The sequence below is a fragment of the Lemur catta genome, chromosome 15 (genome assembly GCF_020740605.2).
Source record: "Lemur catta isolate mLemCat1 chromosome 15, mLemCat1.pri, whole genome shotgun sequence".
NCBI classification, from domain to species: Eukaryota; Metazoa; Chordata; class Mammalia; order Primates; family Lemuridae; genus Lemur; species Lemur catta.
The window spans coordinates 47,918,913-47,991,001 of record NC_059142.1 but is presented as its reverse complement, the minus strand read 5'-3'; the positions used below and the strand labels follow the sequence as shown (position 1 = coordinate 47,991,001).

The 72,089-nt window shown below is 38.9% G+C and overlaps 1 protein-coding gene across 3 annotated transcripts; it reads right to left on the bottom strand.

Annotated features, from left to right (window-relative positions):
- Window positions 1-13,710: 13,710 nt before the first annotated feature.
- MAP2K6 (mitogen-activated protein kinase kinase 6) lies at window positions 13,711-58,315 on the bottom strand. Of its 3 annotated transcripts, XM_045569529.1 has the most exons (13): window positions 58,114-58,315; window positions 55,333-55,399; window positions 45,507-45,555; window positions 44,806-44,919; window positions 43,891-44,010; window positions 42,943-43,059; window positions 42,232-42,283; window positions 40,211-40,338; window positions 38,537-38,614; window positions 37,208-37,347; window positions 29,656-29,701; window positions 25,558-25,674; window positions 13,711-15,187 (listed from the first exon to the last, which is right to left on the bottom strand). In XM_045569529.1, the coding sequence occupies exons 4-12, from the start codon at window positions 44,881-44,883 to the stop codon at window positions 25,597-25,599; spliced, it is 837 nt and encodes a 278-aa protein (XP_045425485.1). In that variant the 5' UTR covers window positions 44,884-44,919; window positions 45,507-45,555; window positions 55,333-55,399; window positions 58,114-58,315; the 3' UTR covers window positions 13,711-15,187; window positions 25,558-25,596. The 3 variants fall into 3 exon arrangements, with proteins under 3 accessions (XP_045425485.1, XP_045425484.1, XP_045425486.1); XM_045569528.1 differs by lacking the exon at window positions 13,711-15,187 and having other exon boundaries at window positions 25,333-25,674; window positions 58,114-58,314; XM_045569530.1 differs by lacking the exons at window positions 13,711-15,187; window positions 55,333-55,399; window positions 58,114-58,315 and adding an exon at window positions 46,264-46,273 and having other exon boundaries at window positions 25,333-25,674.
- Window positions 58,316-72,089: the final 13,774 nt, after the last annotated feature.

The window sequence follows — 72,089 nt, the reverse complement described above, 5'->3', positions numbered from 1 at the left end:
TACACAAGATTAAATCATCTTTTCATTTCTCAAACAAGCATATAACATCACCCTGACAATGAGCAATTTCCAGCTACCTTCATATTATACTACTGGAGACCAATCTTTCCACTCAGAACACTCGTTCTAACAAAAAGAAGGATGAGCTATTCTAACCTGCCATTTTCTTCCTTTACATCACTTTTTCCTTTTAGGTCATTTCCAAAAATGGGAGGTAAATATATGTTTTCAATCATCTGCAGCAGTGTCTTAAAATATGTCATTTCTTGAAGGAGGAGGAGGAGGAAGAGAGGGTAGAGGAAGAAAGGAGAAAGGAAAGAGAGAAAGAAGGAGATGGGAGCAGAGGGCAGAGGAGGAGGGAGGGGAGGGGAGAGGAGAAAAAGAGTATCAGTGATTATCATTCTGGTTCCTTTTCTATCAAAGTTTCACCTTTAACTTTTTGGTATAGGACCTGCCACTATGCAATTCCATCATCTTTGGGGAAGAGCTGAACAGAAACATTTCTGATTAAATAAATAAATTTCATCTACCTTGATTTATTCATGCAGCAAGAACACATCCTCATGCCGAAGGCTGATTTAAGAATCTCCCTTATAAAAATTTAGCAAGCGTATCATTGCATTTTAAAAATTAAACGCACAGTGTGACATGAGAAATAGGATTCTATAGTTCATCAAAAAGGAGTAGAGGAGCCTTTGTACAGAGTATGATTTATGCCTTTCCCATATCTGACTGTTCTATGGACATACATTGTAGAATTCCTCCCCGTCTGCTTAAATAACCACAAGTGATGAGAAATCTACCAAGCATAATATGCTGTTTCATTTGCAGGTATGTAATACCCAAAGAAACATCGTAGAGCTTTCTTTAGCGTACACAGAAAGCACTCTTCAGGGTGTAAGTCTGTCCATAGAATAAGTTAAAGAATGGAGGGACGATCTTAGGCAAGCCAGAGGCTTTTAACCCCCACCCACTCACCCCTATTTCACCCCACGCTCTGAGGCGGTCACCCAGACTGCTTGCTCTGCAGAGACAAACTTGCAGAAAATTTTGCTTCTCAAGGCCCGCCCTCAATAAGCACACAGAATCCACTTAGAATTCTCCTTAAACCACAGCAATTCAATGTCAAGGGCATTGAAAAGGAAAACAAGATAATTTCCATTTGGAATACAAATGAATAGTACTTTTAAATATGATTTTTGAAGTCAGCAGATAATCAAGAAGATACTTTGAGAGCATTCACTGTTTAGATCTAACCTTTTGAAATTGATGTCATGGTGGCCAAATGCCATCAGGTACTCCCAGCCGTAGAATGGTCACCAGGAAGGATCTTGATCAGACCCCGTTTGCCTCTGCGATGCTCCCTGCACTACAGGAAGAAGTTAGGATCTGAGCACAGCTTTTATTCATTTGGGGCACACCAAGTGTTTTTGTTAAGCAACTTGGGAAAATAATTAGTGCTAAAGGAAATATCTGTGTCATCTCTGTAACATTAATCTCAGATGGAGTAAGAGTGTATAGAGGTTACTGGGCTGCTTTATCTTTGTTGCTTTATGCGGTTAATCTCACAGGGGAGAAACTACTGGTCTACAATAACAGAATTTGTGGACAATCAAGCTTCTTTACCCAGAGGTGTTTCTCTGGTTTTGTTTTGTTTGTTTGTATGTTTGCATTTTTAATGTAAAAGGTACATTCAGTGTAGTTTCTCAACGCACATAGTTAGGAGCATGCTTCTAGCACTGGAAATGAGGGTGGCTACTCCAATTAAAAATGTAAAGTGGGTCTTGCCTCCTTTACAGGTGGAACAAAGTCTATGCACTTACTGTTTATTTCTTTAAAAGATCTAAAAACCTCAGGAACACATTCCGATTCCAGACATCAATATAGCTCTTCACCACAGAAGAGTCAACTCATGTCAACAATCACTGGCTCCTATAGATAAGGATGGCACTCAATGATGTAGGCGATGTACAAATAAATGTGATCATGAGTTTAAGGTATTTTACCTTAAACTGTTTTTATAGCTGAGGCTGGTTTCAGTTTGAGACATGTGAGTAACATTTGCTTCCTCTTTGACTACACAAGAACAGGGAAAAAATTACAGCAGCCTACCTGCACAAGTGTGGTTCAAAGTGGATGGGCTTGGAGTCAGAAAGCCATGGGTTCAAATCCTAGCTCTTCCATTTTATTCATATTAGCCACGTGATCAGCCTTTTTGAACTTCAACTTCCTCTTCCATAAAAATGGAGAAAAATAAAACCCATCTCTCACGCTAGCTGTAAGAATTAAGTGAAATAACATATAATCATTTAGTTGCCAAAAAGTAATTACTGAATATGACCACATGCCACTCATCTATGACAATAATTTTATAACTGTTAATTGAATTCTTGCCATATGCCAGGCACTGAGCAGGCATGTATTATTTTACTTAATCTTTACAGCAACCAATTGTACTATCCCCATTTTACAAATGAAGAAACTAAGACACCTGAAGGTTAAGAAACCTGCCTAAGGTTGTACAATTTCACACTAAGGAAGTCTGACAATAAAATCTAGGTTTGACCAGCACCCTGGACTCTACTACACTTCTGTAAGATTCTCTGCTGAACGGTGCCTGATAATTGCTAAGTGATTCATAAGTATTTACTGCTTCTTTCGCAAGAGAGTCTGTTTCCTATTTTAAATAGTTAAATCTAATTGACACTTTACCCTATTGTTATCTGCTCCTGGAATACAGGGAAATCGTAAGAGGAGAAGGAAGAAGAATTATTTACAATTTGCTCCACTGGGAAGTATCGTGATCAGCTAGCAGGTTTTAACCCTCCCTGGGTGCAAATCACCAGTAGCCCTTCATAAGAAATGCTTAGAACGCTCGTGCCTCATATATTCAGTTATCCTAGGAAGTACAGTGTCCCCTTCCCGCCCCCGCCGTCTCACTGCATTTGTGCTAGAAATGCCAGCGTCTGAGGACGGTTCAAATGCCAGGTACCTCAATTCGTTATTTCATTTGCCTTCCTCTTACCGCTGGAGACACAACCGAACGGCCTCTCTTCAGCACATAAAGGGAATCTGGTGTGTTTTGCTGCCTCCTTGTGGTCACGTGAAATTTCTCTCTTTCAAATGATAACCTGGAATAAAATTTTCCAGTTAAAATTCCTCATTGTAAAAAGCTAAGTATACATTTTTGTACCATTGCCATCAACGTAAAATATGCATGCACATTAGGGCACTGAGTCTGAATTGAGCTCTGAACGATACAGCGATGACTAAAGTCTCAAATGCGCTTGAAAGGGTTTTTTTGATGGAAACGTCCACAATGTAAAGATATTTCATTTCTCCGAAGTTTAGTGCTGGAGCCTGATCATGCACCATATTATCAACATAAACAGAACAGCATAAGGTAAAGGCAGGAGGAGAATTGTGAACTGTGTTGTCTGCTTCTTAGAAACATGTTAAACAACTTCAATATTTTAAATTGAGAGAGAAGAGAGAAGGCAGAGTGAGAGAGAAGCCACGGGTCATTTTAAATGAGTGTGTTCGTCAATGCTGAAGAAACGCTACAAATCGTGACCATAGCTGAGAAGTTGACTAAGAAAGAAAAAAATGGAAAAAAGACAACAAAAACCCACTACGAAATATGTGAATTGATCAAAATGTGCCTGGAAATTTTTAAGATACATTTTTATTGCATAGTTTAAAATCAAGTTAGTTAATTTAAACATTTATCAGTCTCTTCTCTCCAGCTTTTTTATGCTCATTCCTATTCATATCAGTCCCAAATCTGACCTCAAGCATTTAATAGGGTTTTTTTCCCAAGAACTATGAAATACAATAAAAACAAATGTTTTAAGGAACTACAATGTATACTATGAAATAATGACAAACATTTGAAAATGATTGTTACTTTTTGGTTGGACCCTTCTCTGTCAAAATTTACTCTCTTCCACTTCTACTTATAAGTTAGTAAACTCTAAGTTTTAGGATAGTTTGCTTTTGGATCAGCAAAATATTATATGGTATATTTATTAAGGTATAATGTACTTATACATTAAATATATATTATAATACATATTATAATATGATATCTAAAGTTGATATTAAATATATTAATATATTATGTTATAATATAAAGTCTTTATGAAGTATGTGTATTATATATACTAAGTATAATATACCTATACATTATATGGTAATATATTAAGGTATAATCTTAAAACATTTGAGGTACATAAGGTATATTTAATATAGAGATAGTACATGAAGAGAATTTGTTTTACTTTGTGGAAAAGTTGGCATGGATTTAATGGGTTACAATCATTTAGTTATCTGGTCTTGATAGCAGATGGGGCACATGACTAACATTTATAATAAATAGGGTACCCCCTATGAAATTCCATGTGTTTTGCTAGGAATAAAGCAATAGACTTGATCCTTTTTTTTTTTTTTGTATCAGTTGCAAGGTTTCACTTTTATGGATCCTCTCCAAAAAAATGGCATATAATTTCATGCATACACAATTTTGCATTTAATTTTGTGATGTTCACAGCCTCTTGGAAGCCGTCTGTGGGTCCCGAGGCAACCGTGGCCACCCCGAACTGAATGCTATCCAGAGCTGTCCATTCAGCACCAGTGAGCCCCTTGCTTTGATAGACAGAACATAAGTCCCCAAAAGCTGAGGAAAAGAGTAGATTTCAGTTATCATGTCATGATACGGATGTAAAAAGCTGTGTATCTAGAGTGTGATTCTTTGGATGGTATATTTGAATTTCACTCAGCATTTTTTGGTGTTAAGGCAGTCTTATTTCCCTATGTATAAGTCCATGAAAAACCTGCATATAGATTTTATTATATAGATATTATTGTTGGCAATGTTGATGGTACACCAATACAAATGCATTTTTAAGAATACACTACCTCCTCAGTAAATTATTGAAATCAGGGTGATTTACCAAAGATAATTTTATAATTTAAAATAGATGATGTTCTCTGGTGAAAAATATATTGATATGGCTATTTCATTTCCTATGAGCTTGATAATTTTTGCCTCAAAAAGCATAATTCCTTTGGGGGAGTGGGAAGAGAAATTTGCTGAATTGGCTGAATTGTTGCCAAAGGTTAGAATTATCAACTACCTGATATGAAGCAGACCATGACCTTGGAAATATAGTGGCAAGAATTGAAGCACAGCTTTTGTGCTGTTCATGTTCACAAATCAGACAGTTATTTCTAAACTCCCCTAATTCCCCTTGGAATTTTTGCTAACATCCAAAGGATAAGGCAAAACTCCACTGTGTTCACTTCTGTAAGGAAAATGGAAATTCATGTTACAGGCCCATGTGTATTATACATCTTAAAATATTTCCATCTGCTTCCGAAGTTTCCATAAGAGAATGCCCAAAAGTCTTTTACAGATTAACAAGGGGGTAAATGGAGAGTTTCAGTGGAGCTTTTCCCAAATGCATCTTTCCACCTTCCCCTGCCTGCTACCCCACACACACCTAGTAAATGTTTGGTATGATTTCACTCTGAATAAAGTCTCTATTCACATGCAAAATATATTAACATTACATTTTCCATAACCGACTCTGACCACAAGAGACATTCACTTGCTAAATGCCAGACTCTCTACGACATAGAAGCTGTTTTCCTGTGTTCATCAGCACAGGACTGTGCACGTGGGAGGCTGAGTGCTGCCCTCTTCCTCTCCCTCCTGCCCCAGATCTCCTAATCTGATGTTAGAAAAGCTTGCCATTCCATGACAGTCACTGTAAATTTTAAAACCGTTTAGGTATTTTTTTAGTCCTGAGGCATGATGGCATTTCTGAATAACAGTAACAGTTGCCTTTAGCTCTAAAAGAATGAATTCCTTTCTTTTTCTCCTTTGAATTGGGGAACAAAACTCATTCACTTGCTCTACAGCCACTTTTTTTCAAGAAGTGGGCCTGATTTTCCCTGATTGCACCCAAATAGCATGGACAGAGTTGACTACCACACACCTCAAGTTCCAAGGGGTAAAGCCACCTTGCAGACTGACAGCCCCCATCTTAGACATTTCTTTAAGGAGTTCCTGAAAGTGAAGAATACATGACCTGAGATCTCTCGTCTTCCCAACCTTCTTGCCCTACACTTTCATGTGGTCAGTGTGAATCACCCATTCCCTCAATCTGGAAAATAGATTTTTTTTTTTTGCCATTGCTTCAAGCTCAAGATTATGGGCACTGTCTCCTGGCCCCTCGATCCCCTGCCTTTTCTTGGTTGGATCCTCCAGTCCCTTTTACCTTAAGGCTCAGCCCAGCCTGCCAATTTTGAGAGCAGAACAGCTGGGGAGCCTCTGTTGCTGCAACTGGCCCCTCTCCACCCTACATGCCGGGGACTGGGCTTGTAGCCCCTGCTCCCAGATCTGGTGGCCCTGCCATCGTGACTGCTGGTTTGCTGGTTTGCCTTTCTCTGGCCCCAAACCGCATAGTCTCCCTTAGTGGGATCCTTGTATGAGATAAAGCACACAGGGAAGAGTTCAGGTTACCCAGACTGCCTACTTGCAATTCTCCTCCGTCTCTCTTAGGTTGGTCCACTGGTCTAGGTTTCTGTTTTCATCCCCTTGTCTCATCCCTGATCAGGATCCAAGTCTCTCCTCTGCCCGAGCCCACTCTAACAAAACATGACATCATCCTAAAACCTGCCCAACTGCTGAAGTCCTGGTGTTCAGTCCCTACACCCACTGGGATACCACCTGCCCACCCAACTGACTCTCCTGATTCCACCCCTTTGCAGAGTCTCTGCAGTTGGGCTGATGAGGTCAGTCCTGACACTGCTTGGGGTTTGGTCCTCAATGGATTTCTCTGCTTCTCTGGGTCACCCAGAGCACCAAGATCCCAGTTCACCCAGCTCCCATATTGGCCCATTTCAAACACTGGTTTCCCCAACAAAACTGAAAGATTGAAAAATTCATCTCAGGATCACAAAATTTAGAAAACTTTTCTTTGTTTTAATGCAAATCTAAATGAGATAAGCTAGAGAAACCAGCCCCGTCTGTCTGGCTCTTCTATTGACTAGCTATATAAACTTGGTTGAGTTACAAATCTCTGAGCCAGGCATGGTGGCTCACAACTGTAATCCTAGCACTTTGGGAGGCCAAGGAGAGAGGATTGCTTGAGGTTAGGAGTTCGAGACCAAGCCTCTGAGTCTCCCTTTCTCCAGCTGTAAAAAGGATGGCTCCAGTGATGCATGCCCTATTGACTTTTTTTTAGAGACAGGGCCTTGCTCTGTCGCCCAGGCTGGAGTGCAGTGGTGTGATCATAGCTCACTGCAGCCTCAATCTCCTGGGTCAAGTGATCCTCCTGCCTCAGCCTCCCAAGTGGCTGGGACTACAGGCAGTTGCCACCACACTTAGCAAATTTTTCTTTCTTTCTTTCTTTCTTTCTTTTTTTTTTTTGTAGAGACAGGGTCTTGCTGTGTTGCTCAGGGTGGTCTCAAACTCCTGGGATGGCTCAAGCTATCCTCTCATTTTAGCTTCCCAAAGTGCTAGGATTACAGGTATGGGCCACCACGCTCAGCCCTTTTTGACATTTGGTAAGGATTAAATGAAATAATAATCATTAATGTTGCTGTCATTTCAGATGTTTCCTTTTAAAGTGAAATGTTACATTTTCTTATTGACATTATTAAAATAGCGAAATTACATACAACTGCCATAGATTGAAAACTTACTACAGACAATACCATGCATGGCACTACATTAACTGAAATGCACACATATGGGAACCATGTTGTATGATTCTTATGATAACTAAGGCCATTACATGTAAATGGAGGACTGCCTGTACATGCGTCACAGTGCTAGATTCTTTATTTCTTCTCTTTACAATTCCCTCTTTCCTGTACAGTTCTTACTGTTTTCTCCTATTTTAGGTAGAAAACTGAGGCTTAGACTGTTTTAAGAAATTTATTCTAGAGACCCCAAAAGCTAGTAGGCAGTAGAGCTGAGATTCAAACCCAGGTATGGGTGGCACTTGCCACCAACATATGCTTGGTGCTTGCACTGCAAATAAAGAAAGAATAGCGAAGTATATATGGTTTTAAAAGCCTCAAACTATTCCACATGGAATAGTTTCTCAAGTGTTTGGTAAATTGCAAAGAAATTTTTATTTGGAAATATTTTTATATATTCAATATTTAAAGGATGTTCCAGCAGTTTACAGTATTTTAATATCAGTGACCTAATCTGTTAAAAAAAATCAGCAAGTGTTGAGTCTGCCCTTTTTTTCTGATGTATCATGTTTTAATCTTAATGAATACCCTGAAAATTCTTTTCAATACATCATATGTTGGATTTGCTCTTTCAAAATTGGTGGTCACTCTTTTAATGTCATAAAACAGGGTTTGCAGAAGTAAAAAAAAAAAAGGGGGGGGGGACTTATCACCTCTGTGAGTTGGTGAACAAAGTTGTTAGTCTAGTATACAAACTGAAAAATGTGAATATTTATTTATGAGATTGAGATCTGGCTCAAATGTATAATCCTGTATGTTCAGCCAACAAAAGCAAAGTATTATGGGCTAGATGATCTAAAACACCTTTGCATTTAAAATTGCTTGGTTATCTTTTCTTTATATACATTTTTATTTAATTTCATTTGTTGAAAAAGGGGTTTGTTCAGAGGATAATATTAATAAAAACTCACTGAGTGATAATGATGTGGCAGACACTAAGCTAAGTGCTTACAATTATGGGCAATATTTCATTTAATTCTCACAGGCACTCTCAAGTAGTTCTTATTATTATGATCTCCATCTTAAGGAGGAGTAAACTAAGGCATAGAGGGTTTAAGACATGTGTTCAAGGTCACACAGCTAGTAGGTGTTGTAGCCAGAATTTTAAACAGCCTACCTGCTCTAGATTGGTCGTTTGTCCTTGTTTCAAGACCAGCACAAGCTCTATTTCTTGCTCAGTTACTTTTCAACCACTCTCACTGCTTTAAAATAAATCCTCACCCATTTTATTAGCATTATCAAGTCATATTTCTACTCACATCATCCTGCAAACATATGTCATGAACCATGGCTATTTCTGCACACAAACAATTTTCACATAAGCGACATTAAAAACTCACTGGCTCCTTTATTTCTTGAGAAATTACTTATATAAATGAAGAAAGTTCATGTTCTTTGTTACTGGCAAACAGACGTTGCCACTTGCCCTAGGCTTGTGGCTGGAACAGACCTAATCTATTCTTTATCAGCTACAGTTTAGGGAATTGGAGACTCTGGCAAATTGGTATTTACGTTTATCTCCAGCAGTGACTCATTTGATTCCAGTGAACGAGTCCCAAAAGCCAACCAGCTTAAGGAAAGGATGACCCATCCAGAGATCACTATCTGACTAGTGAGACTAATTTAGTCACTTTATGGTGGAAGTTGTGAATTGTTCAGAAGTTTTCTAAAGCACACAATGTCACTGGCTTGACTTTCCTGGCTGCCAAATTGGAGGAGCCAAGAGAGATGGCATGCTCCCGATAAACAGTTCTGCAGCTGTTGAAAAGGTCAAGTGGTTTAGCAAGTTCTTGTCTAAGAACAACTCTTTGCCTTCCAGTCCACAGGGTCATTCTGGACCATAGGAAAACTTCTCTGAGCTGAACTGAGCTGATTACTCTCAGACAAACAGCATTATATTCTCAGTCTGCCTCTCTTCTTGGGAGACAGAGAGCCACCACATGCCAAGGAAGTTTCTGACTAGACTGTCAGTGGAAGGAAACCCAAGGACCAAAGGTGGGGCACGTTAAGACTCAGACAATACCAGGAAGTCACTGGATGTGGGAAAAGTGGACGCAGCATTCATTTAGGTCATCTTTAAGCTTCAAGGTCACTATCTCCTAGACCTCCTTCACCATAAAGCCTACACAATGAATGCTCTGCATCCCTAAAACAGCATACTATGTGGTATCTATGAAATAATTCTATCTACACTGGTATAAATGTATTCAAAGATAAGGGTCATTTGTTTTTTTCCTTCCCAATACTTCTCTTCAATAATCCTGCAATTAAAAACAAACAACCAAACAAAAAAGAGGCCAAGTGCAGTGTCTCACCCCTGTAGTTACAGCTACTTGGGAGGCCAAGGCTAGAGGATGGCTTGAGGCCAGGAGTTGGAGACCAGCCTAGGCAACATAGGAAGACCGTGTCTCTACAAGATAATAAGACTAATTAGCCAAGCAGAGTAGTGTGGGTCTGTAGTTCCGGCTACTTTGGAGGCTGAGGCAGGAGGATTGCTTGAGCCCAGGAGTTGGAGGCTGCAGTGAGCTATGATTGCACCACTGCACTCCAGCTCAGGTGATGGAGCAAGACCTCATCTCAAACCAAAACCAAAACCAAAAAAACAAACAAAAAACTAGCATAGTTGTGCCACCTCTGAACTAATGCCCACTGGGTGAGTGATAATTAAGGTACTTTGAGACTTACGTGTTCTCAAGTAGGTAGAGTGTGCACCAGACCAATTGAAGATTCTGTTCTTGCATGTTAACGGCATCATGTAATCATTACGCTAGTTTAAAAAGCAGCCCTTTGCTTCTTAGAGGCAGATTCTACTTCCCTGCTCCTACGCTCTGTACTCTTCCTTCAAATGCTCCTGCTTGATCATCTGTTCCTCTGTGGATATTCCTAAAAGTCATTCTTGATGCACCTTTTTACTCAACGACCATCAGGACATCATTGTCGGGCAAACTCCAGCACTACAAATTCCTAATTCCAATTTATTGCCAGATAAGTCTGGTCTCTTAGGGTAAAGCTGGGCCTGGAGAGGGGTGGGTATCACAAGACTGGAAAGAGAAAGCTGTGCTGAGACAAGCAAAACTATTGTGGATGTTCAGTCCCAAGGAAAATGGTTGAGGTCCTTCAACTCTTTAAAACTTCTCAAAAACAATCAGACTGGTGCATAAAGATGTAATAATGAGGACATTTATCAAAGCAATCAACAGAAATAATCAAAACCACAGAGGAGTAGTTAAAAATGTGTGTGTGTGTGTTTGTGTGATTGGAATACTACGCAGCCATTAAAAATGATGCCATCTATATTAACTGACTTCATAAAATGCCAATGATATAATTTGGAAAGCAAGTCAGATAACACTAGCATAATCCCAACAAAGTTTTGTATGCGCACATGTGTGTGTGTTTTAGGGGAAAAAGTATGAAACAATGTATTTTTTTAAATGCATGAACAATTAACTCAGAAGTGTAGGTAATGTTTATTTTCCTGCATATATTCTCTTAAGTTTTCTCAGAATGTATTATTTTTAAAATACAAAACAAAGCTAATTCCATTTGAGGGGAACACCTACCCAGCAAGTATTCACGAACCATGATCATCTGGGGTGGGAAGGAAGTACAGATAGGAGTTTTGTGAGTCATTCATGTCAATGTTTAATTCTCTCCTGTGCCATATAAATTCCAACTATGGCTTAAGACTTTCAGACAGAGATGGCAAGTTTACCTTCCACAGGGTAACATTATTTTGATCAAAGTTCTTTCCTTGAAATAACTGTGGGTGAGAAATAAATGGAAACTAATTTCATCATTCATTTTAATACATTTTTTTCCAATGCCTCTTAACAACCAATTTAGGAAAGAAGGAATAACATCAGTTTATAAAGTTTACTAGTATATTCTAACCATATTGGACTAACCAAACATGATAGGTAGTTTTCAAAGATGGCCTCACCATGAAATATACCTTCCAGTATTCACAGTGAAAATTACACCATGTGATTAACTTGCAGAGTCTGCATGGACCTTTTGGATCACTGTATCTGGGGAAGATCAGCTGCTATGAATTCATGGAATTCCAACTTCTCTGTGAAAGCTGGGCTATGAGGAGGCCAATCTAGCCACATAGAGAGACTAGATAGAGAGAAAGAGATGCCCAGATGTTCCAGCCACTAGGCATGTGAATGAAGAAGCTATCCACGACTCTCACCCCAGCCACACCGTCTGACAGCAACTGCATGAGAAATGCCAAACAAAACCACTCAGCTGAGCCCAGTCAACCCACAGGACTGTCAGAAATAATAATAAACTGTTGTTTTATTACTAAGCTACTAGGTTTGGGGGTTCGTTATATTTCAGTATATAAACACCAAGAAACAACCCCAAAGTGCTTTTGCTATTAACCCAATTACCTTTCTTCATTTTCCATTTTAATTCAAAATCTTGAGTAAGCAGGGAGTCACTTTGATGTGGCAAATTACTATCATTACTATCAGTCAACATGAGGATGAAAAGAAAGATGGCATTATACCTATTAAAAGAAAAATACTTTAAAATATGATGATATTTTAAAGCATTAAAATAAGGGGTGGTTGTGGAGAAGTGGACGAAATAGCCCTTGCAAGAGATGCCTGACAACCTTAAGTTTGTTTATGCTCTCCCTTCTCCACATATCTCCACCCTCGTAGAACTCAAAATTCCTTATGCCAAGGAAGGCTTATCAGTTAAGAAAGATGAAGGATTACAACAGTCATAATACAGTTCAAGGGGAGAACTTCAAAGTCAGAATAACAGAGTCCATTGTTTTTAGAAAGCCATTTGGTTAATGTATGCATAAATAGAGTGAGCCCTCTGCTTTGGATTCTAATCCTTGAAATTATATACATCTGAGGTGAAACACCAGGGGCTATTACAAGAGTCTACTCCCGATTCAGTAGCATCAACTTGTTTAAGTAAAAAGCAAGACAGATGAATGTGCGCCTCCTGGTATAATTGGTGATCCACTCAAAGTGCTGTTAACATTAAGTTCTAACAGTTCTTCTCTAAACTGGGTTTTTTGTTTGATTGTTTGGGTTTTGAGACAGTCTTGCTTTGTTGCCCGGGCTAGAGTGCCGTCGCATCAGCCTAGCTCACAGCAACCTCAAACTCCTGGGCTCAAGCAATCCTCCTGCCTCAGCTTCCCAAGTAGCTGGGACTACAGGCGTGCACCATCATGCCTGGCTAATTTTTTCTATTTTTAGTTATATGGCTAATTTCTTTTTATTTTTAGTAGAGGCGGGGTCTCGCTCTTGCTCAGGCTGGTCTCGAAGTCCTGACCTCAAGCTATTCTCCCGCCTCAGCCTTCCAGAGTCTAGGATTACAGGTGTGAGCCACCACACCTGGCCATAAACTGGTTTATTGTGGATGTAAGTCAGATAGGTCTAGTCACCCAGTTTAGAGGAGAAACCAGAGAACTTTGCAGACTTAACCATATTTACTTGTACTAACATAGTCTTTCTTTCCCAAACATCTGGATCAAGGCACTTCCTGACTGTGTAAAGCAAATTTCCTAATATTACACCTATAGGACCAGGAAAAACTTAATGACTGTTGGCCACATAGTTCAGTGTCAGGAACATATGGAAGCCAAAAAAGAACTGGTTTCAATCTTTTCATTTAGGATTTGGTGGACTCATCATCACCAAAAGCCATCTGATGTTAATAATAACATCTTGGCCTTCACTTCTAACCTATAAGAATATTGAGTCTGAAGTACACTACAGATGAAATGATTTTCTAATAAATGAGTCTTCAGAACTGCGATACTGTCATGTCGTTCTGTTCTGTTCTGTTTTGGAAGTGGGGTAGTAGAGACAGAAGAATGGAGGAAGGAAAAAAAAAAAAAAAAGAGCAAATAGTCTAGGCAAAGCTTTTACCCAGCAGCCCTTTTACACAGGATTTCCATGAGCAACTCAATTAATGCATACACTCGTGGCACTGTTTAAAATGTCTTTTATTGGTTGTACATTTTCGTATGAGATCGACACACCATTTCTTTCAAGAGCAACTTGCTCCTGAATACTTGTTATTTGTCCTAGCTATGAAAGTCATAGCAAGCACTTTGACAGAAAGAGGTGGTTGGGCTTTTTTTTTTTTTTTTTTGCCATCATCGCTGTCTTCTCTCTCTTCAAATTGTTGTTTGAGTCCATTCATAGATTGACACAACATTGAACACAATACGCACAGTGTGAAGTTCTACATACACACGCACAAACATCTGGAGACCAGTTACAGTGTCTGCAGCTTGTTCGTTTCTCCTCAGCAGCAGTATGAAACCAAAGAATATCCTGAGATAGGAAATCAACGTGAGAGCTCCTCATCAACAGAGGAGTTCAAGTTTAATTTAATCTCCCAACGTCATTTTCTTTTTGACACGGTGAGAGGGGAGCCCAGGTGGTAGCCATATGAACCATGTAACAACCACTTGGTTTAACATCTCAGCCATTTCCTTGGTCAAAAACACAAATTCGAAGAAATATTTCATAACACATCAGAAAACCACTCTTCCCTTAATATGCTCTTGGATCAGAAAAGAGAAGGGAAATGATAAAGGTATGTTTTTTTACGAGCTGCTTGATAGAAAATTTTACTGTAGAATGACCTATACACTTATAAAGCAAAATTACCCTCACCTTTGGCAATTATTATAATTTCTCCTTTAATGACTGATAGAAGCCAATCATCCAGTCTATTAAGTATGCCCCACAATGGTATCTGCTTGAAAAGATGAATTTCTCAAGAATAGGGACCCAGGACAATTGGCTTCTCCAAATGTTAAAAACAAACACGACTTCTTTAAAGCCACATTATCCCTTGATTCAGTATAACTCTGGGGACTCCATTAAAACTCAACCTACATCAACACCAATGCTTGCATCTACCCGCCAATTCCTGCATATTGGCTATCCCCTTGGTTTCAGGATTTTGAGATAACATCACCAATTATGATAAGCAATAGTTCAAAAGAAAAAACATAGTACACATAACCTGGATAACAGAAAAGCTAGACTAAAATGAAAATGTTTGGGGCCACCAAAGCCAATAGGCAGACATAACAAAGGCGTGCTGTCCCACAAAATAGGTATTTTAAAATATAATCCTAGGGCTTTATTGAAGTTATCACTTAATACTCATGTATTTCCATATAGAAAAACACAAAGTTAAGTCATGTACCCCTAACTCCTTCTTTTCTTCTGCAGCTCATAAGCAAAGAGTTCCCAGGGCCAGAATTTAAAATTAACATTCACCTGAAAGGCATGGAAACATTCATCCACATGCTTTAGCAGTCCTTACTTTATCAACTTCTAAGTTCAGCTTACCTGATTCACAAAGAAAATACCTGGCAATCCACAAAGAGGAGATCATTCCAACCAGGAAAGCTAGCAGCACGCTGCACGTGGAAGGAAAGATGAGGGAGTTGATGAGGGAATCCACCCAACAGTATTCATTCTTCTATTTCAAACTCTCCAGGCACATTAAATTTAAGTGCTGGAAATGGGTTTTGAGAAATAGGGTGTGCAATCTCTCCGATCTGCTTTCAGAATATTTCAGGTACCAAGAAGAGGTAGCAGGCTCCTAACTAGCTTAAGGAATTACTTCATTCTAGCATCAGGGCATGTTTCCACCTGCCCAAGGGATCTCTTTACAATGAACATGGTTTAAAAATAAATTTGGGTGCAACATAGGAAAAAAATCAATCATATATACAAATAAAGTGTGTCTATCACAAAATTTACAGAATGTAAGAAAAAATGTTCTTGTTTCTTTTCTTACAAAGACTGGATTAATAAACAAAAGCAGCATTTTCAGCTATGAAACTGAAGCACAGAGAAAGCTGAGGAAATCCACCTCTTTTATTAAAATTCTTGTAAAGTTCCATCCCATATAGAAGTTCCATCTAGTGTCTCATTGAGATTTTCACAAAATATATAGAAAACTGCTCATGTATTTAAATAATTTGAAACTATACCCCTAACACCTCTTTCAGTTTTAAATGACCCAATTTGATGATTCCTCATGGTAGGAAATACGTTCTAATTGTGTAAGTTAATTACACAAAGAAAATATTTTTCCTCTAAAAATACCTATTATTCTATTAAAACATCACTTCAGTTCAAATAAAAAGTCACTTCACTCAGATAATAAACTTGAGACTAAAGAATAAATCAAACATAGAGGTAATGTGAGAGAGAAACTGTCTGAATTTTCTTAATCAAACCTCCTTAAGTGGCTTTTATGCAGAGGTTGGCTGAGAACACTACAGATTGTTGCCCAATGTAAATTTGTGGCCCATGTAGTGTTCTAAGATGGTTAATGTGAAACTCCAGCTGTTAAATTTGCTTTAGAGGCAAACATAACACTGTTAGAATTCACCAGACTCTTTATGTGTGTGTAGAAGGCACCTGATATGATTCAGTTGGTGTCTAAGCATTCCCTTGTGTTCAGTTCATGAGAGACACACCTTCATAGCTCTCAGCTTCTAATGGCTGCACCAGGTTCCCATTACCCTTCCTCACCTACAACCCCTTTGTAAAACCCAGCAATGGGTAGTTCTGCTAGCTTGAGTCTCAGATAGTACCCTTGTCTGAGTCAAAATTGCCCCAAGAGCTTTACTTTTTTCTTATAGGTCAATGAACAAAAATTATGACTCCTGCCTCTGCAAGTCTAAAAATCTAAAAATTCCACTGCCCATCAAAAGCCTAATCACTCCACTCCTTGTAAACTGAGAGAGTGAATGCAGATCACATCATTCTCAATCACTTTAGAAAAATAACCCACGTAAGGATCCATATCACATGGCCACCACATACTGATTTCATGCATTTTCTTTCAAATGATTCATGCTTAAAAATTAAAATAAATTACTCTCCCTTCTTGCCACTCGTCCCCCTAGCCCTGTTAGGATACTCAGTAAAGCAAAAGCCAAGGACTCAGACATGGTTAGCCACAGAGTCTCCAACATTTGGGGTCTGTTTAAAGTCCTAAAGTGGTCATTTCATCCAAAGTTCCCACAAAGACACAGAGACTTCCAGTTAAAAGGAACAATATTGGTAGCCAAGTATTCTGACTGCAGGTTGATGGAGGTTTGGTTGGGCAAAGCTGATCTTTATTCACACTCTCTTCTCCTTCTGTTCATGCTGAGACCCACAAGAGCACCACTGAATATGGTCTGGAAACCACAGCTATACCTCACTCTTACCTCCCCAAGTATTGACATACAATAGGACAGACAACTTGAGATTAAAATAATAAAATAAAATAACCACTCCTTCCCCCACAATTCACTGCTTCTGAAAATTCAAACTAGCTTTGAGGGTTATATTTTAAAACTATAAATTCTAGCTCTTCGGGTGAAGACCTGTAGTGTATTTTCTAGAACATTCACAGTTCTCTGCATTGTGGGGGAAAAAAAAATCTGCTTATCAGATAACCTTCTTTGGCGTTTACCTTTCTTAAAAACATCTGCCACAAAAAACTGAAAGGGTTTCAGTTTTGTGTTTGTATTTCTTTACCCAGAAGGTAGCTGATGGATGAGTTGTATATCCTCCAAATGCTTTTAGCATTTTTTTTTTTTCTCAACCATCTTATCTCCCCTCTAATCATTTACTTTTGTTCTGGGTGCCATCAGCTTAAAATGGTGACTCTTTAGAATCAATAACACTAGGGATATAAAAGAAAATCTTCTGATACCCAAATTCATTCTCTGGATTTTCCTATATCTCAGTATTTTAAAGGAAACATAACAATAAAGGGTTTTGCTTTTTGGTGGGTTTTCCCATAGGAGACCATCTCTATAACATAGTAACACTGCAAATAAGTTAAAGAATATACTTGCCTGCCAGCTTCCTTTATCAGCTTGCTCTTCCCAGGGGTTACCTAATTTAGCACCACGCTTTGCATTTATCTTTTCTCCCAGCCCCCAAACATGATTTCACATCATCATTCAGACTTAAACTCCAAAGTCCGGTGACAATCCCCTAAGACAGTGGCCTGACTTACTTTATTGTAATATCATTCAGACTCCAATACAAATGTTGGTAGGGACCAAATGATGCTAATTACTCATTTCTGACCACAACAGAGTATTACTTAGGGAAATCAGATACTCAACCTGGTTGCTCTTCTTTCAAGGCCAAATGGAAGTCCTTCTTATAAGGTTTCATATTTTGAAGGAGGGTTTTGCTAAAAGTTTTCCTTGATAGCCCTTACATTTTCAAGAACTGGAAACAGTAGAGTTCAATTAGGCAGACGGATACAAAATTGTTGATTTTGATTTTTGGTATATGAAAATGGCTGGATCAGTTCCTTTCCACAAAAGCGTTAGGTCAGCTCAGGTCATTTGTGACCAACAGAGGAATAATAACAAGCAAATGCAACAAGGGAAAACAGAAAAGACTTTTGGTGGTCTGATCTAAGCCACAAACTCTAGAGATTACTTAGAAAGTTTCTGTTTCCCACATTAAGACACAAGGAAGTGCCTAAACTTGCCCATGCTTTCCCGAAATTCAATCTCTAAGCCATAAAAGCATTCGCCTCGTTCCTTGAAAAAGACCCTGAATCTCAGAAATGCAAAAGTGTAAACTGGGGAAAACCATGGACCATGCCAAGATTAACTACCCACCAAAAAACAAAAAAAACAAAACAACAACAACAAAAAAAAACCAAACTGTTCATACTGACAACTCTTTAAGAAAGAAATATAACACAAATCTTCCAAAATCTAACTGTAAACTCCCAAGAATAAAAGGCTCAATGTCCAAGATCAAATAACAATACAAGTGATGTCAAGATGTCAACATACTGAAAGTCCCAAGGAATCAGGCTGGATATTTTTAAATTCTATTAACACGTTTGTGTTACCAGATGATATTGGTTTCTTAAAAACAAAAATTCCCTACTATAAAGTTCTTTGTCTTGTGTTTCTACTTAGGCTAGAGTCCTCATCGCCTAAGACAAGTAAGAGTCTTTCAGAGGAATTTTGCTTGAAAAAAGAGTTTGGGTCAGGAATTGAAAAGATTAACTCCAACTAAAATCTTGATTTCAAACTATTCCATTAGAAAACTTGCAAATGGTACAATAATATCTGCATAGCTGTAAACAGTGACTCTCTAAGCCTCAGAAAAATAATACATCTTCTTTGTAGTCACCAGGAGCAGGTGGTGTATGATGTATTTGGTGGCAATGTGCTTCCCCTGGAAGGATAATTTCATTTTGAAGGCTCTGGAATTCAGGTTTTGTTTCCCTAGGTGAAGAGAAAACATCCTTTTAGGTAAATTGCCAGATCACATACTTAAATATGCCCTCTTAAGGAGTTTCCAAGTATCATTCTGAGCGTAATTTATGTTTGCCTGGTGATACAGCAGGAAAAATAATGTTTCTGAATAATAAAGAGACTACAGCTTTCACTAAAATGTGTTCTACTCTTCTGCAAGGAAAAGGAGAAAGCTTAGATCACTGGCAGTCATTTGTATGGCATTCTGTCTGGCTAAGAGGATGCAAGTATTAACACTAACAGAAGGGGAGGCAAATTACACAGCTGTTCTAGTTCTATAGGGAAGACAGGGCTTCTACTAGAGGCCATGGGGCCCAGAAATCCACCCAGGGCTAGCAAACCAAGAAAATCACAATGGAAAGGGGACATTCTGCATTTGAAATTGAAATTTACTAATGATTTAAAAAGAGGAGTACCCCCCCAAGTCCAGGGACAGTACACAAGGCAGGTAGACCTGAGGTTTCTGTCACAGTGAGAACCTGGAGCTCTAAGACCACCTGAGAACAGGCATTTTGACCCCCAAACACTCTTTCTTACTTTCTTAAAACATAGACCAATAGTTGAGGTGGATGAATTGGATGATGTTAAGAATTTCATCTGCCTTCTACCTTTGAGGTAAAGTTTGGCCTCCCGGAATCCCCAATCCTAGGCCGGTTAAGGGAATAAGGAAACAAATTGACTAGTGTCTGGGTTCATGATTCTCATCGTATGCAAATCACACCACAGAGAGGAAGAGAATGAAAAGAAGCTAAGAGCCAAGGATATATTAATAGTTAACATCTAAGAGAAGCGCACCTTTGATTTCCAAATTGCAGTAAGTTATATTGGTGATTGCATAGAAATGGAAAAAGTAGGTACTCAGTTTAATCTGAAGAAAATTGTTCCATCAGCTTCTGGAATAATTAACACTTACCTGAGGAAATTAACAGGCAACTTTTATGGGACTAAACAGTCCCTATCCTTTCTGAACTCACTTTCCTATGTCCATTTTCCTAATCTGCCTCAACAGCAGCTGAGTTACATATTGACTAAATGGAAGAACTCCATACATATAGTTAATCAAATTGCAGTTTTATATTTGATGGGCTAAGACAGGTGTTGGCAAACCATGGCCTGTGGGCCAAATACAGCCCACTACTTGGTTTTGTAAATAAAATTTTATTGGAGCACAACCACCATGGTCATTCATTTATGTATTATTGTTTGTCTATGCTTTCACGTTACAACAGAAGAGTTGAGTAGTTGCGACAAAGATCGTATCAAACACAAAGCCAAAAATATTTACTACCTGGCCCTTTACAGAAAAAGTTTGCCAACCTTGGTCTCGGATGTTACAGTCCATATTTTACAGAACAGAGTTACTGATCTTATGGGGTTTATAAACGGCAATTGCCTCCTCCCAACAAAAAAATGTTTGCAAAAGTATGTGTTTCATGTACTATGTACATTTTCCTAGGGAAAAGGTCCCAGCTTTCAACAGATTCCCAAAGGAAGCCAGAATACCCCAATTAAAGCCAGAGAAAACCAGAGAGTATCTTTAGCTGTTGGCACATTTAACAGTGCTAAAACACACACATACCCCTAGACAAGAGAAACCCAGAGCTTCAACAATTAAATACCTTTTTTCTATTCTGTCAGATTTGGTAGCTTCCTCTTCCTAGATTTTACTCAGGCATTTTTCCATCTGATTATGTAAATTTTCAGGGGCCTAATTGAAAACTGCACCTTCCACTTGAAAAGTAAAAAAAAAAAAGTCCCGTGAAGGTGACATTTATTTGAATATCTTTTCATTTGCTAATTCAATGAAAGTAGAAGATCCCTTTGAACCAGCAAACCCCCCTTGAAGCCATAGATAGACGTTAAGGAGGCAAAATCCCAGCACAATAGCCACTTAATTCAATCATTTAACTAGATCTGACTGTAGCTCTAAGGAATTTTATGAATATACAAATCTTACCTTCAAGGTCGGAGGGAGTTACATAACCAAAATAGCATTTGGGTGAGAAATTAAGAACTAGGTATCTGCTGTACTTTCAGGCCAAAGATAAAGTGTTTTGTCAGACACTTTTGGAAGAAACAGAGTGGTTTCTCTGAGCATAGCTAATGAAGCCTGTTGGTCAACAAAGACATTTTAGTTTTAAACTATGAAACATTAGCCTCCTCTGCCTCCTTTGAGATTATAATTCCAAAGACACTAAAGCAAGTTCATGTGGAGAAATCAGGAACCCTGTTAGTCTTAGTACCAGCCTCTTCTAACGCTGGGGCTTAGGAGTGAGTATTGCATTTTCTAGACTAGGACACTGTTGGCATTGCAGGATTAATGAATAGCAAAGAAGGGTAGGATTGCAATTAAAAAGTGAAGTAGCCACGGGCAAGCAAAAACAATAATAATAATAACAAAACAAAGAATGAAATGATATGGAGGGTTGAGTGACCAAGAATTGCATTTTGAGGGTCATCAACTTTAGACAGTGCAAACATTAGCATAACATATGTCTATGGTTCCCAAACTGTGTACTGAGATACCTTGAGGCCCTGCAGCAAACTCACAGGCATGGTAAGATGTTGTAAATTTTTAAAAGAAATACAGCAACATCTGTAGGACATCATGCAAACTGCCACTATTAAGCTGTTTGGACCTAGTTACTTAATAGATTGAACTATTAAGTAATTATTTTGGCCTAGGGCACCATAAAAGAAATTACTAAGACAACTAATGGCATCACAAACAGAAAAAGTTTGGGAATCACTGGCATATACAATTTTTTGTTAGGCTTGATGGCTATAAAGGACCATAAAATATAAACAATTTAGAGCTATACCCACACATACTCATTTCCATTTCAGATGGGTTAACTAAGACAGAAGTAGGAGCTGCTTATTTAACCAATTTGTTCTGACTACATCAGTGTGACCAAACCAGTCTTTAGAACAATGGATTAGGCCCTCCATATCAGGGCCTTCAATCATGGCTAATAGGTGAGTGTCATGTGTGAAATCAGTGACTACTTAATATTTTAACAACAAATATATATACATTTATGTGAGTTCTTTCTCTTTCAAAGCAGCCATTTTAGGAGACTCTACTTATTCCAGGAAAAATGACTTTACTTAAAAATAATCATACATTTTCCACTTTTTTTGGGGGGGTGGTGGTCTTCATTTAAAATTATCTTCATAGCCCATGACATGGTGTTTTACAAAGATTCAGTGATGGTAAAACTTCAGCAATAAGGGCAGATTTAACTTCTAGAAATTGTCAAACATAACTTGATGCTAAATCTGATAAACAAGGCAAGTGAACCAAAGAAGAAAATACCTAGTAAGGATTTTTATAAAAAAACAAACAAACCCCAAAACAAACAACAACAACAAACCTAAGAAAGAATTCTAAAATGATGACTATACATATAGGGAAGGGAATGGATTCTGAACCCTTTTCTGAAAGAGAAGTGGCAAAAATATTTTAGTAACATTATTTGTATAAATATATAGTCTCTCAAGGTGGCTACTCTAAAGGGCAATACTCATTGATATGTACACACATATGGTAATTGTCTTAAAAATTATTCACATGATTTTTTTTGGCACACCTCTTAAATCAATAATATATAGAGAGAAATGGATATTTTTTATAAATATTTTTAAAATTATACTATGGATAATTATGTGACACCAAATCAAATACATCTGGAAAAATGAGCATGATCTCTTTTGTAGATCTCTACTGATTTTATAATACATTGGTAGACATAGACAGGGCTGATATGTAGATGGTCCAAATTGGTTTAACATTAAATATTTTGAGTATCATCCCTGAATACAGATATCTTTTTCTTTATATATACATATCTGACTGTATATACAGGAGATACCCACCTTACAAATAGTTTATGCATCTTGATTTTTTTTTTAAAGTTGGTTGTTTGGAACTTATAACACAGCTCTCCAAAAATAAAACCATGTTCTAAAATTTAGACTTGTAAGGCTGTCAAGCCAGTCTTTCTACTTTAGCACATAAAAGATATACACCACACAGAATATTGCTTCTATGGGGAACAGTTATTCTAAACTTCACATCAGTATGCCAGGAACATGCCTTCCCTGATAGTGACAAAGATATCCCCATTGATGAGGACAGGGAAAGAAATGGGCACTCTAGACAGTCACTTGTTACCCCGCAAATGTTCAAGAGAAAATAATTTTAAGTCAGTTCCCTCTTTAGAAGGTAGTAGATCAGTGTTTTCAACCCTGCTGCAAATCAGAATCATATGAGGGCTTGTAAAAAAAAAAAATACCAATTCCCAGGCCCCGCCAATTAAATCCCAATCTCTGGGGGCTGGGACATTGGCAACGACAGTGTTCACAGCTCCCAGATGATTTCAATGTGCCCCAGGGCTGAGAACCATAGTCTAACTCTTTCTCTACCTACTATGATTGTTTTGTAAGTTTAGGCCTTAGGTTCACAGACTGGAGAAATGCACACTTGGTTAAGAATGTTTTGAAGTAGAAAAGCAGGGAAGAGTATTCTGACCCAGACCAGAAAGATGCTTTATATATTTTACCGAAAGTTATAATGGAGTGACCCTGGATTATTTTTTCCCACTACTTTCTGTTTTCATAATATGTGAATAAAGCAAGGCATACATTTGTGATTTCTCTCTTGTTCTCAAAAAGAACTTCCAGATTTAGGAAGGTAGGTGGGAATGACCACAATCACTAGGATGATGCTCCTTTTCTGGCTAGACAAAAACGAGGACAGAAGTAGCTTCAAAGTCGAGGAAGCTGATGTTTAACAAAACAGGTATCTCTCGGAACTGAATACAAAGAGGTATATGGCAGTGTCATACTCACTTTGGGCACTTGACACAAGCAAGAGGTCAAGAACAAGGAGGAAAAAGTGCAAAAAGAGAAAAATACATGATCGCACTGCAGAATCTAAAATGGGGAGGAAGAAAGGATTTAAGGAGCAATCCTCTCCATATCCATGAATTTGAGGCAAGGAAAGCAATAAAGTGTGTTCTTTCTTTCTTCTTTTTTTAAGCAAAAGCCTCTGTTCTTACATTCCAAGAGTAGCCTTGTCCAAAAGCAATGGTTCCTGGTTTGGACACAATGTCCAAAAGCAACAGTTTCTGGTTATTTATTACAGGTCTATATTTTCCCTGTCAATCACTTCACTGCTTGATCCTAGAGAAACCTAGAGCTCTAAACCAGAGAACCTGTGGTTATATTTAGCCACGAGAAAAAACTTTCGTTGCTCAGTAAACCTTCTATGAGTTCACGATGGACCTCATTTCCTTTAGGGGAGCCAGCTACTGCATGCTGCTGAAGAAAGATGTGACCTCAACTCAAACTATTGAAATTTGGTAGTCTATTCCTAGGAATTAATTCAACCCTCCTCATCTTACCGAAAAACAACTCACTGCCTGTAATTTTCTTCTATTGGAGTTCTTCTATGAACAGTAAGGCTTCTTCATTGAACAAGAAAACAAACAAACAAAGCAAAAGAGTACATTAACTACAAAAGCAATCCTTGGAGCTTATACGTTACAGGAGGGATGAAAGCAGAAGGCACCGATTCTCTCTGTGGTTTAACGTATTTCCCTCAAAACTGACAAATGTCCTTTTTACAAAATACAAATGTTCATAGAAGCCACTTTGCATGACTTGTGAATTACCAAATACACATACACACAGGTAGATAGACACGTAGATATAAAATCACATCACAAATTACTTTCCACTAATACTATATCACAAATGTCAAGTGAACCAAATTCTTTACTCTTTGAGCTGTGATAAAAGTGATTTTTATGTTTTCCTAAGTTTGGGAAAGTGTATGACCAGGATACCTTGCCACTTCACCAAAAATATGTGGTGATTACCCAGGATTGAGCAGAAGTTTAGGAACGTGGCAGCAGCCACAATAGCTGGAACAAATATTTCACAAGAAGAGCTCCTTTATGATATTTTTATAATATTCTTAAAGATGCATATTAAATAGTTTCTTCTGGACCACAGACATGATTGAACTTAAAAAATACAAGCCCTATAAATATTGCCAACCCAACCTTATCTTTTGTATCTTGCTTCTTGCATAAAATGGAATCTTTTCAACCAAGCACTCAAAACATAAATATTAAAATAATAAATGGGACACACTAAAAATCTACTTATAATTTCATCACTACTGTAGCACCTTTTTGCCAGGGCCAATGCATTCATTTCATGAAGAACAAGAGAAGTCTGAGAAGCTTATGGACTCATATGACACATCATTAAATATTTAATCACCTTTTAAGTCCTAAGCCTTTATCATATTTCATCCATCTAGACAGTTCATTCTATACTCTAGATTCGAAATCCCCCTTTGGAGGGGGAAAAAATAGAAAATGGGGAGAGAAAACCCTCTGAGAGGCAGGGTTAAATTATCTTAAAGATGACTTTCTATTGGCGCTGTAGTGAACTTGCTTCACCCCAAAACCCACCAATCCACAGTAGGGTCAACCGATTAAGTCCATTGGTTTTTAGTCTCCAAGAATCAGTTTTACAAAAGATGCCACGTCTGTTGCTTTGGATTCATGTAGGGTGAAAAACGGATGTTGCTGAGAAAGAAAAGAAAAATACATGGTATTAATATTTGTCACTGACAAACAATATAAGAGATTAGCAAATTAACAGATTTATTTGGTAAACAGTTTAAGTATCCCTCTCAGGGCTAAGCTGGACTCTTCCCATCCCTTCCAAAATCAAGCACACATCTAGTGATGCAAACATTTAAAGATATTTCTTAGTTGCCACTCCTCCCATTTTGACATCTCTAGGTTTCCACTACAGTCTATGGCTTTAAAAAAATTTGATTGATAAATAACTTTGGTCCTCCAAAGTCATTGCAGACTGAGACAGTAGTAAAATAATTAGAAATTTCATAGATTTATGCACTTTCATTTCTCAGGAAATGGATGGTAGAATGAGAAACCAATTCTGTTGAACTGTAAATGTTCGAGGCAGGCAGTCCTTGCCTTTGACGTCGGAGAACTGCTTTGGACTGAAACAGTTAAAGCCATTTTCCAAGCCACGAGTTATACTTATGTCTCTCTTGATGAAGAGTTAATCCATCTGGAAAATAATGTAGACTGCCAAACTCTAGGTATGTGCAGAGAAATTGAACTCGGAGATTAAAGATTGAAAAGGAAACATTGGTCTCTATTCACACAGCTCAGATCAACTTTAAAAACACATCAAGTCTTGCACTTAGCTGGGTGAACAGGCACAGTATGATGCAAGAGGCCGCATGTTTCAAAACAATTCTGGGGACACGAAGCCATTTTTCTCTATACCAGCACAATTCTCCCCGAATGGCTCAATTTTGTCACAAACAGTGCCCAGCTGTCACAGTGGAACCTGCCATCTCTAATTAGAAAGAGATACATCAGGTCATGGATCCACAGTTTTCACAGTGGAAAGAGAAACAACCAAACCAACCAAAAAGGACTATGCCTCCAGGTAGCACCTAACGCCGAGTTCCTCCTCACCTGCCACGCCCACTTCCCCAATCGCCGGGGCTGCCGATTATTTTGAATGACCAGCTGAGCAGCTAAATATGAGCATTTTTACATGCAGACATGTAGATGACTCACTCTGTTTCCCTTGACTTTAGGAACTTTAGTTTACAACCTTCCTGTTGCCTAGCTGTAGGTTTTCTAATTATATTTGTTTCAAACCTGACAGCAGAGGGCTGAATGAGTCAGCTCTGTGGGGAACTGAATGCCCACCCATGAAAGTTTTAGAAAGCAATGCAAATGGGAAAGGAACAAGGACATAAAACCCAAACGAAGGTAGCAGGTCACTGTTAAGTATCATGACTCAGAAAACGGAAAAGAGGTTTGCTGCCTTTGCCTGTCTGAGGATGCAGCTTGGGTGTTGGCCCGGATCCTCACACCCACGACGTCAACTGAAGCTCTGGATGCTGGGTCCTTCCTCCGGAGCTCCCTCGACAACTACATAGCAGCACCGCTTCTGATTACTAACCACTTACACAGCACATTCACCAAGTGCTTTGCCATCGTGCTTATTAGCTTTCCCACATCCTCTTGACATTTGGAAATCTTTTAATGTACTTAAAAGCTTTATACTATCAAAACAGGACACGCCAAACCTCAGATTGTCTTGATGACTGCTTCCAATGCCTGCCAGCCCCACCTTGTCTCTTGTCCTACTAGTGGCTATTAGCGCAGTGGATGGAGCCTGAGTCTGAGAATGCATTAAATAGCCTGACCTGAAGTCTTTAATAAAAGAAAACATCCACAGGGACCTTTCCATTTATTCCCAGGCTTGGAGAATGCTGTGAGAGCCAGGACGGGAGGGGGAGGGGAAAGCAGGCAGGCATGTCAAATGGAAAGTGTGACTTGCCCTCTTGTGTGGGTTCTGAGGCTGTAAAGGGTTGGGAGGAAACACAGTTCCTTCTATAAGCGACGGACTAAGAATAGCAAGGAAGGACAGCAACCAGGAGACAAACAAATGAGGCACCATGAACAACCCCCAGACCACAGTCCCAGGCTGGTTTTCCCAAAAGAGGAGCCAGGTGCAAGAAGTGAGAACTTTGCTGCATTTAGGTTCACTGTCATGCCTGGAGAAAACATGAAAATCTATGGACATACTGCCAGGAGCAGAAGCTCAAGCTACAGTCACCAACAGGTCTCCACACCCCCTGTACAATGCCCCATCACTCCAGACTGTTTCTATAGGTTCAGGTATGTTTGCTTAACACTGCAATTCAATCTAGAATTTCCTAAGGTATTCAGAGGAAATAATCGCCTCACCAGGTAATCATTTGAATGACCTGGTTATCATTTCTGGTGGTTATCATCTAGGACAGGGTCAGCAACTTATGGCCCAAGGGCCAAATCTAGCCCATAGTCTGTTTATTAAATAAAGTTCTGTTGAAACACAGTTGCACACCCACTTTCTCCCCAGCCCCCTTATTGGATATGGCTGCTTTTATACTGCAGCAGCAGACTTGAGTAGTTGGAACAGCAACTGTATGGCCCACAAAGATCAAAATACTATCTAGCCCTTTACAGAAAAAGTTGGTTGATATCTACTCTAGAAAAACAAATCCTACTGAGTCATGCCCACCCCCAGGAGAAGTTTGAGAAAACAAGCCAATGAGATGAACTTATGGTATGTTCAATCTGAGTTAGGGAGAAAAACATTTGGAATTTCTATAAGAGGTACATGTCTGGGTTAAGGCTTTAAGTAAACTGCCCTTCACCTGGAAAAAGGATTTTTTTCGCTCCCTCCAAACAACTCCTAAAATCTAAACAATAGCCTTTCAGGATGTGTTTTCCCAATGCTAAAGTCAGGGAGTTTGGACTCAGATTTTCCATTTAAAAACCTCAATTCCACAGAAAAGCAGGGAATAGTTATAGTCTTAAAAGGCAAGTCCATTCCCAGCACCACAGAGACTAATGCTATAAGAAGAATGGTGGGGGCAGGAGAGGGGACCCACATGATCTTATAACATTAATACGTAGGCCATAAAATGTCACAGTGTTAGGATACATTGCAAAGGTAGAATTCAACATCAGTTGCCAACGGAATTAGGCATTTCTTTTTTTCGCAAATGTGTTCCAGTGAAATTTCTAGTAACAGGCCACTTGGAAAACAAAAAATGTTCTCCATTTTAAATAGCCAGAAATATAGAGAAAATATTCCTCTTTCATCTGAAATTAGTCACAAAACAAGGCAACTTTAAAATAGGATTACAGTCTCCAGAGGATCCTACGGGAATCATTGTAAGTCTATCACACTTTATGTGCAATTAATTTTAAAATGCCCTCAGGGTGGGGTTGCATTAGCATAACAAAAAAGGGTAGCCAGGACTGAAAAGCCTACTAACTAGCTATTAAAAAAATAATCAGGGAGGAAATATTCAACCCAAACATGTAGTATACTAAGATTTTTCTCAAGTATTACTCATCTTTTCTTCAACTGTGGGCCTTAGTTGAGTAGAGCTGGTAGAATGCTGAGCACTGGAGACTGTCCTTTTAATGGCGACAGTGGAGGCCCAAAAAGATGGCCTTGTCTCCAATTCATCCAATCAGAGAGTGGCGTGGACTTCTATCAAAGCTTAACCAACAGAACTGAAAACCCATGTGATAGGGTGACTGTCACACACCCTCCTGATGGGCTTTCTATAACTCTTCCTGACTTGACACTTCCAAGCTGTACTTTCCCCATGTCTGAGCCATCTCACCACACCATTTGCTAAGAGACACCAGGAACCTGTGCTTCTGTGACATGTCCTGAGTTGGTCTTGAAGACTGCCCTGCTTGTGGGTGGGACAGGATAGGAGCAAGCATTTAATGCCTGCTGAATAACTATGCTCCAGTTAGAAAGGGTGTCAGTGTTTGCTCTTATCTCTTTTGAAATTGTGCATTAACAGAACTATTCCTTCTCGGCTAAAAATAAAAGGTGGAAAATTAAAACCATAAAAAACACAGTTATTTGCCTGTAATATAGGTCTTAGTTACTTTACTTTCACTAGCTGTTAGTTTGGACATGTTTACACTAATGATACTTACCATAAGCTCTGGATACGTAGGCCGTTCTTTGGAATTCTTCTTCAAGCTTAAAGAGAAAAATTAAGCACATTAAAATTAGAAACCACCTGTATTTTCACTAGACTAGGATTCAGAACCTGTAGAACACTAAACATAACCAGCTATAAAAATGTATTGAAAATATGGGCCTCCTATCTTGACTTTGCTCTTCTTTAACACTTTTGAATTATGTTTTAAATCATTCTGGGTATACTTGAATGGTAAAAATAGGGAAAGGTGAGTGTGTGTGTGTGTGTGTGTGTGTGTGTGTGTGTGTGTGTGTGTGTGTATTTTCCTTTTGATACTTTACCAATAATATACAGGCTAACTTTTCTCATCTACAGCCATTATATTTCAAAACATATATCTACTTTCCTTCAAAGCAGCTTTTAATGCCAAAACTGGCAGGTATTTCTTATGTTACATTTGTTTGTTATCTCTTTGCTGTCTTTAACTATCTGGCTCTTCTTGCTTCTGTTTCTCTTGAATGTAGAATTTGCTTATATATACTCCCAACCAAACCTGCCTGGGATAGAAGCAGTAAACCTGTAATACTTCTAAGATAACACTACTTATGATATCTTAGCTGATTAGAGAGAAAGCACATTCATTCAGTGACTTGGCAATTATTCTTCTTAGGAATACTATGTGGTCATGCACTCAGTCAAGTGGCATCTGGTCATCAGCTCTCGCCATACACAGACATTTAACAACATCTGATATGGAGTCAACAGTAATAAAACTGCAGATAGAGACAAACCCACTGCCTCTATCCTTAACCCATCCCTATCTTCTATCCACCCCCAGCCTTAAAATGGATAAAAGAAAAGAAATCGTTTATTTGGAGTTAGAATCCCAGGTTATGAATGTACAGAAGGATGATTTTGAAAACCATGGTTTGCAAGGCAACCTATACACTTCTGTGACCTATGGGCCACAAAATCACACATGAATGGAAAGGATCTTTGCCTGGAGTTGAAGGAATCAAAATGTAACTGATTATTAGGTTGCTAGGATTCGTGCTAATGGATCATATTGAGCAAATGAGAACTAGTATGTGTGACATGAGCTTTCCTGCACCCACAGGAACTACTCATGAGAGTGGCGAGGTATAAAACGTTAAGAGAATAAAAAGTCATTGAGACACTTTGGGAAACTGTGGTTTAAAACAAAACAAAATATTTTTTAAAAGAGAGAAAGTTTTTGAACCAAAACAACTTAAAAGCAGCCTACCAGTTTATTCCAGGCAATGCTGTGGGTAGAAGCCAGGGAACCTGAGACAGGGTACAGGTAGATGTGAGGAGAGAAGTTTCAACCTGGAACTGAGGGCAGACCTAGGACCTAGTGACCTCAGTGACCAGACAACCTATGAGAGAAAGTTTCATCTCAACTGAGGATAAAAATAAGAGTGCATTAGAAAGAGGAATTAACAACTGTTAAAGTTGGATTGATATGGGAATGTGTGCCTGAGTGAAATGAATGAGACCTTGTAACACCCACTCATGGCTTTCTATATACTACATTCTGAGAGTCTACATGGATGGTTCTCAACTGGATGTGATTTTGCTCCCCAGGGGACATTTGGCAATGTCTGAAGGCATTTGGGGTTGTCACAGCTGGTGGCAGGGTGTTACTGGCATCTAATAGGTAGAGGCCAGGGAGGTTGCTAAACATCTTAAAATGCACAGGGCAGTCCCCCACAACAAAGAACGATTCAGTCCAAAATGTCATCAGTGCAGATATTGAGAAACCCTGGGCTCTATGTATGCTACGGGGTCCCTCCTTGTTGCTACCTCCTATCTCCTTCTCTGAGAAGGAATTCACTTAAAAGAAGAATCTCCAACTGGTTCATCTGACATTTGGGCACATTCTCACCACGACCGCCTCCCGCTCCCAAAGCAAAAGTTTTTTCTTTCTAAGTTCAAGAGTTAGTTCACCTAGAAAGAAACAGAGAAGAAATGTGATCCTGTCACATAGTCAACATTGCTAACTTGCACACAGACCCTAGTAAAAAAAAAAAAACCAAAAGGAAACAAAGCAAACAAAGCAAAACAAAAACAGGCTAACGTACAAAAGCCCTGAATTTCCCACCATTGTTCAAAGCAAATGAAAAACCAGAAATTCTTCTCTATAATTTGCCCAATTTAACTTGCTAAATCAATAACAAAAAAGCACAAACACAACATTAAATCCATACTCAATATTCAAGGGGTTGATTTTGGGTGTCTCTGGACCCTAACTTTCTACATTGAATCTGGAATATTCTCACTGAGAACCCCAGCCCACCTTTCCATGATTAGCTTTCATTGGTCAAAAACAGAACCATGGGAATAAGGAAGAAAAAAGCTTGTTTCTCAAATGAAAACAATGGTCTCTTTTACCAACCAGGGATCTTTCGGGTATTGCTGATTTTTTTTTTTTTTACTTTCTATTTAGTAAATAAGATAACAAAAGAAGACTCTTTCTTCCCAACAAGTAGAAGAGCTTAAACACTTTTTTCAGCAAAGGTGATTTTACAGTCAGGATATCTTATCTTTTGACTTTGGAATCTTTTATAAAAATTTTTCCAAAATTATTGTTTTGTAATCTGTATAAAGAAAATATGGGGAAAGTATACCATTTCTCAATTTATGGCCTTCGATTAGAAAGCTCAAAATTTACCCCAAATACTACTGCAGAATAATAATGGAAAATACTTACACAGCAAAGCAAGGCTGTTTATACAGTTAACATAACTGATATAACCCATTCTCTCCACCATTTTAATAGAGAACACTTCAAAACATGGACTAAGAATAGCAAAATCCTCAGGATAAGGTTAGGGCAAAAAGCAAATTTTCCATGTTTAATAGGAAGTGCTTGAAATTCAGTATAAAATAACAACTGTGGAGTTCAAAGCTACAGCAATTTCTTTTTGAATTTGAGTCAGACTTTTGAATTTTCAAGTGGCTTGTCATTTTCAAGCGTGCAATTAGCTAACTGCCCTAATTCCTCTTCCAAATGCCACAACACACACTTCTGACCATAGCTGACACTAAAAAACAGCTTCATGCTGTCTTGAGAATTGCTAGTCTGAAGTTTGTGCTGACCAGAGGATTTCTGCCTATTTGAATTGCCCCGATAGTTTCCAAGAAGGGCTATTTAGTGCATCCACAGAATAAAAACACATTGCACCTCTCAAGCCATATATTTGTCATAAGCTAAATAAACATCCAGTGCCTCTTTTTACTGTCCTTCCTGAACAAGTAGGAAACTGGATTTGATTGTCTCTGTTTTATACTAGTTTCTCTGAGTCAGTTTATGCGTCTGGGTGGGCTTCCAACACACTTCAATACATCATCAGGTGGGTCAGCTGAGCACTGAGCCTCCTAAATAGGCCTGAAGGAACAACAAAAGGAAGTCTAGCTATTGTGGCATTAGGCAGGTGATTTCCAGTGACTTCCTTCTGTGAACCTATAGGAAGAGGTTATGATGAAAAGTGTAAGCCTGCTAAGACTCCAGTTTTTGGAGAAACTCATTTGCTAACCCTCCTGCAGGACTAGAATGTAAAACTGCTCTATTAGACATCTCTATTATGAATCCCAAAATAAGGCCAATGTGGTCAGCACTACCCAGCCCAGGAACTCTTTAAAACCCCTATGATAAGAAAGCCCATATGTGGGAAAAAAAGGAAGAAAATATCATTCAGTAGACCTATTTCAAAATAAGTACAGAAAGCAAGGGTTTATAAGAAAGCACTGGGTCTTTTTCCTTCACGTTCATATGGTTGACTTGCTTTTCTTTCCCCCCTTGAAGATAACATTTGTCTGATGTTACTACAAAAGAAATATAGAAGTGCGAACTCTGGGCTCTAGATGTAACTTTGGGTGTGATGATGACAGCCTGTAAGTGCTTTCTACTCTATCCCAACCAACTATAATTTATGGTCAATTGACAGACCGTGATCAGTACTGATGGACCAGAGGAGACTGACTACTAAGTTGATTCCCCGGAAGCAGACTGACAGTACCTAGCAGCATTAAAATGTCATCATCCCAAATTGATCCCCTGGAAGGAGGTGTATGCTACCTAGCAGCCTTGTGATTTCATCGATTGCCAGGGTAGGATACATCCCATGAAAGGTCACAAATACTCTGCCAGTTTTTTTGTGCCCTTTCTCTACATTTATCCCAAAGACAGATGTAGGAGATAAAAACATAGATGTAGCCATCTGGAAATTTGAGATTAAATGTTTCACTTTCCAAATCTGTAGTCTTCTTTCCCCATTTAGTGCAAAGAGTTGGGGCTTTTTGAGAAGTCTGGAAGGACCACAGCCTGTGTCCTAAAAATATAAAAAACACAGAGATCACTCAAAAAAAGGGTCCTTTTCCGAAGGTGTGTCTCAATAGCACAGCTTTATACATAGGAAAACAGAAGAACAGCTGATAACTGGGAGTTATGCTAATAGGCAACATCCTTCTCTTCATCAGGAGGAAGAGATGTTCTTCAGTAAAAATCACTTGCCCCTTCTTCCCACCTAGCTCCAAATCAAACGTAAAGCTTGTAGTAATAAACCAGGTGAAATATGTAGATTGTACTGATTGAGGGTATGTTCCCATATATTAATATATACAAAAAATTAAATTGCTTCCATAAATATCTAAGCCAGTCACAAAGTCTAAAAAAAATCTGTGCTAGTTTTTGAAGTATGAGACAACTTTTCAACTCGGTTTCAAAATAAGTTAATATTCATCCTTAGGGGCTATCAAAGAAAATATATTGGTGGTTTATGGCAGGCAAAAAAATTATTGACGTGGGATCTGAAATAGGAGAGCTTGTACTCTGCGAAAGTCCAACTGAGGATAAGAATGCTCATAAAATTCAGAATTAATGTTCCCCTTCAATTTCCTAATTCCCATACCAACAAAAATAACTCACTATTTCACACAGTTGATATCCTTAAGTATTGGATTCTACCATAGCTATAATACTGAAAGTTTGAGGAAGACAAATTTATCTTTTGATGATTTCTAAGTTGAAGTGATTTTTGCTTCTAATATAATTTTTAATAAACCCCATAAGTGAGACCAACTGACGTACATGAGTGGAAATGAATTAACACAGCATTAACAGTATTAATAGCATTAACAGTTTCAGGAAAGTTGGAAGATGTCTACAGCTGAAAATGTTTAAATTAATGAACTATGGTAGCTGGGACTAAAATTGAGAGCAAAAGAGAGGGAAGGGCGTATCTCAGAGAGGCAGCCATGAAGACACCATGGGCATTACGAGGGGAGGGGAGGCACAGTGTGGCCACTGCATGAAGAACAACCACATAGGTCTCTGGCATTTCCACATATGTGGGCATACATTAAAGGCAGAAAACATTTATTTTTCAAGATTTTCATTTTTTTTAACATCTGTAAAAGCTTTAATGCTCTGATTCTTTGGGAGAGATTCCAAGTATGAGGAAAAAATACTCTGGTGAAAAAAAAAGTATTAATAATTGAATGATGTTTTTAAATAAATTGCAGGAGATAAGAAGCCTCTGAACAGAAGGCAGCGGATAGCAGGTCCACAGATCTTATGCCTAAGCCCAGGCTTTTCGCCCCCAATGTATATTAGAATGAGCTGAGAACATTTGAAAAATATTGATATTCAGGCCCCTCCTCAGACCAATTACATCAGAATTTCCAAGAGTGAGGTCTGGGGGACAGTGGTTTTGAAAGCTCACTAGGGTTTTATAAACGAGCAGCCACAGTTAAGAACTGCAGGATGAAACAGCTGATTCGCATCAGGGGACTCAGCTGTCTCAAACTTTCCACACCAGCCTCGTTCTCCTCACCAAAGTTTCCTGAAGTGCCCAGAATCAGGGGGAAAGGGGACAAGTGGCAGATGGGTGACAGAGAGGAGAGTCCGAAGAGACTTCCCGAGATAAGATCCTTCCCCATCACCACCCCTCTTGAGAACAACTGATCTGTATTATCCAAGATGACTCATCCTTTTTTCCATGTGACCTTTAAACATTTGAGGATAAGGAAAAAAGTAATAATAAAAAATAAAAACAAACAATAACAACAAAAACCAAGGTTTTGAATCCAGAAAGCAAAATCAGGAAACCATTTCAACCTGGCAGATGTACTGCCGCCTCCTGCACACTCCCTCGAGGAAAACAGACAGGAGGACGCGCCCCAGTAGCCCAGAGGATGTATATTTTAAGAGGCATCCAGCAACATATTACACCAGGGCTCAGTGCTCCAGCCCCTCTCTGGCCATTCAGCCGAAAACAACAACAAACAACAGTACGCCAGCCTCATCTATCATTAGGTAAAAATGCCAGGGGTGAGAAGGGGCTGAGGACTCACGAAAAGTCAGAGAGGTCTTAGTTTCACAAGCAACAGATAGTTGCTTTGTCTCATCATGGTTCCCAATACAAGCTGTATTCAGAACATTTCTCCCAAGAATCATGGAGGCAAGAGATGACACCATGAGGAAGGAAGCCTCCTCTGTACCTCCAACAGCCTGCAGAGCTCCGGGTCCTTCCTCAACAGCGAGTGGTCAGAAATGCTCCCCGCCAAGGCTCACAGCTGCGCTTGCCACTGTCTCTGGCCCCTCTTCCTCCCAGGATGCCCAAATAAACTAACGGGGCTCCACTTTGTGCTTTACTTTTGAAATCCTGTTTCCAGCAGCACTGGCCACAGGCATCACTATTGAGTTATGCCAGACATCATGGACACTAGGCAGACACAAAGCACTCAACTGTCTGGAGAATACTTTTCTTCCCTCTCTTACTTTTCTTGATCGCACTGGCAATTTCTATGAAAATATAAAGTTTACTGTATTAGTATGGTTCTTCTCTTCTTTCTACCCCAACTTTCTTTGGATTCCTTTCCCAGACCCCCAGCATGATCCATTCTGCCATCATGGGCAAGCCCATCCACAGTTAGCAAGTTTTCCAAAGGAGCCAAGATTCTGTAAGACTTCGAGGTACCTAAGTAACACTCACACTACCCACTACTTTCCCACCCAAAGTGATTCTTTTCCTCTACTCCCTAGCTATAGACGTCTAGTAGGTCCTACCAGCTTTCTCTTTATGCTCTATTCAACATCAAATTGCTTACAGCTCGTATAAAGGAGTTTCTTGCTTTTGTGACACTGTGTGTAATGTTCCTTCTGTTTGGAATACCTTTCCTCCCGCTTCCCCTTTGCTTGGAAAATACCTCTCATGGTCTCAGCCCAGGATTTATCTCCTCCAGAAAAATTTATTCTGATGCCTTTCCCCTGGGTTCCCTGAATTCCCTGTGCATATCTCTACCACTAGACTTGCCGTATTACATTAAATATGGTAATTATTGATTTATAAGACTTCTTTACTTGACTTTGAGCTCAGTGAGGGCAGGGAGTGTGATATAGTCATTTCTCCCCCCAGCATCTAGGGGATACTGCACAAATGCTTTCGGAATGAATGCATGCATAATGGATTACATCTGATGGAGGAAATCCATGCGAATTCATCTTCTTTAGCACTGACACCTGGGAGATGAGGCGCTCTTACCACTGTGAGGTAAAGTCAACAAACTCTGCAGAGAACTTGTCTGCCGGGAGTTGTGGCGATGGCTCCTCTACCACCTGTTTGAGCTGCTGAAATGGAGTTCCCCACGAATCATAGGGAAACCGAAGGATGGCCAACTCAATCTAGGGGCGAGAGAGGAAACAAGGAGGTAACAGGTTAAGCAGGGCTGCTTTAGGGAAGCAGGTGTGTTTTTCATTCCTGGAAGACCAGAGTGAAATACAAAGATGACATTCAAGTATAATTTGGGGGGAAAAATAAACTAATAATCTATTCTCTAACAGTTTCCCCAGAGTCCTAGTTCTAGGAATTTTCAAATAAGATCTTACTAGAGACAGCCACTTAAACCTATCTAAAACAGGGTCCCTCACTAAAATCCACTGTGGCAATTCATAAAAACTGCAAGCCAACAGTATTAAACTTCAGGAGGCAAATAACTGGTTTTCAAAGCAAACTGGTTTTCAAGGTGTGGTCTGAAAAGTTAATTCCCACCCTAAAATCTTTACAAAGCTGTGCCTCTACTGCCATCTGCAGGTCATTTGGTGAAATGGCGGCGGGGAAAGTAACCTAGGGCCAAAAGACTGATCTTTTTTTGGACTTGAGTAGAAGCCACTTTGCCGTCACAGGATCACGTGTTTTCTGGGCAGGGACGTGAAATAACTCACAGGATTTAATCAGCTGCTGTGCCCGGGATGGAGCCAGGGCCACAGTGGATAATTCGAGCCCTTGGTGATACACTGCAAATTTATGATCACCAAAGTTATGTGTAAGGCACTGATCGTATAACTTTAGAGCTGTGCCTAAGGAAATTATCCGATTTGTTATCATGTGTTTAGGATACACCTGACCTCAACAGCTAAGATTTCTATGATTTCTATGATAAAAATATCGTGGGAAGAATAGCCTATGTCCTAGATAATACTGCCCTACGGGGGTCCACACACAGTGGCACTCTGTGTAGCTGAAGCTTCTTGCCTTGACTAGAATAATTTAATTTTAAACTATAAGGAATCTAGTTAGATCCTCTCATTTTATAGATGCGGACAGAAAGAGAGTCTATGTAACTACATCAGTTATTCAAGGGCATACAGCTAATCAGAAGTGGAATAAAGAGAAAAATTGATTTGCCCCATCTCAATTCAGGATTTCTGCAACACCACACTGCAAACAATTGTCACTCAAAATCTCCTGCCATGTCAGCAGGAAAAGATGCCCCAAGCCAGCACTTTGGGCATTTGCTTCTTGGTCCCAAATCCACCCATTTGCAGCTTCATCCCCTTAACCTTATAGTCTGTGATAATTGTCATACGCTACCATTGTGATGCCCAGACTCCAAATGTCAGACTTCACACTGTATCCCTTCTGGTTGAGCTCTGGGTTTATTCTTTCCGGCTAAAAAGGAGACAGACAACTGAGAAACTGGAAAGACTACTGAGGTGACATTCTTAGTTCAATAAAGTCTCTGGGGGTGGGGGTAGCACCAGCTGCCAAGTGAGTTGTTTTAAGCTGCTAACATGCCTCGCAGGTCAAGAGGGCTCAGTGATTGCAATAAATATCAATGTCTTCCTGGGGTTTTCCTTCTTCTGTGTTAGTCTTTTCTTGGACACAGTAATGGATCGAGTTCCCTTCAAAACCACCAATTTCAATTTCACCTTAAGAGGAAACCGGGTCTATGTTATAAAGCTACCATCTAGAATTATCCCTGTGAAAAACACCAATAGTCTAGAACTCAGGAAAAAGAATCAACAGCTCAGGTGGAATCCCAGTGCCTTGGGAAGCCAAGGTGGGAGGATTGCTTGAGGCCAGGAGTTCAAGACCAGCCTGGGTAACACAGCAAGACCCCCCCCCCCCGCCCCCGACCCCACCATCTCTACAAGAAATTAAAAATAAAAAAATTAGCTGGGCCTGATAGAGCACTCCTAGAGGCTGAGGCAGGAGGATTACTTGAGCCCAGGAGTTCAAGGCTGCAGTGAGCTATGATTGTGCCACTGCACTCCAGCCTGGGTGACAATCTCTAAAAAAGAAAGAAGAAGAAGAAGAAGAGAGAAGAGTCACTGGGCTATTGTCCCCCATTGATAGACCTAAGCAATTTTTAGCTAAGCACAGACAGAAAGCCTTTCAATTCCAAGCGCAAGTCCATTTCCAGATAGAATGCAGTGTTAAGTTCTTTCAGTTAAAGAGGATCCCAAGGTCTCTGCTAATGGATATAAATCTTCACAGCCTTGAGGTTCTCTCATGACTAACCCAACTGCTTTGGTTGGGTAATTTAAATTCTACCTACTATTCGATTTTCAACAAACAAGGTAATACCCACCTGCAACTCAGTGTGGAAAATTGTACAGGATCCATATATTGCTTATGTGGTTTTTTTTTTTTTTTTTCAAATAATATATCTCTTTTACTTGATTTTTTAAAAGTAGTATTAATATATATATATGCCCTGGTCTGAATGTTTGTGTCCCTCCCAAAATCCGTATGTTGAAACCTAATCACACATGTGATGGTATTAGGAGAAGGGGATTTTGTGAGGTGACAAGGTCACAAGGGTGGAATGCTCACGAGTAGGGTTGGTGCCCATATAAAAGAAGCCCTAGAGAGATCCCTCACTCCTTTCACCATGTGAGGACGTAGCAGGAAAACGTCATCTATGAACCTTAGACAAGTGGGCCCTCACCAGACACTGAATCTACTGGCACCTTGCTCTTGGACTTCCCAGCCTCCAAAACTGTGAGAAACAAATTTCTGTTGTTTATAAGCCACCTGCTTTATGTTATTTTGTTGTGGCAGCCAGAACAGACGAAGACAACATATGAAACAAGTGACTAAAGATTTCAGACAAGACATATTTGAGAAAAAAAGGAGATGCAGAATATTTCTAAGGCCTTAGGCACGTTTCAGTGTTCCCTCTGTGGCCATCCGTTTTCTATCTCCCTGCGTGCTTTGCTGGCAGTTGCGTTCTCAGGTGCCACCCCCAGCTAATGTACTTACGGCCATGTATGGTTTGCAACCTGCATCAATTGTTTTAGCAACAGAGTCCACCAGGTAGCCACTGATTCCAAAATCGCACATCTTCACTTGGCCCAGAGCATTAATGAGCACATTGGAAGGCTTCACGTCTGAAAGCAAAAACAATAAGGATCCCGTCATTTCAGCCTGCTTTCAAGATTCATTTCTCGACCAGCAGAGGGCCTGAAATCTCCACTCCTTCCTTTCCTCAAGTTGCCCCACACAGAAGTAACTGTCATTCATCCCTGACTCATAGTTACAGCTTTTTTGCCTTCAACTTGATTTTCGATTTCAGGTTTTGTCTGGATTTTACCGGACTGTGAATCCATCAGTGGAAAGAACTGTTTCTTCTACTGATTTTATCGTCTTCATGGTCTCCATACGTGTAGAAAGAACTTTAAAAGTTTTTACTGAAGCAAGTGCTCAGTTCAAAATGATCTATTGATATTTAGTTTAGAAATAATAGAACAAGGGATGAAAAGGCAGACTGTAACACAATGATACACTAAATATGATCAAAGCAACCAGTTTTGATTGTAACTTGCACAAGAGATATGTCAGAGGTCATAGGGTATAATGCATCACGAACCCAGGTATTCCAGACCATGGGGCAGGTCACGGAAGAAGAGGTATTACTGAACAGATCTGGAATGAATTCTTCAGACTAGAAAGGTATAACCCACCCACCCACATGCCCAAAAAGCTTAACTATTGTCATCTTTGGATAATGGAATTAGAAATTACAGTTATTTTTTTCCTTGGTGATACTTTTCACAAAGCACATGGGATCAGGAAAAAAGATATTTTAAAAGCTTTAAAAATTATCCCTTATAAATTTTCCCTTAAACTGATGGGTATACAAATTTCATTTTATTATTTTTCATGTTTTATATATATTCTCTATTATGAATTAAACATTTCATAATTCTGAAATAAACTCTTAAAAATCAGTTTCACATTTGTGGATAATCCATACTCTTCTTCTTATCTGTATCCCTTCCCACTTTTTCCTCCTCATCTTCCACCATCTTATTTTCCTAATTATTAATAATAACAACTGATAATAATAATAATAACACTGTCCAAGGTATTTTACATTATTTCTAGGCTCAGAGAGTCTAGGAATTACCAAAACCACAATGCCCTATTAGTTAGCAATACCTCCCATTCATTTTCTCAAAGACTTGGTTGAGTATATCTCTTCCGAGAAGCTTTCCCTGACTATAATCACTAAATGGCAATCATTTCTTTGTTTTACATTCTACCTATACTACTTTCATATTTCTAAGGTGTTTTTTTCCCCTATTTTTATATATTTATGTTATTTCCCTATCAAGGATCCCTATGTAGAATTTTAGTAAGAATATTATATTCTCACATGCCTCCCAGTGCATCTATTATAGTGCTATATTTTTAAAATCTGGACAGATGAATGGGTGGATAGGAGATAGATAAATGAATATAAGGTGGATGAATGGAAGGATAAAGAGATAAAAAGTTGATAGGAAGGAAGGAAGGGGAGGAGGGAGAGAATGAAGAGACAAACCATGTTGTCCTGCCTCCTGTCTGAAAGCTTTTCACACTTTAATATACACAAGAATTGCCTGGGAATCTTGGTCAAAATGCAGATTCCAATTCATTTGGTATTAGAAGTCATGATTTTGCTTTTCTAAGAAGGTCCCATGTAAAGGCCAATACAAGATGAATTTTTATCCTATTCTCTAAAATTCTCAATGACATCATCCCACAGCTCTGCTTGGTAACAGGCATTTTATATTTAATTTAGAGGTAACATAAAGCCCATGTCTTCTTATGTTCTCAGCCATGATAAAGAATAGCTACTTCTGTGATTTGCTATCCAACCCCAAAGAACAGCTCCTTAGTTCTCTTGCCTGACTCAGTTCTACGTTCTTCCACAGGGGAAAGGGCGGTGAGGAGGGACTTCAGGTAAAAGAAGCAAACTTCACAAAAGGAACAGCTGAGACAGGTCCATGGATGCTTACCTCGATGAATGACAGAGAGCTTACTGTGTAAATGTTCTAATGCTTTTACAATCTGCAAGAGAAACAAAGATAGAATTATTTACCACATCACTGGAAAAAAATTGAATGTTAAGTATATCTAGTTTTTTTATCCCTAGCTTAAGGTCATAGGGTGAGGTATTTTCTCACATACTGGTGGTCCTATCCAGGAAAAGACATGGGAAGTTACAGAAATTTACTCCACCCTCCGGAGAGGACTATATCTTATAGCAGAGAGCATGTCTCCCTCATCTACCTTGTTCTTCATTTGTCCCCAAGCATTCCTTTTTCTCTCCACCCTCTTGAACCTCAGTACCACTAAAGTAGCAGACCTTTCTATTTCTTTTTCTTCTGCTTCCTTCTATGCCTAATAGTCTTAAGAAGACATTTTAAAAATCTACAAATGAAAATCAAAATAAACTAATATCAGAATATAGACACCAGGAATGTGGTCACAGGAGATGAATGCATTGCTTAGAAGCATTTAACTTAAGAGTTAACCACATCAAGTGAGTGCTGGAATCTTCTACACAGAGCCCAGAAAGAAAAGAACGTATTTATCCATCTACCAACGAACTCGTGCATTCCACAGACATGTCCTGGATGGTGGTTGTGGTCGTGGTCTAGGTACAAAGACACACAAGGGCTAGACTTCTCATATTCTCCTTGTAGTAGGGTTCACGATATACTCACAGAAACTGCTATTTTCCCTAAGATGTCCTCTGGAATCGTTTGGCCTTTATCAATAACTTGTTTGTAGAATTTGTCTAGTGATGTATCCATGAGCTCCATGCAGATCCACACATCACCCTGGAGACCAATTGGTTCAGGGATTGTTTAAAAGGATGGAAAAGGGAGAAAGCAAAAACAGTTAGTTAACACCTATCCTGAAGAACTGACTATTTCTTCCTTGAATTTTTAGAGGAAATGTATGGTTTTCCGTTAAGATCGCAAAGGTATTTATAAGCGAGCAAGATTATCTCCAAAGAGCAAACCAGCAGACAGCCAAGCACTGAACCTGCATGTGATCGCCCACTCCTTAACAAAAAATGGTATCTAATTACTCACAGACATAAGCAACAGAACCCCAGAAATCCAAGCCTTTACTGTTACTGCTGTCTAGGAGTTAAGTCCAAATGCTACTCCTTGTGTGATCTCCTACACTGAGCACCAGCATCAGTCACTCAAAACCCCAGTTTTAAGAGTGAGGTGAAGCCTTGTGATCCACATAATGGTAAAGTGAAAAACAGAGGTAGAACAAAGATCAAATCAAGCCTATATGGTACACAAACAGGCTACATGAAGCTCATAAAATGGCCAAAAGACCAGAATATTTCAGACTTTAAGGAATCGATGCAAATCAGTTTATAGACAATTGATAAGAGACAGTTTTGCCAAAACAGACAAAACAAAACAGAAAGGAGATGAGAATCAGCATCTTCAAAAGGACTAACCACACTTGCAAGTACCATAATTTCAAGCCAACTCTGCACCAAGGCAGGTCATCACTGCACACGTGTAAAACCCCCTAAACAAGATACGTCAAACAAGAAAGAGTACTGTGATTGTGCATGGCATTTATGTGATCAGAGAAATTTCTTAAGTTATTGTTCTTGGACTTTGAATTGACCAATCACCTACCTCCCGGAAGAGTGCGCCATAAAAGGTGACGGTAAATGGACAATCCACTGTCCTCATGGAAATATCCAAATCCATCAGTAGCCGTTTCTGCTCCTGGCTATTTACTGTGGCCCGAATCCGCTGAATGGGAACGCATGGGAAATTTATGGTTACTACTCTGGGGATGAGTAAAGCAGGGACCTCAAGGAGACCCACCCTGAAAACAGTACAAAAATTCACAACACAACTTTTAGCAACATCTTCTGAATATCAACCCCAAGTGATTAGCTATTTGTAACACATGAAAATGAAATATGGAAATATGGAATAATTATAAATTTCTTTGCATAGCACAAAAACTATGCAAATTTACTCTAAATGTATTTTACCCTCCTTTTTCTACAAATGGAGAAAATTTCCTCTCTCAATATCGGTTTCTTGATTTTCAGGGACAATTCTTTAAAAACAACAGAATATAGAATAAAAGAGATTTATGAGTCATAACAGCCAAATACAATATGTGAACTTTTGTTTGGATGCTAATTTGAAAAACCAACCAGACTGGGGAAGGAAAAAAAAAAACACCACTTTGAGATGATCAAGGAAATTTTCATTTGCATTGGGTATTAGAAGAGGTTAAGTATTGCTAAGTTTTTTAAGTGTGATGATGACATGGTAGTTTCATGAAAAATTAAAAATGAAGGGAGGAAGGACAGAGGAGACTTACCATTTAAAAAATTAAATAAAAGAAGATGCAACTCATACCAAGGAAGCATTTTCCACACATTTGGAGGGAAATATTGTTCCCTGAAAATAATCTTTTCTGTTTCGACCTATTGAAGATTGTTTTGCTTCTACGAAAAGGAATGGTTTACAACTGAGATGGACAAACATACACACTGCAGACAAAGGACGTTTGGGGGACATCAACTCTACCTTCACTGCCATGATCTGCCCGCTGGGTACGTGCCGCATCTTCTCCACCACCCCGTACGCACCTCGTCCCAGTTCCATTATGGGCTCCAGGTCATCTGCCTTCACCTCAAAGTTCTGCAAGACAGAAAAGTAATAATGCAGTAGGAAAGAGAAAAATAAACTGAACAGAGACATGCTGTCCTCTGTCTGGTTTCTCCAAATGTTCTAAGGATTATTTCTGGGCCAGAAAGTTTTCTAGCATGTCAAAGCAGCCACTGAAAGCAAGAAGTGCCAGGAGATATTTAAGCTCCCAAAGTAGGCCACTTGCTTGTCACAGGCAACACAGAAACCCAGCTCCAACTCAGCTTTCCCGTGGCTCAGTGGAAGGTTCCTACACTGCAGTTCTTTAGCATAACCCCTCCATGATGTTTGTAATCCATTACTGACTGGTGGCAACTAGATTATGTCTGGGCTTTAAGAAATGCACTCCCAAGAGAATCACCTACTCTCCTCAAATACCTTCCATCAGAACCACAATAGCCTAATTTCAACACACCCTTCAAAAGAGCAAAAGCTCCACATACCACTTCCCTTTAAATTGAAGCTTTGTTTTGACCCATCCCCTGACAGCATGTTAGAGAACATAAATTTTTCAGAGGTCAATCAGAAAGCCTACATAGAAAATGGCCAAGGTATTAACTGGCAGATATAATTTTTCTCACCTGATTTCCAATTGAAATGCAAGCCTTAGAGTCCAAATCTCGAGGTGGCCTAAGAAGGATAAGGGGGAAAAGAAGAAACATGAGATATTTAGTCAACTATGTCCTTCCTAAATCACATGACTAGAGAGGTTTTTCCTTAGGAAGAAAGTAGAATTTCATGAGTACCGTAAAGCAGCATAAGAATGTGAATAGTATGGCAGTTAAAATGAAATACATTTCGGGTTTAAATTATTTAATCTCTTTGGTCCTCCATATCTTCTTTAACATGAAGATACTAATATACCTACCTCATGTAGTAGGAGTTAGTATTAAATGAGATAGTCCAAATAAAATACTTAGCAGAATGCTTGGCATACAGTAAATATCTAATAAATATGAGCCATATGTATAGTTATATAGATAATTATGCTATAGCAGTAAGTCTCAAACTTCTTTCATCCAAGAGCATCAATATATACAATTATTCCATGACTTTTTCCACAATTTTTTTTTCTTTTTTTAGAGATGGGGTCTCACTCTTGCTCTGGCTGGTCTCAAACTCCTGAGCTCAAACGATCCGCCTGCCTCGGCCTCCCAGAGTGCTAGGATTACAGGCGTGAGCCACTGCGCCCAGCCCACAATTGTTTTTTTAAAAAAAAAGAAATAATACTTGGCCTATGATTCTGTTAACTCATAAAATTCATAGAACATAGGAATTCCAAATCTAGTCCCTTCCTTTATAAAGGGACAAAAGGTCCAGAGAGGTGAAGTGACTTACCCCAGGTCACAACTACCCAGGTCCCCTAATTTCCAGCTCAGCATTCCTTCTATTCCACCAGGCTATCTAATTGAGTCCAGTGATATTTCCTCCATACATGGTGTATAGACTATTCAGGCGTCTTCTCAGGAGCCAGAGGTTTGCTGATTTTGTGTTTCCATAGTCTCCTCATGTGTACTTTTCTCTGACATCAAGGATCTCTCAGTTGGTATCAATCTACTCAAGAGAAAGATGTTTGGCTTTGGCTAGGCACCAAACCAGGAGCCTAGAAAGGTATTTTCTTGAAGGAAATGTACCAACGATATCATGACAAGAGTAACAAATGCCAGGAAACATACAGTTAATATGATCAAACAACTAGAACAACTAGAGGCTAAAGACAAGGAACGCTGGTGCTGCCAGCACAGAGGGTGACCGAACAGGTGGAAACTCTAGTCTCTCTGGAGGCACATTCCATTCAGAACTGTCTTCAGAAAAATGCAAAGGAAAATGGAAGGAAGGGAGGAAGGAGGGAGGATGAAAAGGAGAGAGAAAAGAATCCTTTGGCAATGACGATTTTTCCCAACCTTAACATATTATGATTCTATCCCTTTTGCTGAAACTAAATACATAAATAAAAGAGTAAGGAAGAAATAGGAATATAAATACAGATAGGAACATAAACCTAAGATTTTAATGGCAAGCCTTCTCTTACTTCAAAATCCCTTTGATATGCATAGAATATTTATGGTTTTTCTATACTAACTTACAACCAGAGATTGGGAGGAAGGGAAAGAGAATAAAAAACAAAATGCATATACACACACACATGGCAGTAATGTGTTTATATAGCTTGTGTTTCTGAGCAGGAAATTTTTCTTCAGAAAAGCTTTCTGAAAGAGTCAAATTTCAAAAATTCTAATTTCTCATTCTTATAATTCCCAAAGCTGTTCTTTCTTTAGTTGTCACAATTTGTACTCATCGTAATGGCACTTTGAAATCAAGACAGATATGACTTTAAACATATAACATAAACAATAAAACATCCCTTGGAATTATTTAGCACTCTGCCTTTTGAAAAGTATGAGGCAACAGAAAGGTCACTAATTATTTGGGGCTACCTCCATTTTCTTGCCATCCAATGAAGGTAGTGGATGATATATGCCCATGTAGTTAAGAGCCAAGTGAGCACTCGGGCATGGGGCCAGGATTTTCTTGGGAAATAGTCCTGCAGTGACCCTAACACATGAACGGATAATCAATGGGCAGCTCCCAGCTCTACAGAGCATAGCATTAACAGATTTTCACTGAGAATCAAGGTTGGTTTGGAGCACGTGAAAGGGCTTTGTGAACAACCCATTTCTATACTAATGCACGGTGATGCCATTGCCATTACTTTTATAATTATTCTCTTGGAGATTGGCTGGAATTTACCAAATCATTTTGCCTCTCCTGCTTCCTTGTACACCATATAAAAGTATTTTCAAATGAGAGGTTTATTATTATTAATATGGTATCAAAACCAAGAATGAAAAATATTAACAAAGGCAGGAGTAGGAGGCTTCTTAGATTATTTTCGTAATTATTGTTTGCCTTCTAATAATACTTGCTTTAAGTAATTTGTGGAAATAACTGAGCAAATATATGAACAATTAATCCTTTATTGTAGGCTGTGGTGTTCTATTTTTTTCTATAGAATTAACAGTATTGAGACTTTTGGTTAACCGTTCAGAAGTAAAAGTCTATAAAATGTTCATGCTCTCAGAAATAATAGGGAATACATTCTAGTTAGAAAAGAGTATATATATTTATTAATGCAAAAAAAATCTCTTCTAGGTCTACTATTCTTGTCTTCTATATACCAGAGCTCGACAAATTACAGCCTATGGTGCAGCTAAGAATGACTTTTATAAGTTTACATGGTTGTAAAACACAAACCAAGAATATCCAACAGAACCCATGTGACTCATGTAGCCTAAAATGTTTACTATCTGGCCTTTTATGAAAAAAGTTTGCTGACTTCAGCTCTATACTAACCTTGCATGACACCTAGAACAAATATTCATAAGGGTTTGGTGCCATTTTCCAGATTAAAAAGAATGAAACCCAGAAAAGCTTGGTGATTTTCTGAAGCCATCCAGACATCAACAGAGCTGAAAATAAAACTCAAATCACCTGAATCTCCGTCCTAAGCTGTCTCGGTCTTAATCTAAGGAGGAGAAAGTAGAAGAGGAGAAGGAAATAAGAAAACTGGGCTAAGAGCTTTACTCCCATGATTCCCATCCAAGTCTGACTGAATCCAAGGAACCTGTTCCCAATACCCAGACCTCCTCCCATGAAAATGATCAATTCACCCACGCCTCAGGCCTCTGGGCTCAACACATCTGCCAAAAGCATCAAGTGATGGGGCCAAGACTGACAGATCGGATTGAATTAGTTGACACTGTGTTCTGCTCAGGGCTGGGCATATTAGCTTGCCTGGGACATTGCGACTCTGCAGGAAGTTTATACTGTGGGTGGATGTTCTCTGTCGTTTATTCAGTATCTTAGTCCTCTGTGGAAAGAACCAAGCTTATTACAAAATTCTTCCCCTGAAAGACTAAAGGTATTCCAAAGGTCACCTAGTGTTAGTGTTTCATATGAACAACCACCTTTTGTTTATTACAATAATTATTTATTTATAATCCTATATGAGTAGTCAATTCCAATTATTATTCATTTATTTAAAAATATTTATTAAGTAACTACTTGGGCCAGAGATTGTGCTAGACCATTTACATAAAATAGCTTCTTTAATTTTTACAACTCTTAGAGGTATTATCATCTCTATTTCACTGGAAAGACCTGACATTGAAAGAGACTAAATAATTTAAGGACTTTCAAAAGAGATGATGAGATTCAAAAGCAGAGCTACACCATGATGACTTCTCAGCTACAGAAGTAAAGGATCCCACCTCTCATTTCACTAGCCATGAGCTGTTAGGTCACATTCTCAACCAGGCTAATGTGTGGCTAAGAGCACATAATTGAGGGTCGGAGATCCCTGAGTTTGTAAGGCAGCTCTTCCAGTAAGAAGCGATGCAACAACGTCAACTTGGAGCTACCTTTCACTGAGCAATTACAATGCACTGGGCACTAGGCTGGACAGTTATTATGGATTATGAGATCTAATCCTCTCAAACAACCACATCACTGTTTATTCCTGTCTTGTAGAAGGGGAAACTAAGGCTTGGTGCAGTTAGGTGTCTTGCCTAAGGTACTCAACTAGTGAAGTTTAGAACCCAAATATAAACCTAGGCATTCTGGCTCCAGAAGCTGAACTTTTACCCATGAAGCTATGCTCAACGGCTTTGAGCAAAGCACCTGACCCTTGCACAGTTCTGTTTTTACACATCATGTGAGAGTAATAAAAGCTGCCTCCTGAGTTTCTTGTAGTGATTTAAAACAATAATATTAACTACCATAGAGTTGATTTAGGATTAGTTATGATCAGTCAAGTGAGGAGACAGCTCAGAAACCTGAGTCAAAGACACATTGGCATTGGTAACTCAAAGAAAGCGCTCCAGCACAGGGACCACACACATTGAACTTGGGAGAATGGAGATCTGTCCCAGGCTGTTTATTTGTGTGTAGCACAGCAGACGAAGGCAGGGTATAAATGGTAAGAATCACCAAGCCAACCTCAAAAAAATTGCCAAGAAAAACACAAAATGTGGAAGCTACTTCTTTAGGAGTACAAATTTAAGCCTCAGTATTAAAATAAGGAGAAGACTCTTTGAGCTAAAGTGGTATGCTCTACAATATCAAAGTGATGCTTTTGGTTTCACATGGTGAAACATAAAAGTATATTCAAAATATATTCTACCACATGAGGGTAAGACAAAATAGAAACTATTTTTATCCTTGCATTGGTTTTTATTCACTTGTTTATCCTAAGCAAGAATTTATGGTGGCTTTAAAAAATTCATAAAATATAGAAAATTAACATAAATTAGTAAAAGTAAAGAATAAAAATTTTAGGGGGAAGGAATATAAGATGGTTGGTAGATTGATATATCCCACAGGAGGCTGGGTGCAGTGGCTCACACTTGTAATCCCAGTACTTTGGGAGGCTGAGATGGGAGGATTGCTTGAGCCCAGGAGTTCAAAACCAACCTGGACAACATAGCAAGACCCCATCTCTACCAAAAAAAAAAATATATATATATATGTAAAATATATATATCAAAAGAAATAAAAATGAGAACAGAAAGCAATACAATTGAAAACAGCAAAACAATAAAACAAAGCTGGTTCTTAAAAAAAATATTCAACAAAATTGATACACCTCAAGCAAAATTGACAAATATAAGACAGAAGACACAACTTACCAATATCAGGGAAAAAACAGGATATCACAACAGATCTGCAGCCATTGAAAGGATAATCAGTAAATACTATGAAAAACTTTCATATAGTCAACAACTTAGACAAAATGGACCAACTCCTCAAAAACCATGTACTACCAAAACTCAGCCATGATGAAATAGATAATCTGAATAATCCAATAACTATTAAAGAGATTTAATTGGTAATTAATAAGTTCCAGGAAAAGAACTATTCAGGCCCATTTTGTTCCACTGGAGAATTCTGGCAAACATTCAGAGAAGAATTAACACCAATTTTATACAATGTATACCAGAAAATAGAAGAAGGAACACTTACCAACTCATTTTTATTAAGCCGGTATTACCTTAATACTAAAGCCAGAAAATAATAGCACAAAAGAAATAATAAACCACCACAGACCAACATCTCCTATGAACTTAGAACATAAAAACCCTCAATAAAATTTTAGCAAATTGAATCCAACAATGTGTAAAAAGATAATATACTACCATCAACTGGGATTTACTTGGGGGTATGGAAGACTAGTTCAATATTTCAAAATGAATCATGTAATCCACATATTAATAGGACAAAGAAGAAAAATCTTATGATCACATCAATTAATACAGAGAAAGCATTCAACAAAATTCAACACCCATTCATAATAAAAATCACAGTATACTACAACTAGATGGGAACTTTTTGAACCTCATAAACATCTACAAAAAACCTACACCTAACATCATACTTAATAGCGAAAAACTAAATGCATTTCCTCTAAGACTGGGAACAGAACAAGGTCACCTGCTCTCCCTAATCTTATTAATGTAGTACTGGGCATTCTTGCCACTTCATAAAGCAAGAAAATAAAAGTTGACAAAAATATAGATTGGAGATCTGGTACGGTGGCTCACGCCTGTAATTCCAGCACTTTGCGAGGCCAAGGAAGGAGGATTGCTTGAGGCCAGGAGTTCGAAACTAGCCTGGGCAACACAGCAAGACCCTGTCTCTACAAAAAATAAAAAACATTAGCCGGGCATAGTGGCACACACCTGTAGTCTTAGCTAGTTGGGAGGCTGAGGCATGAAGATCTCGTGTGTCTGGGAGTTGGATGTTGCAGTGAGCTATGATCACACCACTGCACACCACCTTAGGCAACAGTAAGACCCTGTATCTCTCTCACTCACACACACATACACACACACACACACACAAACACACACACTACAGATTGGGAAGGAAGAAATAAAACTGTCTCTGTCTACAGGTGGCATGATTGTCTACATAGAAAACCCTAAGGAATCCACAAAAAGCTTCTACAACTAATAAGTGAGCTTAGTAAGGTCACAAACTATAAGATAAATTGCAGAATTACACACAATACAAGATCAATACAGAAAAATCAGTTGCATTTCTATATAGTGACAATGAACAAGTGAAAACCAAAATCAAAAATTGAACACCACTTATAATTACTCCAAAGAAAATGAAATACTTGAGTATAAACTTTAACAAAACCTAATATAGAAGATCTGTATTATAAAATGCTGATGAAAGAAATAAAAGAAAATCTAAATACTTGAAGAAATATAACAGGTTCACAGATTAGAAGACTCACTGTAGTAAAAATGTCACTTCTCCCTAAATTGGGCTATAGGTTAAATACAACTCCTACTAAAATCTCAGAAAATTTCTTTATGGACATAGACAAGCTTATTGTAAAACTTACAAGAAAAGAAAAAGGTCTTTAAAGTAGCCAACATAATTTTGAAAAAGCACAAAGTGGGAGGGATCATTTTTCTCAGTGTCATGACTTATTATGTAGCTGCGGTAATCAAGGCAGTGTGATATTGGCATAAGGATAGACACATAAACCAATGGAATAGAATAGAGAACCCAGAAAGAGCCAAACAAGTATATCCAGTTGGTATTTGACAAAGGAGCAAAAGCAATTCAATAGAGGAAAGATAGCCTTTTCAACAAATAGTGCTAGAATAATTAGAAATCTATTGGCAAAAATAATAAAGCTCAACTTAAACCCCATACCTTGCACAAAAATTAACTCAAAAAAGGATCATAGGCTTAAATGTAAAATGTAAGAGTATAAATTTCTTCAAAAGAACATTGGAGAAAATCTTTAAGACCCAGGACTAGACAAAAAGTTCTTCGACTTATTACCAAAAGCATGATCTATAAGAGGAAAAACTGATAAACTGAACTTCATCAAAATTAAAAACTTTTGTTCTATGAAAGACCCTGCTAAAATGATAAAAAGACAAATTACAAACTGGGAGAAAATATTTTCATATCTCATATCTGATAAGTCTTTCTTTCTAGAATATATAAATAAGTCTCCAAAGTCAACAATAAAAAACAATCTAGCTCCCTTCCTCCCTCCTCCCTCTCTCTCCACCTCTCCCCCTTGGAGGAAAAAAAATCTAATTGACAAGGGGAAAAAGATATGTGCAGACATTTCACCAAAGAAAATATATGGATAGAAAGAAAATAAACACCTAAAAGCATATTCTATATCATTAGCCACTAGGGAATTGCAAATTAAAACTATACATACATCACTACATGTCAGAATGGCTAAAATGAAAAATAGTGATAATACCAAGTGCTGGCAGGGATGCAAAAGAAACGGGATCATTCAAACATTATTGATGGGAATATTAAAATGGTACAATTATTCTGGAAAATAGCTTGGCAGTTCTTTCAAAACTAAAAATGGGCTTACCATATAACCCAGCAATTTCACTACTGAGAATATAACTCAGAGAAATGAAGACTTATTTTCATGCAGGAACTTATACATGAACATTCATAATGGCTTTATTCATAATAGCCCAAAACTGAAAATTACCCATATCTCCATCAAAAGCTAAAGTGTTTGATAAACTGTGGTATAACCATACCATGGAACAGTACTCAGCAATAAAATAGAACCAAGTATTAATACATGCAATAACTTGAATGAACCTCAAGGAAATTACTCTGAACCAAAAAAAAAAAAAATCTTACAAAGATGTTTATACAATAATCATGAAATAACAAAATGGTCATTGAGAACAGATTAGTGGTGTCTGCGGTTTGGGCATGAGGATGGGGAGAAGAGGTGCATGTGACTAAGACAGGGTAACATGGAAGAGTCTTACAGCGTCGCTGCAGTTGAGTATCTTCATTATGATAGTGATTATGCAAGACTACACATGTGATAAACTGCATAGACCAACACAAACACACACAGATACACAAATACAAACACACATACAGAGCAATGCTTATAGAGCTGGTAAAACTGAAAAGTTCTATGGCTTGCACCAATGCTGCTTTCTTGACTTTGATAATGTACTATAGTCATGTAAGATAACATGGGGGTCGGGCTGGAGTTTGGTGTAGGATGGAGAAAGGGTACATGGGACTTCCCTGTACATTTCTATGCAACCTCCTGTGAATCTATAATTATTTCAAAATAAAAATTTTCAAAGAATAGCCCATAAAGTCCAATACAGGTAGTACATGTAGGCCACATATTGACTCTAAGCTTTCAAGAAAACAGAGAGGAAAAAATAGTAATTATACAATTCACAGGTCCACAGGTTAAAAAAAAAAAAAAAAATTGTACAGAAAGACCAAAAAAAGAAAAAAAAACCTATCTTGCTAGTAAGTATGAGAAGAACTTCCTCCTGCAGATCCTCATAAAAGGAACATTCTAACTTGAGTTTAACCCCTTAAGCTACAGTTCAGAATGCTGAAGAGTGTCCTCCACTCTGCTCTGTCCTCGAAAGTTCTTCAGTGGAAAGTTCTTTCATATTTGCTGCATAGAATGCAAGGATCAATGGCCCTAGCAGAGTCTCACAATAGTCGTGACCATTTTTCAGAGCATGACCCAACAGGGGGTGTGCTTTCTGATGGGATAGATCACAGTTAAGATCACAATCAAAATCAAAGGGAGGCACTTTTGTAGACATGAGCAAAAGCCTTAAATACTCAAGCTTCCGTTGGGATGTCCTCTTTTTGCACTTACTCTGTCTCTGAGTACCTCTATTGTGATTTATTTCCTGGAATTTCCATTCCTCCCATGCAGATGCTTTGGTAGGCGGTCATACTTCCAGCTGGACAGGAAGTACCCTCCCCACCACACAAAGAGACAAAAAAAAAAAAAAGGAGGCTCATAGAGGGGGTGTCCACTAGTACTTAAGCTGACTTGGGGATTTGTGCCCAAACCTCAGCTAATAAAGAAGTGTTCCTTTACCTCATTTTGCTTTCTGTTTACATGTGACAGTATTTAGGTGTCAAGATGTGGGCTCACCAAATACCATCTTTCCATCTCAACCCAAGTTTCATATAATAGTGGTGACTCTCACAGGGATTTGCTTGTTTGCTCACATCTACAGGGAAAAGGCAAGGAAGTCCACAGCCACGGACGTTTCTGGGCTTACAAAGGACTCCATCTGCCAAATGCATGTGTCATTCAATTCTTCCTCTACCAATAATCTGAGATACTTGAGTTCAAAGCTACCCATTCAACACAGATGAAGTATTAGTATTTCAGGTCTCAGAACAGTGAGCAAGCAGCTTCCTACTTAAAGGGCCAGCTTGACTTTCTAATAACTATTTCCAAAGTCAAGGCACTGCTCACCAGCCCAAAAATGAACCCTCATTTGAAATCTGTAAAGTACAGTTGTTTGGATTAAGATGATCATTTTGCCAACTTACGTGGAACTGGTCTGAGGTTGTTCAAATGCTTCTTTCGGAATTTTAAGGCCAGGGTTTCGCTTCTTGCCTATGGGGAAAGATGTAAGGACAAAGTTAAGGTCTAAATCACAGCAAGAAAGGCAGGGCAGAGACTGTAGCAGAGAAAAAGAGCTGACCTAGGCACGCAGCTCTCATCTCCATGTCCAGAACACCACTCCCTACCCAGGAAGTCTGTGGTCATGAATGAGGTTTTTCATTAGCCTAGGGTGAAAATGTCAGGAGAAGAATGCCAGCTCTCTTTTCCTAGGAAGATATACCCTTTCTCCCTACTGAGAATTTGTCATTCCAATTTCTTTGTTTTTTTTCTTTTATACAATAATGATGATGGCAAACACTGTTGATTATAGCTTTTTTTCTTTCTTTTTAATGTCAGTAAAATGTAGTCACCCTTATCTCAGTATCCCACAATTTTCTAAATTGGTCTGTGAACAACTGCTACAGTTAGCAATGGAAGTAAAGTAAAAAAAAAATTTTTCCTACTGTTCTACCCTGCCCTTTCCTTAACCACCTGCCCTAAGTTGAGAAACCTAAGAGAGGCATAGAGTAACATTTATTTACATGTGCCTTGTTCCAAAAAGGATTAAGATAACAGATGGATTTATGCAAAGAGGTTATCACTTCTTTTAAGGCCAGATGGGAATGTAACCTGATGTTGTTCATTCCTGAGCTGAAACTACAAGAGAATTTGGCTCAAATACTTTTGCTGATGAGTGAAAAAGAACAGACTGAGAAATGCCAGCTCAGGAAGCAGATCAGAGCAGACAGACTTGTAAGGGCCTGAGATTTCCCTCATCTACGGAGATCCTGTGTCTTTTGGCGTTTGGCAGTGGAAATCAAAGCAGAGCAGAATAGAATGCCTGAAAAGAATGCTACCTTCTCACCTCTTCTCTACAATGCAGGGGAGCACTTCAGAGAGGACACAAACCCTGGATAAGGCCCTGGATAAATCCTGAAGCTACAGAGATACCTGAAAAATCAAATAAAGTAAACTCCTTGAAGGAAGATGACATACAAAGACTTTGGTGACTCGCTCAACATCACAGAGGCAGCAATGACCCAATCAGAATCAGAATCTGGGTCTCCTGACACCCACCCAGGTCGAAGTTCTTTCCACCATTCCACAATGGAGGAAATTTAGAGATGACCAGAGAGGGGACGGGATGGAGGGAACACAGGACTTTGAGTTTTAAAATAACCAGCCTACATCTGGTTCTTCCATTCACCAAGCAACCTCTGGAATCACCTTTCTTCTGACTCTCGCTTTTCTCAACTGTAAAATGGGTAAGTAGCATCAATACCAAGCTCACTGGACAGCTGTGAGAATCAGAGCCGATAATGTACATGAAAGAACATTGAGATACCTTAAGTAACTGTTAGGTAGAATCATATAGAAAAACAATCTTCACAGTCTCATTTGTTTAAAACGTCATTTAAGAAATTCATGAACAGAATTGGCTATATTATCAGAGCCCAGTGTAATGTATAAGGGGGTCTTTTCTTTCTATTTCTTCAACATCTAAAATCTATAGTAATTCTGCCAAGTGGTATAAAGACAGGAAAAAAAGTATGATTGGCAGTAATCAACATAGAAAAAGCCTTTTAGGATCACCTTCATTATATTAATAACAGGCTTTCTCAATTCTCTCCTCATTTGGGCTTACCTACCCATTTCAAAAGGTTCAAAACACACCACTCAATTTCCTGCCCTTGGAGTTCAGATGATGGTTCAGCACGTTACTAAGTTGGCCCATTTTTGCCAATACATAGAGCTTTACTATGTACCAAGACCATGCTAGGTGCTATACCCAACTATGAGGATCCAAATAGATATATGGCCTAATTCCAACGATTCCCATTCATGGACTTCAAATAGCTAGGGAATGTTATTTTAAGCGAAATACTCCAGTGAGGAATGAATGACAGATTCAACTTGTTCAGATAACTACATACACATTCCCAGCGCAGTACAGGTGACAGGTAATTCAGGTAATCCCAACGGATGCAATCCTAATCGTTCTCACCAATAAAACAAGACAAAACTGAAGTAAAATATATTTGGCCTGTGAGAAAACATCCCCAGTTGCCATTTAAGCAAACCAAAAGCAGAAGTTACTCTTTAAATTCCTACATCTTTCTCTTCTTTATTTCAAACTCAGTTCTTACAAGGTAGATATACAGAGAAATAGCTATTTATTGAGGAAAACTCCTTTGAAAACCCTTAACACAGCAATTGATTAATCGCAGTTCTTAATAGCAATTAATTATTACACTATAATCCAAGAAATCAACAAAACGTTTATACAAAGAAATAGGAGAGAGAGAGAGACAGAGACAGAGAGAACCTTTTGGTACAGAAACCCAAGAAATAAATGACAATAGTAAAGTCTCCCAAGCAGATGACCCTTGGTTCTCTCCCTCCATCACTTTTATACTAAGCCTTCTATAACCATATCGAGATCACTCTAACCCTGGATTTGCTGCCTCCTGGGTGAAATTACCTGCCTCTTACCTCCAGACCCCTGACTACATATAAATTGGAGATGTGCATAGTCTCCAGGGTTTTCTTAAGCCTAATATTTCAAAGCATACCAACTCCTGACAGCAATAAGAAAAAACAGTTCCAGAAGACACAAAACCTAGTGGAATTACACTGTTAGAAAACACACTGCCTTTGCTTTAAAAAGTAGCTCGAATAAAACAGAAATCACAAGCACACACGCCAATATTCCATAATTCACTTACTTGCCCATCTCTGACAGCGCAGCACAGCAAGAAACCAGCAGAGGCGACTCTGATGAGGTTTTCGAGGCTGCAAGGAAGGCCAGCAGAAGAAAACCCCACAGAAGTCATTCTTTGCTTAGCTCCAAAGACCACGCTTCAACAGGGAGCAACAGAACTGAGCAGACTCCACCCCCTCCTCAAGTTCGGATTGCAGCAAACCTCTGCAGATTCATTGTTCCTGGGAGACTGCAGCTTCAGGAAGAGAGAAGGGAAGTGGGTCCATTTGGACACCCAGGCAGGCATGACATTAATCATTAACCAGACCTGGAGGAATAAATCTATAAAGTAATTCTGCACAGCACAGTGTTCTCCCGCCTTTCTATAAATGCCTCTTTCATTTCTTAAAAGAAAGAAAAACAATATGTGGTAAGTTTCCAGCTGTGTTTATTTCAAAGCAATCTGTTCCCCTTAGGAAGGCTGCCAGCACCTGACGCTAACACTGAACACTGTGTTTAAAGAAAAAAATTAACAGGAGACAGCAATATGAATAATAAAGCTAAGCAGCCAACTCTGTTAAACGGTCTTTTCCCTTGATATTCTAAAGCTAAAAAGAAAAAAAGTCAGAAAATAGGCTCTATATGATGTCACAAGCTAGCCACAAGCCTTCTCAGAAAGATAGAATTTTGTATATTTCTGCAGATCTCAACAAGTCTTGCCCTCTTATTGGTACAATCTGCAAGGGGTAAGCCCCCTTGGCCTGATTGGGCACATGCAACACTACATTGCATCAGCCCGTGTCACACCCATGCTTGTGTTCTCTGAAAATACTGTAGTCCCACCACACATACGTATTTGTAAAATTCATCTTAAACCAAAGCTGGGTTGTTAGAATCCTGGCCTGGAGCAAAAATGGTACTGGAAAAAAAGAAAACCTTGCCAAGAGTTAGAAAATATTTACCAGGCCACAGAAATGTTCACTAGCTTTGACCGTACCAAAAATGATGGGGTACACAAGAGGTCTTGCTCAGCACCCACTTGCAGAGGGTGAGCACAAAGGGCTTCTCTGATGTTCCTTATTACATAAAACAGAAGACTGTGTTCCGGTGCCAACTCAAACAGCACGAGAAGCCCACACGGTCAACAGAAGGTGGCATCGTGAGGACATGCTGATGCCTAAATATTTGTCAGCTTGGCTGAGAGCTGGGGGGCATGATTATGAGGGTTTATGATTACTGACACAGCTTCACAAAGGATGGCAGTGCTTGCAGTGCCAAATTTATTTTAAAAATCTGTTTCCCAATATGAATGGGATTTCCAGCCAAATAACTGGCAACCTGGAGGCCTTGGCTGCCCTCTCCTTACTACTTGCATCTAAGCTTGAGTTCCAAGGCTAGTTGGCAATAAAATCAGCAGAGAATTGTCATTTGATGTTGTTAAATTGCAATGATCACACCCAAAGCAACTAATGGAGCAGGGCAGTGGGAGGGGAGAGCAGGGAGAAAGCTGGCTTTACAACAGTGATATGAAAGTGGACAGGGACCATTCCATCCCCCAAAACCACTGGAACTCATACACCACTGAGACTCCAAGCAGCAGGACACATTTCTTTAGAATTACATAAAGTTTAAGGAAGAAAAGCTGAAGAGCTCATTTTATTGTATTATTTATTTATTTGACATAAAAGATTGCTTTATGTGAATGACCAAGACTGAGTATATATTATGTAATCAAAGTTAAATGAATTTTGTAACCATTGACTGTAGAAGCCTAATAAATATATATTACACAGTTCATATACACAAAAATTTACTAGTTTCCAAATGGCAAGATGAGTCCTGCCAAATTTTCTTTTTAAATTTTATAATATCACGGTGGTACAAATGTTTTGATTACATGTTTTGCTTTTGTGAAGTTTGAGTCGAAGTTGTAAGTGTGCCCATCACCAAGGTAGCATGCATGAGAAAAGCTCATTTTAAAACTGGCATTCAGGCTGGGTATCGTGGCTCATGCCTGTAATCCTAGCACTCTGGGAGGCCGAGGTGGGAGGATAGCTTGAGCTCTGGAGTTTGAGACCAGCCTGAGCAAGAGCGAGACCCCGTCTCTATTAAAAATAGAAAAGAATTAACTAAACAACTAAAAATAGAAAAACTTAGCCGGGCATGGTGGTGCATACCTGTTAGTCCCAGCTACTCGGGAGGCTGAGGCAGGAGGATTGCTTGAGCCCAGGAGTTTGAGGTTGCTGTGAGCTAGGCTGACGACACGGCAGTCTAGCTCGGGCAACAGAGTGAGACTCCGTCTCGAAATAAATAAATAAATAAAATAAAACTGGCATTCACTTTGATTTCAAGGAGTCAGAATGAATCTCCAAGGACCTTCCCTCTCTGTATACATAAACTTCCCATTACGTCCCCTTCCTGAACATAAAGTGATCACCTCTCAGTCAGACTGTAACCTTCTGGAATTAGTGCCTTCTGCCTGGAGGGCTCTAGCCCTCTTATGCATAAGAACTCAGTCTTCCAGATTCAGAACCTTCCCAGACCTTCCTGAGCACAGCCTAAGGATCACTGTCAACACATCCTTGCTTTCACATTCCAGCATTTCATACAGGGGCTAGAATACAACATGAGCTCAAAGCAATTATGCCGAACTCTGATATTTTAGCTTAAAATGTCCACTCTCTGTAAAATAGATCTCCATGACCATCTTAGATTTATTTTCCTCATACCTTTTCTCATAATCTATAATTACTTTATTTTTGGTATTTATTTATTTTTGCATTTATTTATTACTGGTTTATTATCTATCTTCCGCACTAGAATATAAGTTCCATCATGGTAATGATTTTGCCCAGACCCTGCACATTGTAAATATCTATTGATTGAATATTTGTTGTTCTTTTCTCAACTGTTTTGTACATTCATATTGAACTCTTCAAACAAACAAACCAAAAAAAAAAAAAAAAAAAAGAACAACTCAGAATGGAGGGGAAATAAGACACAATTTCAAATCTCAGCTGTGCCACTTCTTAAGGATGTGGCCTTGAGAACATTTCTTATCTTAAACTAAGTTTCCACACCTGCAAACTGGAGATGATCTACAATCTCCCCAGGTCATTGAGAGGCTTGATTAACCCAATGTATGTGAAGAAGTCTAGCAGTGCCTGGCATAATATAGGTGCTCAATAAATACTTTTTCTCTTTTCCATGTTTGTGCTTGTATGTTTAAAATATGAGCTAAGGAGAATGTCCCCTTTATGGGCATCTTATTTCTTCAAACGTTGCCCTCTGTTCTTCCTCTTTTGTGTTATTTATGCTAAAATTACATTTTTCAAACATTTCATCAATCTTGAACCATACTCTCTATTCCCACTGACTATGGGAACTTCTCCAGGTCTATAGACTCAGGAGTTCTGGGAGTGAATGTAGTGAGTGCTTATAATTTTATGTTGTCTCAGCATCCATTTTTTTTTTATTTTTTATTTTATTTATTTATTTATTTTTTTGAGACAGAGTCTCACTTTGTTGCCCGGGCTAGAGTGAGTGCCGTGGCATCAGCCTAGCTCACAGCAACCTCAAACTCCTGGGTTTAAGCGATCCTACTGCCTCAGCCTCCCAAGTAGCTGGGACTACAGACATGCACCACCATGCCCGGCTAATTTTTTCTATATAAATTTTTAGTTGTCCAGATAATTTATTTGTATTTTTAGTAGACACAGGGTCTCGCTCAGGCTGGTCTCGAACTCCTGACCTCGAGCGATCCACCCGCCTCGGCCTCTCAGAGTGCTAGGATTACAGGCGTGAGCCACTGCGCCCGGCCTATTTTTATTATTTTTATTATTTTTTTTTTTGAGATAGAGTCTTACTCTGTTGCCCTGGCTAGAGTGCTGTGGTATCAACCTAGCTCACAGCAAACTCAAACTCCTGGGCTCAAGTGATCCTCCTGCCTCAGCCTCCCGAGTAGCTGGGACTACAGGCATGCGCCACCATGCCTGGCTAATTTTTTCTATATATTTTTAGTTGTCCAGCTAATTTCTTTCTATTTTTTTAGTAGAGAAGGGGTCTCACTCATGCTCAGGCTGGTCTCGAACTCCTGAACTCAAACAATCGGCTCGCCTCAGCCTCCCAGAGTGCTACGATTACAGGTGTGAGCCAGCATGCCCAGCTCTCAGCATCCATTTTTAAATATAAGTTAAATGTTCTCATACCAGAAGCAGGGCTCAGCCACCCTTAACACAGTTTCCAATACCATACCCCATTGGAATGGCTCCAGCTGGTGATCAGAGATAACACTTAGTGGTATCTCTCCTGCTTAGCAGGCTGGGCTCCCTGCTTTCCTGCCACTGCCTTTAAACTGACCATCCAGACAGTTGCCCCTGAACATAAAGTGACCACCTCTCAGTCAGAGTGTAACCTTCTGGAACTAGTGCCTGCTTGCTTTAAACCCAATTAAAGTTCCCCACAGGAAACCTGTTTGGATAACACTCTATACCTAATTAAGGCATTGGGCCATGGGTCCCTTCTTTCTCTCTCTTTCTCTCTCCTTGTGCTCCCTGACTTCGTGTGTGTGTGTGTGTGTGTGTGTGTGTGTCTCGTTTCCAGCTGTTCTGGGTACCCTCCAGGGTCTGTAAGCGCTAAAAACTCTTAAAATTTCACCTTTTTCACATTGTGTCATTGGAGCCACACCTGCAATCTGACCCCTTGCTGGTTAAACCGCCCAAAAAGGACCCTTGCAGGTGGATACTCTGTTGGTGCACTTTTGTCCCAGCCCCTCTGCTGCTGGGGACAGCAATTACCAACTAAGCTGACAGAGTTTCATTCAAAACAGAGGCTTCAGATAGTCAGGGCTCAGTGGTTCGTGCCTGTAATCCTAGCACTCTGGGAGGCTGAGACAGGAGGATTGCTTGAGCTCAGGAGTTCGAGACCAGCCTGAGCAAGAGGGAAACCCCAACCCTACAAAAAAAAAAAAAAAAAAAAAAACCACAGAGGCTTTGGGATCTGTGCTTTTTGGAAAAAAAAAGCACCACAAGTGCCTGAGATCCCAGCCAGGGTCAAGAACTCCTTGTCTATTATATGTCTAGGTAAAGTTTCTTTTTCCACCATTTGTCACTTTATGCTGACAAGGACACTTTTTCCCCAGGGTCCTGTCACTTCCCACACAACTGACCAGTTCTTTCTGGCTAGTAAGAATTTAATTACAAATTAAGTTCCTCATTGAGCTACCTCTATCTTTGAGCTGAAATTGTCAATAATTCACCAAAGTAGACATTACATGAAACAAAATTCAATAAGATGCAAATTCTTCCTTCAAAGAGTCAGAGGATATGAAAAGCCAGTTCCTATTAACATAATTAGTAACAGGGAGTGTGTGTGGTAGACAACACATGCATTGTACCCTGAAAGCAGGACAGAAGAAATCAGGCAAGGAACACCAAAAATGGTCTCACAGAAGAGGTAGTATTTTAGGTGGTCCTTTGATAATTGGTAGGATTTGGAGGCTTCATTATACTCTATGTCTTCTTTGTATGTATTTAAATGTTTCCAAAATTAAAAAGTTCGAAAAACTAATGGGTAGGATTTTGACAATGAGGACTTGGAAAAACCACAGCAGATGCCAAGTAAAATGAAGATGTGCTACCAATGATGTGGAGAGGCACTGTGGTGTATTCAAAGAATTCTGAGTTGTCTTCTTTGGACAAAGTAAAAGGTGGTAGAGAGAGAAGCCTGGAAGGGTAGTTTGGAGTCAGAGACTGAAAGACTGTAACTAATACATTTTAAATTTCAGATTTAAGAAGAGAAGCCATCTATGTTTTCAGTAGAGAAGTGTCACGACATATCTATTAATATGTTTCAGCAAAAAATAATGTCACAAGATTAATAATGTAACAAGATACCACTAATATCTGCAGGATATTTTGAAACTGTGGTACACACACACACACACACACACACACACACACACACACACCACACCACACATACACACATGCCTCAATGTTTTAAGCCTCCAGGACTTTGTTGTATTTTCCCTGGAATGTCCTTATTACCTTTCTTCCCTGTCAACTTCAACAGTCAGCTCAAGCAAGTTCTCCTCCTGGAATCCTTCCACAAAAGCTCCGAACATAATCGAACACAATAAGTGACCATTCTCTGTGGTTCCACAGTGCCCTGGACACATCTTTAGGGTCCCCCTTCCTATGCTGATTAACTGAACCCATCTGTTCATCCATCTCTTCCACTAACAATGCAAGCTCTTCAAAGCCAGAGCCCATGTCTTACCCATGTACAGAGTTTAAACAACAGACCTAAGAAATCAGGGGCAGAGACCACAGCAATCTGGCTAATAAAAAAGCTGCTTAAATGTCTCTGAGGCACAGTCTGCAGCCTCTGGTAACTTGCTGGATAAAAGGAACCGAAGAACAAGAGCTAAGCAGTAGTAGTAGTAACCATGATCATCGTCTGGCTTTTCTACACCGAGATGAAATTAAGGGAAAGAAGAAAGTCAGGCCATTTGTGGAGGCAGTGGGGGTAGGGAGAGGGCAGATAATGAGTTCCAGTTCAGACGGGTTAGAAACAAGATGCTGGAGGGACGTGTGGCACAATTCAAGCAGGTCCATGGAGCTTAAGAGAGGGATGGGGGAAAATATGTGAATCTGGGGGCGACAAACAGAGAAGCAGAAAGCTGAATGAGTCAGACAGGGAGACAAGAAGAGTGAGACGAGAAGGCAGCCACGCCAAGAACATTTTGAGCAAATGCAATGCGAATGAAGGATCAGTGAAGGACACAAAGAATTATTCTCCTGTCGAAGGAGAATGAGCCAGTCTATGCAGAACAGACCCATGGGCTAATGGGGAAATGGCCCTATTTTCAAAGAATAAACGCTCCCAGAAAGGTTTTCTTACAGCTTCATGTGGTTGAAGCTTTTTTTAGACATGGTAAAGCTGAAGCAAGTTTTGTTATGTTAACAATTCGGCACTGACTAGGTGATCTTAAAAGAACCTAAAAGTAAACCACAGCCAATGCCCTGGAGTTGTGGTCTAGGCCCACCATGGACGTAGGATGTGGGCAGTGGATGGGCGGGGAACCCTGCTGTCTGCGCTCATCTCCTTTCTCATTTATATGCTGCTTTATGAGTCTTTATCAAAAGGAAATGTAGTTAAAAACACCCCTTTAAAATAGAAATATGGTAACAGGTTAGGAAGAAATTTAGTGATATGTTTTATCTTTTCAAAATTCACACTTTTTGCTTAGGTTTTAAAAAGAGCATTCACTTTTTAGCAATAAATACTGAAATGTTTACAAATCAAGTAATATGATTCTATTATAGAATTTGCTTCAAAATAATGGAGAGGAGAAAGGAAATATAGTTGAAATAAGATTGGCCATGAGTTGGTAATTGCAGAATCTGGGGATACCTGGTGGTTCATTACACTGTCTACTTCTTCTAAATATGTTTGAAATTTACCAAAATATAAAGATTTTCTTAAAAAAATTTTTTTTGAGTTTACAAAGTAAAACAAAAATTTAAAAATAAAGATTTTTCTTAAAAAGCAATGAAATCACAGAAAACTCTCTTTAATAGATAAAAGACTGGGATAGTGACTAAGAGGGTAGCAGTTATTTTTCTTGGAAGTGGATTCTTTTTTTCTTCTGGTCCAAGACCACAAGTTTAACAGCACTGTGATCACCTCCCTTCTAACCAAAGAAAACTATGGAGTAGTAACTTCGATTCAACCAGCTGCTCGAAGACTAAGGGACTACAAAAATAGACAGGCAAGTGCTTCATCTATGACCCTTCCTAGAATGCTACCAGTATAGGATCTATTCTGCCTCTCACCCAGCTCCACCCAATTTCTTTAATTGAGCTGCGTTCTACCACATCTTAAAAAGAGGCCTCCGAAACACATCTCTGCAAGGATGTTTTTCATTACTGTACATGTCTCTTTAGAAAGACTCAGGGAAAAAATGTGTGTTATCAATAACAGGAAGAATTGGCTTCTCCTGCATAATTGACCGATCTCTGCTTATGAATAATGTGAATGATGTTTCTCTATGTTGCTTTCCTTGGGTTAATGGCTAAAAAGCGTAGGGCTAAACTGGGAATCGTATTCCTGTTCATTTCTGAGTCAGTGTTTTTTTAATAGCTCTCCTTTGTTTCTGTCTTAGCTATTCTTTTAACAGCATTTTATTATAGAACATTTTAAATACAGTCATGCACTGTATAATGACGTTGAAGTCAATGATAGACCACATACCATGGTGGTCCCATAGATTACAACGGAGCAGAAAAATTACTATTGCCTGGTGATGTCATGGCTGTCATAACATTGTGGTGCAATGCATTACTTATGCGTTTGTGTGCTGCTGATGTAAACAAACCCAGAGCACTGCCAGTCGTGTAAAATTCTAGTACATACGATGGTATGTACTAAGTACACAATACTTGATAATGATAATAAACAACTATGTTATTGGTTTCTATATTTACTACACTTTTTTATTTTTTAAATATAACACTGTCTATCATTATTTTACAGTACACTCCTCCTTACAAAGAAAAGCTAACTGTACAACAGCCTTGGGCAGGTCCTTCAGGAGGCGCCCAGAAGAAGACATGGTCATCATAGGAAATGACAGCTCCATGCTTGTTACTGGCCCTGAAGACCTTCCAGTGGGACGAGATGTGGGAGTAGAAGACAGTGATATTGATGATCCTGACCTTGCGTAGGCCTACGCTAATATGCATGTTTGTGTCTTAGTTTTTAACAAAAAATTTTAAAACATTAAAAATAGAAAAAAATGTATAGAATAAGGATGTAAAGACAGTATTCTTGTATAGCTGTACAATATGTGTTTTAAGCTAAGTGTTAAATCATGAAAGAATCAAAAGGTACTAAAAATTTGAAAGTTTAGAAAGTAAAAAAGTTATAGTAAGCTAAGGTTAATTTATTATTGAATAAAGAAAAACATTTTTTATCAATTTAGTGTGGCTTGAGTATACAATGTTTGTAACGTCTACAGTAGTGCACAATAACGTCGTAGGCCTTCACAGTCGCTCACCACTCACTCACTGACTCACCCAGAGCAACTTCCAGTCATGCAGGTGCCATTTCTGGTAAGTGCCTTATACAGGTGTACCATTTTTTACCTTTTATGCTGTATTTTTACTGTACCTTTTCTATATTTAGATATACAAATACTGACCATTGTGTTACAACTGCCAACAGTTGTAACAGTATTCACCTGCTACACAGGTTTGTAACTTAGGAGCAATACCATCTAGGTTTGTGTAAGTGCACTCTCTGATGTTCTGATGACAAAATCCCCTAAAGACACATTTCTCGGAACAGATTCTCTTTAAGCCTTAAGCAATGCGTGACTGCATATGAAGAAACAAACAAAACAGTTATAATCAACCCCTATATACCCATTCTCCAGCTTCAACAAATATCAGCTCATGGCCAATTTTGTTTTATCTGTATCCCACCTACTTTCCCAGACATCAAATTATTTCATCCATAAATACTTTACCAAATATCTCTAAAAGAAATGACCACTGAAAAAAAAATACCTACAATACCATTTCCACACCTAAACAAATAACTTCTTAATATCTGCTCTGTGTTCAAAATTCTAATTGTCTCATACATATCACAAATATTTTAAAATTACTGTGGATTTGAATCAGGATCAAAATTACATCCATGCCTTATGACCGGTTAAGTTTCTTAGTTCCCTTTTAATCTAGGGGCTCTCCCTCCGTGTCTTGTTGCTTCTCCCCACCCCCACCTTCCCCAAACTCATATCATTATTTTGTTGAAGAAATGCAGGTCATTTGTCCTGTAAAGTTTCCCACTGGCTTCTGCTGATTAGAACTTGATCAGATTCAACTCGATCAGATTGTTTGTCAAGACTATTTCACAGGCGGTCTCACTTACTTTTAATTTATGTTAAATTGCTGAATTTTATGCAACCTAGCAAGCTATTTTAAACTCTTAATGGAAAAAGGAAAAAAATGAACAAAAGTGAATAATCTCTCAACAATACTTGGTAATTAACAAACTTTTTAATGTTTCTCAGTTTGATAAGTACACAGGGGTACCTGACTGTTTTCAACATTTTAAAAATATTTAATGAAGCTGAGAATTTTTTATATGCCTACTGACATCTATATTCATTTTTCTGTGGATGGCCTGTTCAAGTAATTTGCTCATTTTTATAATAGGTTATTATTATTGTTGTTTTATTTTTAAGAGAGGATAGTATTCCTTTTGTAGTTAGTGTTGCTACACACATACATACACATGCACACTGAGGTTTCTTTTTCCTTTTTGATCATGTAAAATTTTTAATTTTTGCATTCCTTTATGTTCTCTGCATTTTATAAGGCAGGAACATTCTTTCCTCTTCCCCTGTGGCTGTATAGTTGTCCTAATATCAATTGTTAATCTGTCCATTTGTTTCCCCATTAATTTTATACACCTTTCTAATATTTATGCTTCTTACATAGTTCTCTTATATAAGTTCATTGGCTGCCACATTGAAGAAATATTAAATAATCATGCAGACATCTTCACTTGATTCTGACTTTAAGAGAATTCTTTCTTGCTTTTCCCAATTAAAAAAAATGATGCTGGCTTTGGATTCAGCTGGATAGACCAACTGAATGATTTTTATCCCACTGAGGAAGGATATAGCTATTCATAATTCACTGAGTGAGGCAGGCAAATCAGTAGTGTTCTTACAACAGCGAGAAAGAGGGAAAGTAGACACATACAGAGATGAGAAGGCAGGGTGAAGACTGAGTCAGAAACTTCAATGATGCAGCCACAATCTAAGGAATGCCAGCAGCCCCTAGAAGCTGGAAGAGACAAGGCATAGATTCTCTCCCAGAGACTCCAACGGGAGAATGACATGCCAACACCTTGTACATGGTAGACCTCTGGAGTCCAGAGTGAGAGAAGAAATTTCTGGTGTTCTAAACCACCAAGTTGGCTGGGCACAGTGGCTCACGCCTGTAATCCTGGCACTCTAGGAGGCCTAGGCAGGAGGATCGCCTGAGGTCAGGAGTTCAAGACCAGCCTGAGCAAGAGAAAGATTCCAACTCTACTAAAAATAGAAAAAATTAGCCAGGTGTGGTAGTACATGCCTATAGTCCCAGCTATTCAGGAGGCTGAGGCAGGAGGATCACTTGAGCCCAGGACTTTGAGGTTGCTGTGAGCTAGGCTGATACCACTGCACTCTACCCAGGGTGACAGAGCGAGATTCTGTCTCAAAAATAAATAAATAAATAAATAAACCATTCACCAAGTTTGTTGTAATTTGCTACAGTAGCTATGGAAAACTAATATGCTAAGTTATTAGAAATGGATGCTTAATTTTATCAAATTTCTTTTCATCACTTATTGAAATAATCCAGTGTCCTTCCTATAATACCTGCGCTGCCACACTCTCTAACAAATGTATTTCTTACTTTTGCCTTTCTCTTTTCTTTCTTTCACTACCTCACTGCACTGTCTTTATTTTCTTCTCAACTGCTTTTCCCCTGGCCTTCAGAAGCACGCTGTGATCTTGCATTGCCACTGGTGACAGAAACTTAAAGAATTTGCTAATTCCTGGACTCAAGAAACAGCTGGAAAGCCTCAACTTGACAACATAAGGAGGCAAAACAAGCAAAGGTGAGAAATTAAACTGAAAACTAGAAGTGTTCGTGTTGGTAGAGGGATCCACTCTGCTCTTTGGTGGATACCCTTTGCTGGAGCAAAGGAGAAGATACTGACCTTCCTCCAGGTCTTTCTAAGTCAATGCCACCTCAAAGGAAAAATCATAAGGGAGAAATGTAGCCCTTTCCCCAGGCCTGTGGCACATTCTGAAATTCCTCATGTTCCCTGCCAACAAGAAAACAAGAGGGTAAAGAAACCATGGCCAAAGCAAAATAAAAAAAATATGTCAGAATTCTTTACCCTGTAACTCAAATCCTGCAGCCTGGAAAACTTCAGTCTAATCCTTTGCCTCATGGTTGTTTCTGCAACATCTAGTCACCTTTCTCTTCAGAGAACTTGGATGTTTTTGAGAGTCATGTTTTGCAAACCTCAGTCTGGCAAAAGACCATAGTAGCCTTTGCCTTTTGTTCTGCTACCAATTTTCCTGGCTTAGTGCATCTGCCACCAGTGACACTTCTGGTGAGAGGTTCATCATGGCCAATTAAAAAGCAAAGACTAAGAAATCGCTCCAAGAAAACCACACAATTTAAATGTGAGATTTTCAGAAAAGAGAAAGCTAATCTACAAAAGCAAACAACTTATTTTCAAAGTACTGTAGTTTGGTTCATGCAAGTGTACTCATATTTCCATACTAACTAGTTCAGATCCTCACATAACCCTTAAAGGGAAAATTCCACGGTTCTAAAGAAAGACTTAAACCCTCAGTTTTTACTCCTGAATAAATCATCCTCCCTGTAATTAACAAATACTGCTTCAGGCAGTCCCATAACTCAGGGGGTCAAAAGAAGTGGACTTCTCTAGTATTAGGTAATTTCCAGGCAGTCACCTTGAAATATGTAAATCAGTTAATCTCCAAGACTCAGCACAAGAAAAAGTATATAAACTCCTTATTGCACCAGAACAATGTTCCCTCTATGTGATCACAGAAATGTGAAAGGTATTAACTACGCTCCATGGTGCCTCATACACACTGCTACCTATACAATGCCTCCAGACTGATTTTAATGGCTAACCCAAAATACGAGGAGATAATTTACAATAATCCCTTGGATATACTAATTTTATAAGATTTTCCTTAAGTTGTAGGTTTTTACTGGATTCATTTTAACTGAATGTTATTGATGGAAATTCTCACAAGTCTTTATTATTAGGTAGCAGGATGAAGGACCGAAGGAAGTACCCACTCATATCTATAAATAGCCAGATGATTTAAAAGTCTCCAACAATGTTATATGTAGTAAATTGGAAAACAATACAACATGGCTCTGTAAAAAGGAGGCTTAACGGGAAAGAACTCCTTAGCTGTGAGAACGTGGGACGTTATTAATCTAAGCCTCATCCTTAAAACAAAAATACCATCACCTACCTGGGTGGGGTTGAAGGAGTAAAGCAATACATGCAGAAATGCTCCATAAATACCTGTTGGATAAATGCGTGCTGAAAGTTACAGGTCAGTTACCCTGCTATTTTGGGCAGGTACTTTCCTATTAACGAGTGGCTGCTCATGAGAATAATAATAGCAACTAGAATTTATTGCATATTTATTATATGCAAGGCACAGTTCTCAGCATTTCACATGAATTGTTTAATTTAATGATCACTACAAGCACATGGGGTGTTACTTCCTCTATTTCAAGGACCTTGTCCAGATACACAGAGCTTGCACAGATTTGAGCAGTCAGCTTGCCCATATAATATAATTGCATTTAGTCCTTCAACTGAAATTACTCTCCGTCCCAAGTTCTGTTTCCACTAGCTTGTGGGAAGGATTATTGCTGAACTGTGTCAGGTCTATATATAAATTCTGGTATCCAGAGGAAAACGTCCTGGATTAAATCCACTGTACAGGCCTTCTACTCACATATCCAGGCTTCTCCAGATAACACTAGCAGGTTATAAAGCTGTTTACCAGGACCTGTTTTGACATGTCCTAGGTCTATTGGGAGAGAGCTAGACTCCATCAAAAAGCCACACTGCCATGACCTTTGTCCAAGATACTTTAATCTTCCTGCACTTGAGTTCTCCTGATGCTAAAATGGAAAATATAAGCCAATCAACTAGCTGATTTTTTTCACTAAATGGTGCTCTGGTATTTGAGGGGAGCACCACACTAGCTTTATAGATAGGATCACAAAGTTTTCTACTCTTCCTAGCTCTGTGGTGTGTTTATCAACTAATGCCCTTTCCCTAAGGGGGTATCTGATGAAATTGAAAAGATTAGTCCCTACCTGACATAAATTACTTTAGCAAGAGGGTAATGAGCAAGTAACTATTTGA

Excerpts from the sequence above, each read along its gene's own strand:
- MAP2K6 (XM_045569529.1), bottom strand. The coding sequence starts at position 44,883 with ATGGAACTGGGACGAGGTGCGTACGGGGTGGTGGAGAAGATGCGGCAC. Across the intron at positions 37,348-38,536 it reads GGAGTCTGGGCATCACAATG|ATTGAGTTGGCCATCCTTCG; the intron begins GTAGCGTATGAC and ends TCTCGCCCCTAG. Across the intron at positions 25,675-29,655 it reads CTACGTATCCAGAGCTTATG|CAACATCCGTTTTTCACCCT; the intron begins GTAAGTATCATT and ends TTTCTTTCTCAG.